Source organism: Triticum urartu, unplaced genomic scaffold, assembly GCF_003073215.2.
Source record: "Triticum urartu cultivar G1812 unplaced genomic scaffold, Tu2.1 TuUngrouped_contig_227, whole genome shotgun sequence".
Lineage (NCBI taxonomy): Eukaryota > Viridiplantae > Streptophyta > Magnoliopsida > Poales > Poaceae > Triticum > Triticum urartu.
The window spans coordinates 29310-98572 of record NW_024112742.1 but is presented as its reverse complement, the minus strand read 5'-3'; the positions used below and the strand labels follow the sequence as shown (position 1 = coordinate 98572).

Genomic DNA, 69263 nt, shown 5'->3' with positions numbered 1-69263 from the left:
AGGATCGATGTAACCATTTACGACAAGCTCTTTGTCACCTGATAAACGAGAAACATATCCTTAGTCCTTTTTGGGTATTTTAGGATGTTCTTGACCGTTGTCTAGTGATCCACACCCGGATTACTTTGGTACCTCCCTGATAAAGTTATAGCAAGGCACACATCAGGTCTGGTACACAACATTGCATACATGATAGAACCTATGGCCGAGGCATAGGGAATAACTTTCATTTTCTGTCTATCTTCTGCAGTGGTCGGGCATTGAGTCTGACTCAACTTCACACCTTGTAACACAGGCAAGAACCCTTTCTTTCACTGGTCCATTTTGAACTTCTTCAAAACTTTATCAAGGTATGTGCTTTGTGAAAGTCCAATTTAGCATCTTGATCTATCTCTATAGATCTTGATGCCCAATATATAAGCAGCTTCACCGAGGTCTTTCATTGAAAAATTCTTATTCAAGTATCCTTTTATGATATCCAGAAATTTTGTATTATTTCCAATCAACAATATGTCATCCACATATAATATTAGAAATGCTACAGAGCTCCCACTCACTTTCTTGTAAATACAAGCTTCTCCATAGGTCTGTATAAAACCATATGCTTTGATCACACTATCAAAACGTACATTCCAACTCCGAGAGGCTTGCACCAGTCCATAAATGGATCGCTAGAGCTTGCACACTTTGTTAGCACCTTTAGGATCGACAAAATATTCAGGTTGCATCATATACAACTCTTCTTTAGGAAATCCATTAAGGAATACAGTTTTGACATCCATTTGCCAAATTTCATAATCATAAAATGCGGCAATTGCTAACATGATTCAGACTGACTTAAGCATCGCTATGGGTGAGAAGGTCTCATCATAGTCAACTCCTTGAACTTGTCGGAAACCTTTTGCAACAAGTCGACTTTGTAGATAGTAACATTACCATCAGCGTCAGTCTTCTTCTTGAAAATCCATTTATTCTCTATGGCTTGCCGATCATCGGGCAAGTCAATCAAAGTCCATACTTTGTTCTCATACATGGATCCCATCTTAGATTTCATGGCCTCAAGCCATTTCGCGGAATCGGGGATCATCATCGCTTCCTCATAGTTCGTAGTTTGTCATGGTCTAGTAACATGACTTCTAGAACAGGATTACCGTACCACTCTGGTGTAGAATGTGCTCTGATTGACCTATGAGGTCCGGTAGTAACTTGATTTGATGTTTCATAATCATCATCATTAACTTCCTCACTAATTGATGCAGGCATCACTAGAACTGATTTCTGTGATGAACTACTTTCTAATTCAAGAGAAGGTACAACTACCTCATCAAGTTCTACTTTTCTCCCACTCACTTCTTTCGAGACAAACTCCTTCTCTAGAAAGGATCCATTCTTAGCAACAAATATCTTGCCTTCGGATCTGTGATAGAAGGTGTACCCAACAGTTTCTTTTGGGTATCGTATGAAGACAGATTTCTCCGATTTGGGTCCGATTATTCTCTGATTTAAATGAATAACCGTCTCACATTAAACAAGATCCAGATATAATGTTCATGCTCAAGGCTGGCACCAAATAACAATTATTCAGGTCTAAAACTAATCCTGAAGGTAAATGTAGAGGTAGCGTGCCGACGGCGATCACATCGACGTTGGAACCATTTCCGACGTGCATCGTCACCTCGTCCTTAGCCAATCTTCGTTTAATCCATAGCCCCTGTTTCAAGTTGCAAATATGAGCAACAGAACCAGTATCAAATACCCAGGCGCTACTACGAGCATTAGTAAGGTACACATAAATAACATGTATATCAAATATACCTTTCACTTTGCCATCCTTCTTATCCACCAAATACTTGGGGAAGTTCCGCTTTCCAGTGACCAGTCCCTTTGTAGTAGAAGCACTTAGTTTCAGGCTTAGGTCCAGACTTGGGCTTCTTCCCGGGAGCAGCAACTTGCTTGCTATTATTCTTGAAGTTCCCCTTCTTCCCTTTGCCCTTTTTCTTGAAACTAGTGGGCTTGGTAACCATCAACACTTGATGCTTCTTGATTTCTACCTCTGCATCTTTAAGTACTGCGAAGAGCTCGGGAATAGTCTTTTCCATCCCTTGCATTTTATAGTTCATCACGAAGCCTTTGTAGCTTGGTGGCAGTGATTGAAGAACTTTGTCAATAACACTATCATCTGGAAGATTAACTCCCAGCTGAGTCAAGTGATTATGATACCCAAAGATTTTGAGTATGTGTTCACTGACAGAACCGTTCTGCTCCATCTTGCAGCTATAGAACTTGTTGGAGACTTCATATCTCTCAACTCGGGCATTTGCTTGAAATATTAACTTAACCTCCTGGAACATCTCATATGGTCCATGATGTTCAAAACATCTTTGAAGTCCCAATTCTAAGCCGTAAAGCATGGCACACTGAACTATCGAGTAGTCATTAGATCAAGCTTGCCAGACGTTCATAACATCAGCATCTGCTCCTGCTGCAGGCCTTTCACCTAGCGATGCATCAAGGACATAATTCTTCTGTGCAGCAATGAGGATAATCCTCAAGTTACGGACCCAGTCTGTTTAGTTGCTACCATCATCTTTCAACTTAGCTTTCTCTAGGAACACATTAAAATTCAAGGTAATGGTAGCACGGGCCATTGATCTACAACATGGATATGCAGAAATTATCAGGACTAAGTTCATGATAAAATAAGTTCAATTAATCATATTACTTAAGAACTCCCACTTAGATAGACATCCCTCAAGTCATCTAAATGATACGTGATCCAAATCAACTAAACCATGTCCGATCATCACATGAGATGGAGTAGTCATCAATGGTGAACATCTCTATGTTGATCATATCTACTATATGATTCATGTTCGACCTTTCGGTCTCCAGTGTTCCGAGGCCATGTCTGTACATGCCAGGCTCGTCGAGTTTAACCTGAGTATTCCGCATGTGCAGAACTATCTTACACCCGTTGTATGCGAACATAGAGCCTATCACGCCTGATCATCACATGGTGTCTCAGCACGACGAATTGTCGCAACGGTGCATACTCAGGGAGAACACTTATACCTTGAAATTTTAGTTATGGGATCATCTTATAATGCTACCGCCGTACTAAGCAAAATAAGATGCATAAAAGATAAACATCACATGCAATCAAAATATGTGACATGATATGCCCATCATCATCTAGTGCTTTTGAACTCCATCTCCAAAGCATCGTCATGATCTCCATTGTTACTGGCTTGACACCTTGATCTCCATCGTAGTGTCGTGGTCGTCTCGCCAACTATTGCTTCTACAACTATCGCTAACGCATAGTGATAAAGCAATTACATGGCGTTTTCATTTCATACAATAAAGAGACAACCATAAGGCTCTGTCGGTTGCTAGTAACTTTTACAAAACATGATCATCTCATACTATAACATATATCACATCATTTCTTGACCATATCACATCATAACACGCCTTGCAAAAACAAGTTAGACGTCCTCTACTTTGTTGTTGCAAGTTTTACGTGGCTGCTACGGGCTTCTAGCAAGAACCATTCTTACCTACGCATCAAAAACACAATGATTTTTTGTCAAGTGTGTTGTTTTAACCTTCAACAAGGACCAGCCGTAGTCAAATTTGATTCAACTAAAGTTGGAGAAACAGACACCCGCCAACCACCTTTATGCAAAACTAGTTGCATGTCTGTCGGTGGAACAGGTCTCATGAACATGGTCATGTAAGGTTGGTCCAGGCCGCTTCATCCAACAATACCACCAAATCAAAATAAGAAATTGGTGGTAAGCAGTATGACGATCACTGCCCATAACTCTCTGTGTTCTACTCGTGCATATCATCTACGCATAGACCGGGCTCTGATGCCACTGTTGGGTAACGTAGCATGCAACTTCAAAAAAAAAATCCTACGCTCAAGCAAGATCTATCTAGGAGATGCATAGCAACGAGAGGGGGAGAGTGTCTCTACGTGCCCTCGCAGACCGAAAGCGGAAGCATTTGACAACGCGGTTGATGTCGTCGAACTTCTTCTCGTTCTGACCGATCAAGCACCGAACGTACGACACCTCCAAGTTCTGCACACATTCAGCTCGATGACATCCCTCGAACTCTTGATCCAGCAAAGTGTCGAGGAAGTAGATGAGTTCCGTCAGCACGACAGCGTGGTGACGGTGATGGTGAAGTGATCCCCGCAAGGCTTCGCCTAAGCACTACGAGAATATGACCGAGGGTGTAATCTGTGGAGGGAGGCACCGCACACGGCTAACAGATGTTGCTGTGTGTTCTAGGCGCCTCCCCTCTCATATATATAGGTGAGAGGGAGAGGGAGCAGGCAAAGGGGGCGCCCCTGGTCGGCCGAATCCTACTTGGGGTTCCTCCCCAATTCAGCCCCCCTTTCCTTTTTCATCGGAGGGGGAAGGGAAGAGGAGGGAGGAGGGAAGGAAAAGGGAGGCCGAATCCTTCCCCTTCCTTCTCTCTTCCCCTCTTTCGTTTCTCCTCTGGTGCGGCCCATATGGGGGGCGCAGCAGCCCCTACTGGCTGCTGTGTTCCCCTCTTGGCCCATTAGGCCCATATCTTAGCCGGGGGGTCCTGGAACCCCTTCCGGTGACCCGATATGTACCCGGCAACCCTCCGGAACGCTTCTGGTGTCCGAATACTATCGTCCTATATATCAATCTTTACATCTCGACCATTTCTAGACTTCTCGTCATGTCCGTGATCTCATCCAGGAATCCGAACAACATTCGGTAACCAAATCACATAACTCATATAATACAAAATCGTCATCGAACGTTAAGCGTGCGGACCCTACGGGTTCGAGAACTATGTAGACATGACTGAGACACCTCTTCGGTCAATAACCAATAGCGGAACATGGATGCTCATGTTGGCTCCTACATATTCTACGAAGATCTTTATCGGTCGGACCGTTATGACAACATACGTTATTCACTTTGTCGTCGGTATGTTACTTGCCCGAGATTCGATCGTCGGTATCTTTATACCTAGTTTAATCTCGTTACTGGCAAGTCTCTTTACTCGTTCCGTAATGCATCATCCCGCAAATAACTCATTAGTCACTATGCTTGCAAGGCCACTTATGATGTGTATTACCGGGAGGGCCCAGAGCTACCTCTCTGATACTCGGAGTGACAAATCCTAATCTCGATCTATGCCAACCTGACAAACACCTTCAGAGATACCTGTAGAGCATTTTTATAATCACCCAGTTAAGTTGTGACGTTTGATAGCACACAAGGCATTCCTCCGGTGTCCGGAAGTTGCATAATCTCATAGTCAAAGGAATATGTATATGACATGAAGAAAGCAATAGCAATAAAACTGAACGATCAATATGCTAAGTTAATGGACGCGTCTTGTTCACATCACTCTCCTAATGATGTGATCTCGTTCATCAAATGACAACACATTTCTATGGTTAGGAAACTTAACCATCTTTGATTAACGAGCTAGTCTTTTAGAGGCTTACTAGGGACACTATGTTTTGTCTATGTATCCACACATGTATCAAGTTTCCGGTTAATACAATTCTAGCATGAATAATAAACATTTATCATGAATAAGGAAATATAAAATAACAACTTTATTATTGCCTCTAGGGCATATTTCCTTCAGTAAACTCTATCTTTTTATCCTCGATGGCAACAATACAATACATGCCTTGCTGCCCCTATTGTGACTGGGAAAGGACACTTCAAGATTGGACCTAAAGCTAAGCACTTCTCCCATTGCAAGAAAAACCAATCTAGTTGGCCAAACCAAACCGATAGTTCGAAGAGAATTACAAAGATATCAAATCATGCATAAAAGAATTCAGAGAAGATTCAAATAATATTCATAGACAAATTGATCATTAATCCACAATTCATCGGATCTCGACAAACACACCGCAAAAGAAGATTACGTCGGATAGATCCTCAAGAACATCATGGAGAACATCGTATTGAGAATCAAAGAGAGAGAGAGAGAGAGAGAAGAAGCCATCTACCTACTAGCTATGGACCCGTAGGTCTGTGGTAAACTACTCATGTTTCATCGGAAGGGCAATAGAGTTGATGTAGATGCCCTCCGTGATCGAATCCCCCTCCGGCAGGATGCCGGAAAAGGCCCCAAGATGGGATCTCATGGGAACATAAGGTTGCGGCGGAGGAAACGTGTTTTCGCGGATACTTTTGGTGGTTTGGGAATATATGTGAATATATAGGATGAAGAATTAGGTCGGGAGGTGTTGGAGTAGGCCACAAGGCAGCCCCCCCTAGGGCGCGCCCTTGTGGCTTGTCATCTACTCCAATGTCTTCTGACTTGAAGTCCAAGTCCAACAGGTGTCTTCTGGTCCTAGAAAAATCATCGCGAAGGTTTGGACTCCGTTTGGGATTCCTTTTCTACGAAACTCAAAAACAAGGAAAAAAACATAAACTAGCACTAGGCTCTAGGTTAATAGGTTAGTCCCAAAAATAATATAAAATATCACATTAATGCATATAAAACATCCAAAACAGATAATATAATAGCATGGAACAATCAAAAAATTATAGATACGTTGGAGACGTATCAAGCATCCCCAAGCTTAATTCATGCTCGTCCTCGAGTAGGTAAATGATAAAAATAGAATTTTTGATGTGGAATGCTACCTAACATATTTATCCATGTAATTTTCTTTATTGTGGCATGAATGTTCAGATCCATAAGATTCAAAACAAAAGTTAAATATTGGCATAAAAAACAATAATACTTCAAGCATACTAACAAGGAAATTATGTCTTCTCAAAATAACATGGCCAAAGAAAGCTATCCCTACAAAAAAAATCATATAGTCTCGCTATGCTCCATCTTCATCACACAAAATATTCAAATCAAGCACAACCCCGATGACAAGCCAAGCAATTGTTTCATACTTTTGATGTTCTCAAACATTTTCAACTTTCACGCAATACATGAGCGTGAGCCATGGACATAGCACTATAGGTGGAATAGAATATGGTGGTTGTGGAGAAGGCAAAAAGAAGGACATAGACTCACATCAACTAGGCGTATCAATGGGCTATGGAGATTCCCATCAATAGATATCAATGTGAGTGAGTAGGGATTGCCATGCAACGGATGCACAGAGCTATAAGTTTATGAAAGCTCAGAAAGAAACTAATTGGGTGTGCATCCAACTCGCTTGCTCACGAAGACCTAGGCCAATTTGAGGAAGCCCATCCAAGTTCTATAATGACAAATTCCCACTAGTATATGAAAGTGACAACATAGGAGACTATCATGAAGATCATGGTGCTACTTTGAAGCACGAGTGTGGTAAAAGGATAGTAACATTCCCCCTTCTCTCTTTTGTCTCATTTTTTTATTTTGGGATCTTTGGCCTCTTTTTTTGTTCTCTCCTTTTTTTCCAATTCTCATCCCGACTTGTGGGGGAATTATAGTCTCCATCATCCTTTCCTCACATGGGATAATGCTGTAATAATGAAGATCATTGCACTTTTATTTACTTACAACTCAAGAATTACAACTTGATACTTAGAAGAAATTATGACTCTATATGAATGCCTCCGGCGTTGTACCGGGATGTGCAATGAATCAAGAGTGAGATGTATGAAGGAATTATGACAGGTGGCTTTGCCACAAATACGATGTCAACTACATGATCGTGCAAAGCAATATGACAATGATGAAGTGTGTTCTAATAAACGGAACGGTGGAAAGTTGCATGGCAATATATCTCGCAATGGCTATGGAAATGCCATAATAGGTAGGTATGGTGTCTGTTTTGAGGAAGGTATATGGTGGGTGTATGGTACTGGCGAAAGTTGCACGGTACTAGAGAGGCTAGCAATGGTGGAATGGTGAGAGTGTGTATAATCCATGGACTCAACATTAGTCATAAAGAACTCACATACTTATTGCAAAAATCTATTAGTTATCGAAACAAAGTACTAAGTGCATGCTCCTAGGGGGATAGATTGGTAGGAAAAGACCATTGCTCGTTCCCGACCGCCACTCATAAGGAAGACAATCAAAAAATACCTCATGCTCCAACTTCATTACATAACGGTTCACCATATGTGCATGCTACGGGAATCACAAACCTTAAAACAAGTATTTCTCCAATTCACAATTACTCACTAGTATGACTCTAATATCACCATCTTTATATCTCAAAACAATCATAAGGAATCAAACTTCTCATAGTATTCAATGCACTTTATATGAAAGTTTTTATTATATCCCTCTTGGATGCCTATCATATTAAGCATGAGAGTTCAATAATTTCTATAAAATAAAACCACCGCCGTGCTCTTAAAAGATATAAGTGAAGCACTAGAGCAAAATTGCCTAGCTCAGAAGATATAAGTGAAGCAAATAGAGTATTCTAATAAATCACTATTCATGCGTGTCCCTCTCAAAAGGTGTGAACATCAAGGATGATTGTGGCAACCTAAAACGGAAGACTCATATCATACTAGACGCTGCAAGCAAAACACATATCATGTGGTGAATAAAAATATAGCCTCAAGTGAAGTTACCGATAGAAGAAGACGAAAGAGGGGATGCCTTCCGGGGCATCCCCAAGCTTAGGCTCTTGGTTTTCCTTGAATATTACCTTGGGGTGCCTTGGGCAATCCCAAGCTTAGGCTCTTGCCACTCCTTATTCCATAGTCCATCAAATCCTTACCCAAAACTTGAAAACTTCACAACACAGAACTCAACAGAAAATCTCATAAGCTCCGTTAGTATAAGAAAATAAATCACCACTTTTGGTACTATTGTGAACTCATTCTTTATTTATATCGGTGTAATATCTACTGTATTCCAACTTTTCCATGGTTCATACCCCCCGATACTACCCATAGATTCATCAAAATAAGCAAACAACACATAGAAAACAGAATCTATCAAAAAACAGAACAGTCTATATTAATCTGGATAGTTTGAATACTTCTGTAACTCCAAAAATTCTGAAAACTTAGGAAAATAGAGGCAATTTGTATATAAATCTTTTGTAAAAAATACATAATTTTATTGCGCTTCTGTGATTTTTTAAAATTCTGAGACTGGGCGCAAAAGTTTCTGTTTTTCAGCAAGACCAAATCAACTATCACCGTAAGCCATCCCAAAGGTCTTACTTGGCAAAAACACTAACTAAAACATAAAAGCACATCTAACCAGAGGCTAGATGAATTATTTATTGAAAAACTTAACCAAAAAGCAAAGAAAAAAAATTTGGGTTGCCTCCCAATAAACACTATTTCTGTTAAGTAGCAATCCATATGTGAATTTAATTTTCTAGATCTAGGTATAAAAACACAAATAGATCTTGGTATTGTCATCTTTGGTATGCAATCCATAAGTAGCTCTCATAATAGATTCATATGTGAATTTAATTTTCTTTCTAGGAAAGTGTTCCATGGCCTTCCTTAAGGGAAATTGAAATCTAATGTTTTCTTCTTTCATATCAATAATTGCACCAATCATTCTAAGGAAAGGTCTACCAAGAATATAGGACAAGTAGGATTGCAATCTATATCAAGAACAATGAAATCTATGGGCACGTAATTCCTATTTGCAACAATAAGAACATCATTAATCCTTCCCATAGGTTTCTTAATAGTGGAATCCGCAAGATGCAAATTTAAAGAGCAATCATCAAATTCGCGGAAACCTAACACATCACATAATGTTTTTGGAATCGTGGAAATGCTAGCACCCAAATCACACAAAGCATGACACTCATAATCTTTAATCTTAATTTTAATAGTAGGTTCACACTCATCATAAAGTTTTGTAGGGATAGAAACTTACAATTCAATCTTTCTTCAAAAGATTACATCATAGCATCAACGATATGTTTAGTAAAAGCTTTGTTTTGATTATAAGCATGAGGAGAACTCAACATGGATTGCAACAAGGAAATACAATCAATTGAAGAACAATTATCATAATTAAATTCCTTGAAATCCAAAAGAGTGGGTTCATCGCTACTTCAAGTTTTGACCTCTCCAATCCCACTTTTATCGATTTTTGCATCAAGATCTAAAAACTCTGAATTATTGGGATGCCTTTTAACTAAATTTGACTCATCTCCAGTCCCATCTTTATCAAGATTTATATTTGAAAACAAAGATTCAATAGGAGTCACATCAATCACTTTAAGATCTTATTTACTATGGTAGCTTGTTTATCAGAAATTTGGCCTACTAAATTTTCAAGATGAGAAAACTGAGCTTTCAGACCATAGAATTCCTTAGACATATCATCGAGCTATTTATTCATGTACTCCACAAAACTTTTCTGCTCTTTAACCTCATTTCTAAAGAAACTATTATGCTCAAATTGTAAAGACATGAAGCTCCTAACATTATTTTCAATTTCTTCCAACCTCCTAAAGTGAGCATCAATGTTCTTTGGTTGAGCCATAAATACAGGCAAGGAGACCAACGTAGGGGCAAACAAAAAGCAAACGGAGAAGACGAACGGAAGAGGGGCGAAGAAAAAGGCAAATCTTTTCGAAAATCATTTTAGAAGCAGGGGAGAGGAAAACGAGAGTCAAATGGCGAATAATGTAATGCAAGAGATGAGAGTTTATGTTGGGTACTTGGTATGTCTTGACTTTCCATAGATCTCCCTAGCAACGCCGCTAGAAATTCTTCCTGCTACTTCTTGAGCTTGCGTTGGTTTTTCCCTTGAAGAGGAAAGGGTGATGTAGCAAAGTAGAGATAAGTATTTCCCTCAGTTAGAGAACCAAGGTATCAATCCAGTAGGAGACAATGCACAAATCACCAATACCTGCACAAACAATCAAACAACTTGCACCCAACGCGATAAAGGGGTTGCCAATCCCTTCACAGTTACTTGCAAAAGTGAGATCTGATAGAGATAGATGAAACTAAACAAAAATAAAGCAAATATTTTTGGTTTATAGATTGGAAAGTAAAAGATTGCAAAATAGTAGATCGAAAACTAATATGATGGAAAATAGACCCGGGGGCCATAGGTTTCACTAGAGGCTTCTCTCAAGATAGCAAATAATACGGCGGGTGAACAATTTACTGTCGAGCAATTGATAGAAAAATGCAAAGTTATGTCGATATCTAAGGCAATGATTATGAAATATAGGCATCATGTCCATGTCAAGTAGACCGAAATGATTCTGCATCTACTACTATTACTCCACACATCGACCGACTCGTGCCATGTAGAGTATTAAGTTCAGGAAGAACAGAGTAGCAAATTAAGTAAGATGACATGATGTAGAGGAATAAACTCAAGCAATATGATGTAAACCCCATCTTTTTATCCTCGATGGAAACAATACAATACATGCCTTGCTGCCCCGACTATCACTAGGAAAGGACACCGCAAGATTGAACCCAAAGCTAAGCACGTCTCCCATTGCAAGAAAAACCAATCTAGTCAGCCAAACCAAACCGATAGTTCGAAGAGAATCACAAAGATATCAAATCATGCATAAAAGAATTCAGAGAATATTCAAATAATATTCATAGATAAACTGATCATAAATCCACAATTGATCGGATCTCGACAAACACACCGCAAAAGAAGATTACATCCGATAGATCTCCAAGAACATCGAGGACAACATGGTATTGAGAATCAAAGAGAGAGAAGAAGCCAGCTAGCTACTAGCAATGGACCCGTAGGTCTGTGGTAAACTACTCACGCTACATCGGAAGGGAAATAAAGTTGATGTAGATTCCCTCCATGATCGAATCCCCCTCCGACAGGATGCCAGAAAAGGCCCCAAGATGGGATCTCATGGTAACAGAAGGTTGCGGCGGTGGAAAAGTGTTTTCGTGAATACTTCTGGTGGTTTGGGAATATATGTGAATATATAGGACGAAGAATTAGGTTAGGAGGTGTTGGAGTAGGCCACAAGGCAGGGGGCGCGCCCCTGTGGCTTGTCGTCTACTCCAAGGTCTTCTGACTTGGAGTCTGACGACCCACAAGTATAGGGGATCTATCATAGTCCTTTTGATAAGTAAGAGGGTCGAACCCAACGAGGAGCAGAAGGAAATGATAAGCAGTTTTCAGTAAGGTATTCTCTGTAAGCACTGAAATTATCGGTAATAGATAGTTTTGTGGTAAGGTAATTTGTAACGGGTAACAAGTAATAAAAGTAAATAAGGTGCAGCAAGATGGCCCAATCCTTTTTGTAGCAAAGGACAAGCCTGGACAAACTCTTATATAAAGGAAAGCGCTCCCGAGGACACATGGGAATTACCGTCAAGCTAGTTTTCATCACGCTCATATGATTCACGTTTGGTACTTTTATAATTTGATATGTGGGTGGACTGGTGCTTGGGTACTGCCCTTCCTTGGACAAGCATCCCACTTATGATTAACCCCTATTGCAAGCATCTGCAACTACCAAATAAGTATTAAGGTAAACCTAACCATAGCATGGAACATATGGATCCAAATCAGCCCCTTACGAAGCAACGCATAAACTAGGGTTTAAGCTTCTGCCACTCTAGCAACCCATCATCTACATATTACTTCCCAATGCCTTCCCCTAGGCCCAAACAATGGTGAAGTGTCATGTAGTCAACGTTCACATGACACCACTAGAGGAGAGACAACATACATCTCATCAAAATATCGAACGAATACCAAATTCACATGACTACTTATAGCAAGACTTATCCCATGTCCTCAGGAACAAACGTAACTACTCACAAATCATATTCATGTTCATAATCAGAGGGGTATTAATATGCATAAAGGATATGAACATATGATCTTCCACCAAGTAAACCAACTAGCATCAACTACAAGGAGTAATCAACACTACTAGCAACCCACATGTACCAATCTAAGGTTTTGAGACAAAGATTGGATACAAGAGATGAACTAGGGTTTGAGATGAGATGGTGCTGGTGAAGATGTTGATGGAGATTGACCCCCTACCGATGAGAGGATTGATGGTGGTGATTTTCCCCTCCCGGAGGGATGTTTCCCCGGTAGAACAGCTCCGCCGGAGCCGTAGATTGGCTCCGCCAAGGTTCCGCCTCATGGCGGCGGAGTTTCGTACCGAGAGCTTGCTTATGATTTTTTCCAGGGCAAAAGACTTCATATAGCCAAAGATGGGCACCGGAGGCCTGCCAGGGGGCCCACGAGACAGGGGGCGTGCTTAGGGGGTAGGCCGCGGCCCCCACCCTCATGGACGGTGGGTGACCCCCCTCCGGTGCTTTCTTCGCCCAATATTTTATATATTCTGAAACTGACTTCAATGGAGTTTCAGGATTTTTGGAGTTGTGCAGAATAGGTCTCTAATATTTGCTCCTTTTCCAGCCCAGAATTCCAGCTGCCGGCATTCTCCCTCTTCATGTAAACCTTGTAAAATAAGAGAGAATATGCATAAGTATTGTGACATAATGTGTAATAACATCCCATAATGCAATAAATATCGATATAAAAGCATGATGCAAAATGGAGGTATCAACTCCCCCAAGCTTAGACCTCGCTTGTCCTCAAGCGAAAGCCGATATCGAAAAATATCTCCACATGTTTAGAGATAGAGGTGTCGATAAAATAAAATACGGACATTGATACGTCTCCAACGTATCTATAATTTTTGATTGCTCCATGCTATATTATCTACTGTTTTGGACATTATTGGGCTTTATTATCTACTTTTATATTATTTTTGGGACTAACCTATTAACTGGAGGCCAAGCCCAGAATTGCTGTTTTTTGCCTGTTTTAGGGTTTCGAAGAGAAGGAATATCAAACGGAGCCAAAAACCTAATTCCACCGCCTTAACTTTCTGTATCCACGAGATCCCATCTTGGGGCCTGTTCCGGAGCTCCGCCGGAGGGGGCATCGATCACGGAGGGCTTCTACATTCAACACCATAGCCTCTCCGATGAAGTGTGAGTAGTTTACCTCAGACCTACGGGTCCATAGTTAGTAGCTAGATGGCTTCTTCTCTCTTTTTGGATCTCAATACAATGTTCCCCCCCTCTCTTGTGGAGAACTATTCGAGGTAATCTTCTTTTTGCGGTGTGTTTGTTGAGACCGATGAATTGTGGGTTTGTGATCAAGTCTATCTGTGAATAATATTTGAATCTTCTCTGAATTCTTTTATGTATGATTGGTTATCTTTGCAAGTCTCTTCGAATTATCAGTTTGGTTTGGCCTACTAGATTGATCTTTCTTACAATGGGAGAAGTGCTTAGCTTTGGGTTCAATCTTGCGGTGTCCTTTCCCAGTGACAGTAGGGGCAACAAGGCACGTATTGTATTGTTGCCATCGAGGATAACAAGATGGGGTATTCTTCATATTGCATGAGTCTATCCCTCTACATCATGTCATCTTGCTTAAGGCATTACTCTGTTTTTAACTTAATACTCTAGATCATGCTAGATAGCGGTCGATGAGTGGAGTAATAGTAGTAGATGCAGGCAGGAGTCGGTCTACTTGTCTCGGACGTGATGCCTATATACATGATCATACATAGATATTCTCATAACTATGCTCAGTTCGGTCAATTGCTCAACGGCAATTTGTTCACCCACCGTAGAATACTTATCCTCTCGAGAGAAGCCACTAGTGAAACCTATGGCCCCCGGGTCTATCTTTATCATATTAATCTCCTACTACTTAGTTATTTCCTTTGCTATTTACTTTGCCTTTATTTCACTTTGCATCTTTATCACAAAATACCAAAAATATTATCTTTATCATATCTATCAAATCTCACTCTCGTAAGTGGCCTTATAGGGATTGACAACCCCTATTTGCATCGGTTGCGAGGATTTATTTGTTTTGTGCAGGTACGAGGGACTCGCGCGTAGCCTCCTACTGGATTGATACCTTGGTTCTCAAAAACTGAGGGAAATACTTACGCTACTTTGCTGCATCATCCTTTCCTCTTTGGGGAAAACCAACGCAGTGCTCAAGAGGTAGCAAGAAGGATTTCTGACGCCGTTGCCGGGGAGGTCTTCACAAAAGTCAACATACCAAGTACCCATCACATACCCTTATCTCCCGCATTACATTATTTGCCATTTGCCTATCATTTTCCTCTCCCCCACTTCACCCTTGCGCCCTCTCTCTCTATCCTCCCTCTCTTTCTCTATTTGCCTCTTTTTGCCCGCTTGCTTTTTGTTTGCTTGTGTGTTAGTTTGCTTGCTTGCCTCTATGGCTCTACCTAAATTTGGTGATCTCCACCTTAAAAGGCTAGAGGAGATCGAAAATAATGTTAGGAGTTTTATGGTGTTGCAATTTGAACATAATAGTTTCTTCAGAAACGAGCTTAAAGAACATAAAATTTTTATGAGTTTTATGAATAAAGAGCTTGATGATATTTCTAAAGAATTCGATGGTTTGAGATCCCAAATTGCTCATCTTGAGAAATTAACTGCTGAAATTTCGGATAAGTAGGCTACCTTAGTTAATAAGATGGCCGCTAAACCGGATTGCTATGAAAATAATGATGAAGATCTAAAAGTTATTGATGTGTCCCCTATTAAATCTTTGTTTTGCAATATGAATCTTGATAATGATGGGACTGAATATGATCCACCTTTACCTAGAAGGCGTTCCAAGAATTCGGAATTTGTTGATCTTGATGCTAAATTTGATAAAAGTGGGATTGAAGAAATTAAAACCCTAGATGTTGCTAAACCCACTATTATGGATTTCAAGGAATTTAACTATGAAAATTGCTCTTTGATTGATTGTATTTCCTTGTTACAATCCGTGCTAAATTCTCCTCACGCTTATAGTCAAAATAAAGCGTTTACTAAACATATCGTTGATGCCTTGATGCAATCTTATGAAGAAAAACTTGAATTGGAAGTTTCTATCCCTGGAAAACTTTATGATGAGTGGGAACCAACTATTAAAATTAAAATTAAATATCATGAATTCCATGCTTTATGTGATTTGGGTGCTAGTGTTTCCACGATTCCAAAAACTTTGTGTGATTTGTTAGGTTTCCGTGATTTTGATGATTGCTCTCTAAACTTGCACTTGTGGATTCCACTATTAAGAAACCTATGGGAAGAATTAATGATGTTCTTATTGTTGCAAATAGGAATTATGTGCCCATAGATTTTATTGTTCTTGACATAGATTGCAATCCTTCATGTCCTATTATTCTCGGTAGACCTTTCCTTAGAACGATTGGTGCAATTGTTGATATGAAGGAAGGAAATATTAGATTCTAATTTCCATTAAGGAAAGGCATGGAACACTTTCCTAGAAAGAAAATTAAATTACCTTATGAATCTATTATGAGATCCACTTATGGATTTCCTACCAAAGATGGCAATACCTAGATTCTATTCTTGCTTGTTATGCCTAGCTAGGGGCGTTAAACGATAGCGCTTGTTGGGAGGCAACCCAATTTTATTTTTATTCCTTGCCTTTTGCTCCTGTTTAGTAATAAATAATTTATCTAGCATCTATTTTGGTTGTGTTTTTTGTGTTTAATTAGTGTTTGTGCCAAGTAGAACCATTGGGAAGACTTGGGGAAAGTCTTGTTGAACTTGCTGTAAAAAACAGAAACTTTAGCGCTCACGAGAACTGCTGCCATTTTTATTTCGAAAGTGATATTTAGTTAATTCTTTTTTCATATGATTAATAGATAAATTCCTCACGTCCAGAAATTTATTTTAGAATTTTTGGGGTTCCAAATCTTGCGCTAGCTACAGATTACTACAGACTGTTCTGTTTTTGACAGATTCTGTTTTTCGTGTGTTGTTTGCTTATTTTGATGAATCTATGGCTAGTAAAATAATTTATAAACCATAGAGAAGTTGGAATACAGTAGGTATAACACCAATATAAATAAATAATGAGTTCATTACAGTACCTTGAAGTGGTCTTTTGTTTTCTTTCGCTAACGGAGCTCACGAGATTTTCTACTTTAAGTTTTGTGTTGTGAAGTTTTCAAGTTTTGGATAAAGATTTGATGGATTATGGAACAAGGAGTGGCAAGAGCCTAAGCTTGGGGTTGCCCATGGCACCCCCAAGATAATCTAAGGACACCTAAAATCCAAAGCTTGGGGATGCCCCAGAAGGCATCCCCTCTTTCGTCTACTTCTATCGGTAACTTTACTTGGAGCTATATTTTTATTCGCCAGATGATATGTGTTTTGCTTGGAGCATCTTGTATGATTTGAGTCTTTGCTTGTTAGTTTACCACAATCATCCTTGCTGTACACACCTTTTGAGAGAGCCATACATGATTTGGAATTTGTTAGAATACTCTATGTGCTTCGCTTATATCTTTTGGGTTATATAATTTTGCTCTAGTACTTCACTTATATCTTTTAGAGCACGGTGGTGGATTTGTTTTATAGAAACTATTGAACTCTCATGCTTAACTTAGATTATTTTGAGAGTTTTAAATAGCATGGTAATTTTCTTAAAATCCTAATATGCTTGGTATACAAGATTAATAATAAAACTTTCTTATGAGTGTGTTGAATACTATGATAAGTTTGATGCTTGATAATTGTTTTGAGATATGAAGATGGTGATATTAAAGTTGTGCTAGTTGAGTAGTTGTGAATTTGAGAAATACCTGTGTTAAAGTTTGTGATTCCCGTAGCATGCACGTATGGTGAACCGTTATGTGATGAAGTCGGAGCATGATTTATTTGTTGATTGTCTTCCTTATGAGTGGCGGTCGGGGACGAGCGATGGTATTTTCCTACCAATCTATCCCCCTAGGAGCATGCGCGTAATACTTTGCTTTGATAACTTGTAGATTTTTGCAATAAGTATATGAGTTCTTTATGACTAATGTTGAGTCCATGGATTATACGCACTCTCACCCTTCCACCTTTGCTAGCCTCTCTAATACCGCGCACCTTTTCGCCGGTATCATACACCCACCATATACCTTCCTCAAAACAGCCACCATACCTACCTATTATGGCATTTCCATAGCCATTCCGAGATATATTGCCATGCAACTTTCCACCGTTCCGTTTATTATGACATACTCCATCATTGTCATATTGCTTAGCATGATCATGTAGTCGACATCGTATTTGTGGAAAAGCCACCGTTCATAATTCTTTCATACATGTCACTCATGAGTCATTGCATATCCCGGTACACCGCCGGAGGCATTCATATAGAGTCATACTTTGTTCTAAGTATCAAATTGTAATTGTTGAGTTGTAAGAAAAATATAAGTGTGATGATCATCATTATTAGAGCATTGTCCCAGTGAGGAAAGGATGATGGAGACTATGATTCCCCCACAAGTCGGGATGAGACTCCGGACGAAAAAAAGAGAGAGAAAAGAGGCCATAAAAAAAGAGAAAAGGACCAAAAAAATGAGAGAAAAAGAGAGAAGGGACAATGCTACTATCCTTTTACCACAGTTGTGCTTCAAAGTAGCACCATGATCTTCATAGTAGAGAGTCTCTCATGTTATCACTTTCATATACTAGTGGGAATTTTTCATTATAGAACTTGGCTTGTATATTCCAATGATGGGCCTCCTCAAATTGCCCTAGGTCTTCATGAGCAAGCAAGTTGGATGCACACCCACTTAGTTCCTTTTTGAGCTTTCATATACTTATAGCTCTAGTGCATCCGTTGCATGGCAATCCCTACACACTCACATTGATATCTATTGATGGGCATCTCCATAGCCCGTTGATACGCCTAGTTGATGTGAGACTATCTTCTCCCTTTTTGTCTTCTCCACAACCACCATTCTATTCCACCTATAGTGCTATATCCATGGCTCACGCTCATGTATTGCATGAAAATTGAAAAAGTTTTGAGAATGTCAAAAGTATGAAACAATTGCTTGGCTTGTCATCGGGGTTGTGCATGATTTAAATATTTTGTGTGGTGAAGATAGAGCATAGCCAGACTATATGATTTTGTAGGGATAACTTTCTTTAGCCATGTTATGTTGAGAAGACATAATTGCTTTGTTAGTATACTTGAAGTATTATTATTTTTATGTCAATATGAACTTTTGTCTTGAATCTTTCGGATCTGAATATTCACACCACAATTAAGAAGAATTGCATTAAAATTATGCGAAGTAGCACTCCGCATCAAAAATTCTGTTTTTATCATTTACCTACTCGAGGACGAGCAGGAATTAAGCTTGAGGATGCTTGATACGTCTCCAACGTATCTATAATTTTTGATTGCTCCATGCTATATTATCTACTGTTTTGGACATTATTGGGCTTTATTATCTACTTTTATATTATTTTTGGGACTAACCTATTAACCGGAGGCCCAATCCAGAATTGCTGTTTTTTGCCTGTTTTAGGGTTTCGAAGAGAAGGAATATCAAACGGAGCCAAAACCCTAATTCCACCGCCGTAACTTTCTGTATCCACAAGATCCCATCTTGGGGCCTGTTCCGGAGCTCCGCCGTAGGAGGCATCGATCACGGAGGGCTTCTACATCAACACCATAGCCTCTCCGATGAAGTGTGAGTAGTTTACCTCAGACCTATGGGTCCATAGTTAGTAGCTAGATGGCTTCTTCTCTCTTTTTGGATCTCAATACAATGTTCTCCTCCTCTCTTGTGGAGAACTATTCGATGTAATCTTCTTTTTGCGGTGTGTGTGTTGAGACTGATGAATTGTGGGTTTATGATCAAGTCTATATATGAATAATATTTGAATCTTCTCTGAATTCTTTTATGTATGATTGGTTATCTTTGCAAGTCTCTTCGAATTATCAGTTTGGTTTGGCCTACTAGATTGATCTTTCTTGCAATGGGAGAAGTGCTTAGCTTTGGGTTCAATCTTGTGGTGTCCTTTCCCAGTGACAGTAGGGGCAGCAAGGCACGTATTGTATTGTTTCCATCGAGGATAATAGGATGGGGTTTTCTTCATATTGCATGAGTCTATCCCTCTACATCATGTCATCTTGCTTAAGGCGTTACTCTGTTTTTAACTTAATACTCTAGATGCATGCTGGATAGCGGTCGATGAGTGGAGTAATAGTAGTAGATGCAGGCAGGAGTCGGTCTACTTGTCTCGGATGTGATGCCTATATACATGATCATACCTAGATATTCTCATAACTATGCTCAATTCTGTCAATTGCTCAACATTAATTTGTTCACTCACCGTAGAATACTTATGCTCTCGAGAGAAGCCACTAGTGAAACCTATGGCCCCCGGGTCTATCTTTATCATATTAATCTCCTACTACTTAGTTATTTCCTTTGCTATTTACTTTGCCTTTATTTCACTTTGCATCTTTATCACAAAAATACCAAAAATATTATCTTTATCATATCTATCAGATCTCATTCTCGTAAGTGGCCTTATAGGGATTGACAACCCCTATTTGCGTTGGTTGCGAGGATTTATTTGTTTTGTGCAGGTACGAGGGACTCACGCGTATCCTCCTACTGGATTGATACCATGGTTCTCAAAAACTGAGGGAAATACTTACGCTACTTTGCTGCATCATCCCTTCCTCTTCGGAAAAACCAACGCAGTGCTCAAGAGGTAGCATACATGAGGGCATCATGATCATTATTTGAACAGCAACGTATATATATATATATATATATTATCATATGAATTCTTATGCTAAAGTAACAATTCATTCACAATTCAAAGTATGAATTAGAAACTTCATTGAAAACTAACAAACTATAATCTCAGTCACTGAAGCAATTGCAATTTATCATAACATCAGAAAGACTCAATATAAGAGTTGTTCAGCAAGTCCACATACTCAACTATCATTTAGTCTTTCACAATTGCTAACACTCACGCAATATTTGTGGGTATGATCTTTTAATCGGACACAGAGAAAGATAGGGGCTTATAGTTTTGCCTCCCAACCTTTTACCTCAAGGGTAATGTCAACAATAATAGTTCATGAAAACTCACATTCAATTAGCTATATATATCAGGATCTTTCCAACACACAGTGCTTGCCAAAGGATAAAATGTAAAAATGAAAGGTGAAGATCACCATGACTCTTATATAAAGTATAAGACAAGAATAAAAGATAGGCCCTTCGTAGAGGGAAGCAGAGGTTGTCATGTGTTTTTATGGTTGGGTGCACGAAATCTTAATGCAAAAGAACGTCACTTTATATTGCCACTTGTGATATGGGCATTTATTATGTAGTCCATCACTTTTATTTCTTCCACATCACAAGATCGTATAAAGCTTATTTTCTCCACACTAATAAATCATGCATATTTAGAGAGCATTTTTATTGCTTGCAACAATAACAACTTACTTGAAGGATCTTACTCAATCCATAGGTAGATATGGTGGACTCTCATGGCAAAACTGGGTTTAAGGATATTTGGAAGCACAAGTAGTATCTCTACTTCATGCAAAGAATTTGTCTAGCATGAGGGGGAAAGTCAAGCTCAACATGTTGGATGATCCATGACAATATAATTTATTTCAGATGTAAGAAAACATAACCCATTACGTTGTCTTCCTTGTCCAACATCAACTTTTTAGCATGTCATATTTTAATGAGTGCTCACAATCATAAAATATGTCCAAGACAGTATATTTGTATGTGAAAACCTCTCTTTCTTTATTACTTCCTATTAATTGCAACGATGACCAAAACTATGTTTGTCAACTCTCAACAACTTTTATTCATCATACTCTTTATATGTGAAGTCATTACTCTCCATAAGATCCATATGATCTCTTTATTTCTTTTTATTCTTTCTCTTCTCTTTTATTTTTATTCCCTCGAGATCATAGCAAGATAACCAAGCCCTTGACTCAAAACTAATCTTTATTGTATATATAGCTCACGGACACGATTACATAGAAGGATCATAAAGCAAAACTCAAAACTAGATCATACTAAAACTTTATTCTACTAGATCAAGATATAACCAAAAGGATTGAACTAAGAAAAATGGTAAAGATAAAAGTGTGATGGTGATACGATACTGGGGCACTCCCCCAAGATTGGCAGTTGCCAAGGGGAGTGCCCATACCCAATACTCAATTCTCCTTTGGTGGTAGTGATGATGGAGTTGTTGACGATGTAGGCTTGTCGTCCAGCATCGAGCGCAGGAGATGCTCCAATTTATGAATAATGCCCTTAAGTGCGATGATATGCTCTTGCAACGGAATATTTTCACGAGTTAGATACTTGGTCTACACCCGAACTATTTCAATCATCTTGAAAGCTTCAATTTCAGTAGGGGTAAGAAGATTGTAATGAGGTTGAAGGATGTCTTCTTCTTCTGCTGTCGGAGCTTGATCCTCTGTGGCCTTCTTGATCCCATCATCCTTGTTGATTTCCCCGGGTTCTTCTCTCTTCAGCTCTATCTTCATTAGCCAAGTATCGTCGCCCTCATTGTTGGGGGAGGGGGACGACATGATGCCTGGCCTTGACAACTCTGGCAGAAAACAACTCGAAACAAAAACAGAGGATAATTGCATGGTACGGTGGTACAAACCTTCGGGAGATTATATAATGAATTTTTACCGACCAAAAGAAGTATTGTGCAAGAAAACGGAGTCCGGAGGGCACACGAGGTGCCCATAAGGCAGGGGGGCGCGCCCAGGGGGTAGGGCGCGCCCTCCACCCTCGTGGACGCCTCGTGTCCTTTCCGGACTACTTCTTATTTTCCTATTTTCTTAAATATTCCAAAATGGAGAAAATTTGCTATTAGAACCGTTTTGGAGTCGGTTTACTTACCGTACCACATACCTCTTCCTTTTTGGAGGCTGAAACGTTCTGGAAGGTGTCCCTTATATACTCCTCCGGGGTTACGGTTTCAATAACATTAGTTTAAACATTTATAGGGTTACCTGAGATATAATGTTTGATTCTTTGACCGTTCACCACCCTCGGATTTGTGCCTTCGAAGTTGTTGATTTTTATGGCACCGGAACGATAGACCTCCTCGATAACGTAAGGACCTTCCCATTTAGAGAGGAGCTTTCCTACAAAAAAATCTTAAACGAGAGTTGTATAACAATACATAATCACCTACATTAAACTCACGTTTTTGTACCCTTTTGTCATGCCATCTTTTAACTTTTTCTTTAAACAATTTGGCATTCTCATAGGCCCGGGTTCTCCATTCATCAAGTGAGCTAATGTCAAATAGTCTCTTCTCACCGGCAAGTTGGGAGTCATAATTGAGCTCTTTAATGGCCCAATATGCCTTATGTTCTAGTTCAAGAGGTAAGTGACATGCTTTTCCATAAACCATTTTATACGGAGACATATCCATAGGATTTTTATATACAGTTCTATAGGCCCATAATGCATCATCAAGTTTCTTGGACCAATTCTTTCTAGATCTAATAACAACCTTTTGCAAAATTAATTTAACCTCTCTATTACTCAGTTCTACTTGACCACTAGACTGTGGATGATATGGAGATGCAATTCTTTGATTAACATCATACTTAGCAAGCATTTTACGAAAAGCACCATGAATAAAATGTGAACCACCATCAGTCATTAAGTATCTAAGGACTCCAAACCTCGAAAAAATAACTTCTTTAAGCATCTTAATAGATGTGTTATGATCAGCACTACTAGTTGGAATAGCTTCTACCCACTTAGTAATGTAATCAACATCAAATAAAATATGTGATACCCATTAGAGGAAGGAAACAGTCCCATAATGTAGCGACCCGACCTCAGATGGTCAAGTCTCTATGCTTCAATGTCATCCCTGGATCGGTAATGCTGACACACACAATACTCGAATGGATTTATAACAGAGTAGAAATCACACACTTTTTACATCGAAGGTCTCAAGAGAGAACTTATTACAAATAAATATGGCTTAAGGCCATCTAAATAAGATAACAGCGGAAGGCTTGGAAGATAAAGAGTCCATCAACTCCAACGGCATAGCTATTCAATTTCAGTTTAGGGAGATGCTCATGATCTCGTACTTGAGGGGGAGCCCTACCATTGCCATTATTTGCATGTGGACGACTTGGTGGTTGTGGTGCTGGTGGTTGCACGTAGTTCTAATTTTGATCAACCTCATCCTCGTAATCTCCCGCATAATCATCCTCCTCTGCATTAGCAGCAGGAGCCACAAATGTATCAACAGCAGCACCAACAGTTTGGCCAGGCTCAAGAGGGACACAACTCGCTCGGCGGAGGGCTGTTTTGCGATGTGGAGGTAGTTGTCGTCGTCGTCGTCGTCGTCGTCGTCGTCGTTGTTGTTGTTGTTGTTGTTGTTGTTGTTGTTGTTGTTGTTGTTGTTGTTGCTATTGCTGCTGCTGTTGCTGTTGCTGTTGCTGCTGTTGTTGTTGTTGTTGTTGTTGTTGTTGTTGTTGTTGTTGTTGTTGTTGTTGTTGTTGTTGTTGTTGTTGTTGTTGTTGTTGTTGTTGTTGTTGTTGTTGCAGAGGTGCAGAAGGTGCAACCGGTGGTGGTTGTGGAAGACGCACAAGTAGTTCATTAAATTTGTTATCGAGCTTTGTTTCGAACGTCTTCTCAAAGCCAGTTATCTTATCCATGGCCTCTTCAAAATTGTTCAGCACATCTTGCACCTGTTCAGTCATCATTTGCTGAAATTTATCATGCAACTCCTTATTCGTCATGTTCTCCCAGTCAGTCTCATCGACTTGTGATCCTGCCATGGTTAGCAGCAATAGAAACACACAAGAATATGATCCTACAGACTACTAACAAGAGGTGGTGGTGGGTGTCACAAATCCGTCAAGCAAATCTCAAATCCTTACCAGTTCTTATCCAGCAGCAGGCGGTGATCGACAACCGTTGTAGTCAAAACTCTCAAAGCTTGGATAGAGCGATTACCAGGGAGAGTCAAATGCACGACGTAGATGTATGTGGAGCTAGGAAGGCTTATAATATGGTAGCAAAAAGGGTCAGCAATAATCAATTCAGAGATGCAAAGTTGAATAAACGCTCAACGACGGTACTGTGTTGGTCCTAGGCTAGACCATACTACAGACGCGAGCCTAGAACACGAACAAAATCACGGCGCAACACGTAAACAAGGGAAAAGCACACTCTGGAATTTTTTTCGCCCTATTTTTTTTGCGCTCCTCTTTTTTGCGAAAAAATCACTATAATAGCGAGTGTCGCAAAACTCTTCCTAGGTCAAACTGACAGGATGGGCACGGAATTTTTTTGACTATTTTTTTTCCGGAAATCAGGGCAGCGACGACGAAAAAGTGCGACAAAAAATCACTATGATGTCACGTGGCTCAAAAGACTCAGAATAGCCTAAAATAGGATAGGGAAAAAATATTTTCGGTCACCGAAATTTTGCCCTAAAAACTGCCCGGGGGTCTCCAGACTCTTTTTTTAAGCCTACTCAAGCAAGGAAACACGAATCGGAAATTAGATGAATCTCGAAAACAAACCTAATATGAAAGGAACTCGGATTGGTGGTGGATATATGGTGGTAGGATATGGCAGCGGTGTTTGTATATGGCAGCGATGGTGGTAGCGGTGGTGGTATATGGATACGGATCGGTGGTGGTATATGGATATGAATCGGTGGCGGATAAGCGGTGGTGGTAGATGGCAGTGGTGATGATGATGGTGCGGCGGCGTGACAACTTATGACCAGAACTCGAAACTCTAAAAGACTAGACGCTAAGACCAGCAACTAGACACAACGATGCAACCGCAAATTCAACAAAGCAAAAATCCTAAAAAGATTATGCAAAGGCTCAGATTGGTTTGGACATGATGAACTAACCCTAATTTTTTCGTGGTTTTTTGTGGACTGTAGGTATGAAGAACAGACTCGATCTAAACTACGAAAAACTGTTAAATCTCACCAAGCAACCTGAAAATCTGATACCACTTGATAGAGCCAAAGGTGTCCCGTCTTTCGATGAGATGGTGGCTATCGTTTTGGAGGAACTCTACTTTGACGATCCGACTACGAATGTGCGAGGACGTCACGCCTTAGCAATCGCTAAACCAACTCCGAGTGGTTATTGACCACGCCGGAGCACGATCAACCTCACCACGAAGGTCTGTTTCCTGCAGGCAAATGAAGAACAAGCAAGAAACTAAGATTGCAATCTGGATATTGCGAATATAAGAGGAAAGCTTATTGATCAAGGTGCGATTCTGTGACGCCTTTGTCTAGTCGTTGAACACAAACGAAGTACGTGAAGTTGCAGCTATGGTGAACTTTAATCTAAACAAAACCCAAAGTCTAAACGATGCCCTAAGGGCTGTATATATGGAGGAGAGAGGGGGAATTTCGTGGCCCTTGGAGGAGGGGTCCGAAACCATCCCTAACTCTTGTTTCCCCACACATACGGACTCTAAAAACAGCCTATAATCAAGTATTTCGAAATTACATGGGCCTGGCCCAAAAATAAGGTGATGTAGCACCTAGAATAGCCTTTGTACAAAATTTATGAAGTGGCATCTTGTATATTTCGTCCAAGGCTTCATGCACTCATTATGGTGGCTTCGAAGTCCTGGAATCATCACTTGTAACTCCGTTCTTGTTCCCCTTGCGCATGCCATCATCTCCATGCTTGAACTTGCCCCATGGTTCATCTTTCTTGTCCAAGCTAGGCCCTTCATTTGTAAGCAAAACAAATGTATCCAATTTAGGCAGCATCATATTCTCATGAACATTAGAATCGTTACCAAGAAACGAAAGTACCTAGTAATTTAATTGGCATGCGCGAGCTCTAGTAACTGGTACAATATGTATAGAAGCAGGGGCTGTGGGTGTAACAATGGTATTGATGTCCTCATCACTTCTGGTCCAAGAAAAATCATCGTGAAGGTTTCATTCGATTTGGACTCCGTTTGGTATTCCTTTTCTGTGAAACTCAAAAACAAGGAAAAAACAAAAACTGGCACTGGGCTCTAGGTTAATAGGTTAGTCCAAAAAATAATATGGAATAGCATATTAATGCTTATAAAACATCTAAAATAGATAATATAATAGCCTCGAACAATCGAAAATTATAGATACGTCAGAGACGTATCAGGGACTCTTCTGACTTCATCTCCATGTTCCGTGGGTGCCTTCTGGTCCAAGAAAAATCATCACGAAAGTTTTATTCCATTTGGACTCCATTTGATATTCCTTTTCTGTAAAACTCAAAAACAGGGAAAAATAGAAACTGGCACTGGTCTCTAGGTTAATAAGTTAGTCACAAAAATAATATAAAATAGGATCTGCCGGGAACAGAAGGTTACTGCAGTGGAAAAGTATTTTGGTGGACGTTTCTGTTGATATCGGAATATTTGAGGATTTCTAGAGCTGAGAGGGAGGTCGGTGGACTCCTGAGGGGCCCACAAGCCAGGGGGCGCGCCCTGAGGGCTTGTGGTGCCCTCAGGACTCTTCTAACTTGATCTCCAACTTCTGTGGGTGTTTTCTGGTCCAAGAAAATCATCGCGTAAGTTTTATTCAGTTTGGACTCCGTTTGATATTCCTTTTCTATAAAACTCAAAAACAAGGAAAAAAATAGAAACTGCCATTGGGCTCTAGGTTAATAAGTTAGTCCCCTCCAAAACAGATAATATAATAGCATGGAACAATAAAAAATTATAGATACGTTGGAGACGTATCATATTTCATCATAGTATTATGTGTGCCAGCATACTGATTCTGGGATGGCACAGAAAGCACAAAGACTTGATCGTATTTGGTTGGGTCACTACATTGACATTCTGGCATGGTACTTATATGACCTTCATATAAGTACCCGGCGGGCGTGGGAAAATTCCCCCAATCTCACCCCAACTCTGCTCAAACCCTAATCTCACCCCACCTGCCGCAGCAGATTCCCAATGGTCGCGCCTTCACCATAGGCGTCGCAGCATGCCGCCTTGCTGTAGGCACTGCCTCTTCGCGCCTTCGCCCCAGCCCTGCGTCGCGCCTTCACATGAGCCACCAAGTCACTCGAGCCCCGTACCTTGTCGTGTCGTCGCTCATCTTTGAGGTTAAAATTACTACCATATTTGTTTTCTTACTTAGATTTTCAATGTATATAAGACTATAAAATTAAAGCTAAAGTGTAATAAAACACAAGAACTTTTCATTGAGTGCAATGGATATTAAGACCGTGCAATTAAACTCAGAGTGTAATAAAAACTTAGCAGCTATTATATTAAGACGTTCAATATCAATATTTATTTTCACTAAGGATTGTTTAGGGTTCAGGGGACCATTGTTATTTAACTTGTGTGTTGACTTTTAGTCCAATGGGGCTCACCTTATGATAGTTTGATGTTCTTGGAGGAATGGTTCTAACGGTTGTCGTAGGGGGGCATTCTTTTCTTTTTCTTCCTATGCCGACCTTGGTAACAAGGAAGGAAAAGAAGGAACTGTTGGGGAACGCAGTATTTCAATTTTTTTGCATACGATCATGCAAGATCTATCTAGGAGATTCATAGCAACGAGACGGGGAGAGTGTGTCTACGTACCCTTGTAGACCGAAAGCGGAAGCGTTTAGTAACACGGTTGATGTAGTCGAACGTCTTTGCGATCCAACCGATCAAGTACCGAACGCACGGCACCTCCGCGATCTGCACACGTTCAGCTCGGTGACGTCCCTCGAAATCTTGATCCAGTTGAGGCCGAGGGAGAGTTCCGTCAGCTCGACGGCGTGGTGATGGTGATGATAAAGTTACAGGCGCAGGGCTTCGCCTAAGCACTACAACGATATGACCGAGGTGCGTAACTACGGAGTGGGGAACTGCACACGGCTAAAATATCAACTTGTGTGTCTATGGGGTCCCCCTCCCACGTATATAAAGGGGGGAGGAGGAGGCCGGGCAAGGGTGGCGCTCCCAAGGGGGGGAGTCCTACTCCAAGTAGGATTCGCTCCCCTTCCTACTTCCACAAGGAGAAGGGGGAAGGAGTAGGAGAAGAGAAGGAAAGGGGGCCCGACCCCCTAGCCCTAGTACAATTCGGTTTGGGCTAGGGGGTGCGCGCCACTACTTGTCCTGCCTCCTCTCTTCCACCATTAGGCCCATGAGGCCCAATAACTTCCCCGGGGGGGGGGGGTTCCGGTAACCCCCGGTACTCCGAAACTCATCCAAAACAACTCGAACCATTCCGGTGTCCGAATGTAACCTTCCAATATATGAATCTTTATGTCTCGACCATTTCGAGACTCCTCGTCACGTCCGTGATCTCATCCGGGACTCCAAACAACCTTCGGTCATCAAATCACATAAACTCATAATACAAATCGTCATCGAACGTTAAGCGTGCGGACCCTACGGGTTCGAGAACTATGTAGACATGACCGAGACACATGTCTGGTCAATAACCAATAGCGGAACCTGGATGCTCATATTGGTTCCTACATATTCTATGAAGATATTTATCGGTCAAACCGCATAACAACATACGTTGTTCCCTTTATCATCGGTATGTTACTTGCCCAAGATTCGATCGTCGGTATCATCATACCTAGTTCAATCTCGTCACTGGAAAGTCTCTTTACTCGTTCCATAATGCATCATCCCGTGACTAACTCATTAGTCACATTGCTTGCAAGGCTCATAGTGACGTGCATTACCGAGAGGGCCCAAAGATACCTCTCCGATACACGGAGTGACAAATCCTAATCTCGATCTATGCCAACTCATAAAACACCACCGGAGACACCTGTAGAGCATCTTTATAATCACCCAGTTACGTTGTGACGTTTGGTAGCACACAAGGTGTTACTCCGGTATTCAGGAGTTGCATAATCTCATAGGCACAAGAACATGTATAAGTCATGTAGAAAGCAATAGCAGAAAAAACTAAACGATAATTATGCTAAGCTAACGGATGGGTCTTGTCCATCACATCATTCTCTAATGATGTGATCCCGTTCAACAAATGACAACACATGTCTATGGCTAGGAAACTTAACCATCTTTGATTAATGAGCTAGTCAAGTAGAGGCATACTAGGGACACTATGTTTGTCTATGTATTCACACATGTACTAAGTTTCCGGTTAATACAATACTAGCATGAATAATAAACATTTATCATGATATAAGGAAATATAAATAACAACTTTATTATTGCCTCTAGGGCATATTTCCTTTAGGAACGACCATCACCGACTGTCAAAATACCTGTGAGGTCGATTGTTGAGAGCTGGTTGAAGTTTGCTGACTTCTTATCGTAGGGGGTCACTGTTTTACTTCTCCTCCTGTGAGACAATGGTAAAGCAGGAGGGGAAGTACAATAGTGACCATCACCGATAGTCAAAATACCCGTGAGGGAAAGCCACCATGTATATACACCACCACGTGAGAGATGAGAGTTGTTGAAGGGAGCCACGATGGACGAAAAGTTAACTCACATGCCTACTGATTTATTGATTAATGACTGACAATCCGATGGCAATTTTAGGTGTCCCCTATTCTATTATTTATTTTGTAAATGTTTGCATAATTTTTGGCTCCTGAGTCTCATTGGATGCTCCTTCTCGGTCTAATATTGTTCTACATTTGTTAAGAATCTAATTAATTTAATTGTTTCATGCTAGTACTACAATTACTGCCCTTTGCTGATTTTTCGGGACATCCACCATCCACTCCATGCCTCGTCGTCGCTGTCAGGCCTCTCGTACCGCACCATCATCCTCCAATCCTCCACGAGAGGAACCATGAGGGTCTCCACAATGGGTTATGGCGCAAGCAGTAAAGATTATGGACACGGTAGACAAATAGTGGGAGTGCTGGAAGGAGCTGAAGAAGATGGAGGCTCTCACACATGAGAGCACAGATATTGCAGACTTGCAAGTTTACAAAAATCACATGATTAGTGAATTGAGAAATGCAGCAGACGTTGTCAGATTGGAGGCCAACGACAAAGAGTGTGCATGTATGCCGGTTCAGAGTAGACCAAAGTTGGTCCTCAGATGGGCACAAAACGAGATGAAATCTCCAATTCGGGTTCAAAAAGACCGATTGGGACGTATGTTGGCATAATGCCACCAAGGTTGCCCCATCAACCACCATGGAGGATGGATAGAATGCCCCAACCACCATCGGTCATCCAACGAGTAGGTATTTCAAGAGTGCAGCTTTGGGAACATTACTATTTAGTATGTATTAAGTGTGGTGAACTTATCCTAGATAATGGTCCATTATATTTGCTGGCCCGAAAAGGTGTCATGGAAGCATAATTAACCTTTTAGATCATAAAATCTCCCATGACACCATGTTGGGATAGAAAAAGAGGTCTTTGTTGACTCATAGAGGATGCGATGGCAGAAAAATCCTCCTTTGGAATGACTACTATATGTGGTTGCTAATTAAATTTGTTGTACATTTGCACTATGTGGTAGAATTTGAATGAAGCCTACTAATTGCACCAACCGGGTCACATTATTTTATTTGGCAGCAAAATAGGATCAAAATGCTACCAAAAATAAATGATTTTATTTTTTATTTGGGAAATTTAAACTAATTCACGCCAGCCATGTATTATGGCGTCACCTTCATTCCATGAGTGATGCATCCACGATTTATTGCCTCTACAACATGAAAACTAAATAGAATGCACCTCAAATTTGCTACGCACTACAAGAAATATGTCAACTTGCGACCATCACTATTGGTCATTGAAAGGTCATTGTTTTTTATTTGTGACCTTTTTGTGACCAAAAACAGAAGGTCAAAAGCTGGCGGTCGTAAACTGAAATTAACGACCTTCTCTGTGATATGTAAAAGGTCGTTGGTTCCACGACCAAATTTTTGGTCACTAGTAGCCTCCCCAGGCCACGAAGGATCCTGCGTGGCAAGCTGACATGGATAAGGTTCAGCCCGGTCCAATTCGGTGTTTTACATGGGCCGAGCCACAATTCAGCCTATTTAATGTATTTTTTCCTGTGCTTTTATTAGCTACATGGGCCTGGCCCAACAATTTAGCCTTATTAATTTCTTTGTGTGGCCCTTTTAACAGCAGATTTTCTTTTGGATCATGTATTTTTCTGGGCCATTTCTTTGCTGGGACTCTCATGTTTTTCCATCAAAAATAATTGTACAATATAACTTGGGCCTAGCCCAGTTCCGAAAAAATTGATCCAATCCAAAAAAATATTATGCCATTGACATTACAACACATCACACCACAAGCTATCTTGGGCCTAGCCCAGTTCTGATACATTTTCAAAGCAACATGCAATGTTATAATATTACAACCATTCATTCCAGCAATGCATATCTTTACATCCCAAGAATAGTAAGTGCCAAACAAAACTATTCTATGACAAAGAAAATTAAAACATAAATTTAGATGATAAGAAATAACAGAAGTTCCTATTGTCCTCCTCCTTCAACATTTGAAAACCTCATTCGCCTGGCAGTAGATCAATCATGAGTGAGAAACTATATAACAGAAAAAATGTTCAAACGATGCAAAAATAACAATCATTACACATGGTATTCAGGTACATATTCATTAGTCATTCCACATGGTATGGCATGTATAGATTCATCAGCCATTAGAGTAGATAATAACATCACTGGCAACAATTAATGTGGTTTGGATCAAGTCTCAAGCATAATACAATACCAGTTTATACTCCTCTTTTAGAGGTACAGATTATAGCTAATGGGAGTTGATGTCCAGGAGTATTTGCAAATGGTACAACATCATGGAGTAGGATAACATGTTTAGCAGTACAGGTTATATAGTAAGCAAGCAAGCAATTTGGCAAGCTATGTTGCAAGATAATTGTTGTGTCGCTAACAATCACCATGTAAGAATTCTTTGTTGTACTAATACATGCACATCAAGTGAGAGTGGTGTTCTATTCTTACCACAACGGCACAAGTGAGACGATGCCTGATTCACCCTGCTTCTCCACAAGACTCGACCAGGAGCACGCATCCTCGAAGGAACCAACAACACTGCTTGCTCCTTTGGCTCAGCTCCTTGCTACAGAGGACGGCCGAGACTTGGATGCGGAGTCCCTGGGGGCTGGACGTCACCTACTCCCTCTTATTGTAAGTTGTAATCAGGCGTAGGCTCCCTGGGCGATTCATGAAAGGGAAGTTCTCAAACTTGACAATCTCGTTGTCCGACAAGTCAATCGTGTCAAACTGGTCCTGTTATCAAAAAAGGAACAAAGACAGTTATAAACACAACTAGAGAAGGACCTGGAGCAACTACAAAGAATTCAAAACGAGATTAAAAGAACCCTATGATTTCAATTTCAAATCAAGATAAATAGTTTAATATTAAGCCATCTGTAATACAAAAATTGCCAAGATGTGTGTCACTGATGGTAGAGCCAGTACAAGGAAGTAGTCTAGTAACACAATAACAAGCCAACATCAAACTGTTATGCCCTGGACAACTACATAGAAGAAAGCAAAAGTAACCAGAACAGTAGAGGTGTGGTGATCAAGTATATAAACACTCCTAGCAGCTAATTATATAAGGGCACTACTCATAATGAAGAGCAAAGTATTTTTATAGGGAGGAAAGGCTCCCAGCTTCACCACCCCACGATATGCATTCAAACAAGAATTTATTAGTGAAGAATAAAAAGAGAGGCTCCCCTGCTTTTTGCTGGAACTGCAGTAGCCTAGTAGTTTGAACTGTAGCTAGTGGTTGACAACTTTAGCAGAACAATTGAGAAATGACTCTTTAACACAATATCACAACTACTCCAAGGTGAGAACTATGAACATGCCATTTATCTTTCAAATGTCAAAGATCGTCACTGCAATCATCACATACACAATCAGGTACACAATATTGAGAGTGTTGTTTTTTAGACTGCACGGTTAACAACAACAATAATAACAACTGTACCGAATGTTTAGGTACACAAGCATGTATAGGAATCGAATCCAAGCGAGCGAATCTGCTTGGAAATATAGTTGTTCAGAATTCTAGTTTCAAGTCTGAAATAAAAATTCATGCTAGAAATAGCATCAAAGTGTATCAAATGAAAGGTGTTGTCCTGCCATACACATAACTGAAGCTTTCCCTAACCAAATATTTATTTTTAGCCATGAGAAAACATCTCAAGCATGCGAGTCAGCTACTTCTACATCGGACAGTATAAGCATCTCAAGCCTGCCATATGCGGGTACCACCAAACTACGTCTGAAGCTAATTAGCTAGCAAGTACAACTCCAAATAGTTTAGTCGATGGCCAGGATCTGCCATCCCGGCAAGCAACCGATGGCCAGGATCAAACATTAGAAATGAACCGATGCCTAGGGAGAAGACACGTGCCGCTTGCCACCACAGATCTCTCACAGGTCACTACGAAGCTGAAGTGGATCTTGGTTGTCGATTTTCGCACCAGAGAATTAGTTCAGACGCATATTTTACTCCTAGTTGCAGCCTATCCAGATCCCTTCTGTCAGCAAAAAATACACAGACAAGAGATTAGTAAGCTAAACTGAGAAAGATTAAACAAAGCAAATGATATTGGCATGCATGATTGATTAGTCTGGAAGTGTGTTCTCTGCATTTTCTTAGGGTGGCCATGTGATGGAGCATGCAGACAGCCACACTGGGCTACTGCATGTTGCATGTTGGGGTTATATACTGACATGACATACTGTAGTGTGGTGTCAGAGATTGACTGGGCTTTTTTATTGCTATGCTTCTGCACCTCTTGTCTCACTAATTAGATGATGTGAAGGACACATGGAATGGGATTACATTGCTAGATACCATGCACGATGTGCAGCTAGATAGAGGAAACGACGTGAAACAAAATGAACCTAATATTTGCATTATACCAAGTAGTCAGGCGTGTGGTGCATCTCTGCGTGACTGCGTCCGCTCATCGCGTCCTCCAACGAGCCGGTGCAGCTGGCGACGTCAGGGAGGGCTGCCACCACCGACGACCCCGAGGATCTGGATTAATCCAATGAAGAAGCAAAAAACAACCGGCGAGATATTAATCAATCCCCCGAAACACCGTCAACATTCAGCATGCAACACAAGTCAGTACATCAAAGAGCAACACGCCAGTTCGACCCAACAACTCACCAGATGCGTCGGCGGGGGTGAACTTGGTGTGGACGACGCCAACGTTTCCGTGAGGGTGGGAGACCTTGCCCCAGATGCAGTGGTAGTTGGTGTCATTGCTTGGACTTGGCCTTGTAGACGTAGGCCATCATCTTGCCACCGTACCAGGCCACGTCCTCCCCGGTGTTCATTTGGATCTGCTTGGATCTGCGTGCCCAACCAAGACCACGGATTCAGATACCCATGCGAGGGAGAAGGAGCAGAGCCACGCCGGCGGAGGTAGCTGCTCACCTCTTGTATCTGAGGATGGTGCCACAGACATAGAGCCTCACGCGCTGGCTGGTAGGTCCCTTCACCATCTTGCTGCTGCGGCGCCGCCGGGGAGGGGAGTTGAGGTTCACCGTCTTCCTGACAACTGCCGCCGCCTTCGTCCCCACCGACGAGGCGGACATGGCCTCGCCATCTTGGACGGCCTCGCTGCTCCCATCCTCCATCGATGGCGTTGGCGTAGGCGAGAGGGAGCGGGCGGCATGCTCGATTTGCTGTGGAGTAGGCGTCGGTAGAGAGAATGAGAGAGGATCAAGTGGGAGGAGGCTAGGGTTTCCGGAGGGGATCGAGAAAGAGAATGAGGGGATCGAGTGGGAGGAGGCTAGGGTTTCTGGAGGAAGTGTCTATTTTATTCCAGACACGCGCGCTCCCCACCATCATGTCGACATCTGACGGCAGGCTGTGCTCGAGCCGCTGTCCAACAGGCCTAAGGCCCAGGCAGGACTGGGTTGGACAATTTTCGGCCCAGTTGAGCAGAATAATTAGGACAGAGAAAAACATGAACTCCCTCTATTCATGTGGAGAATCTACCAAATATTAGTTGCAAAATTGGACTCCAAATTTTTTAAAATATGTGCAGAAGGGTGCATCTTAAAATAGCAAACAATGTTGCCTAAGGAAGTTTTCATTTTCTTTGGATAAAAATTTTCATTTTCCATTTTTCAAGTTCCCAAAATGAGTTTTTTTACTTGTTGCAAAATTGCACCACACCATTTTAGAAAATATTAGGCCATATTTAATGTACAATTGACCAAATGTTTGTGTGCTAAAAGTTTCGAGCCACCTCTCATGAAAAAGACAAATTTCCGTCGATTCAGCGGGAAGCAGGTCAAATTTAAACTGCAGCTGCCTCATTGTTTTCTCCTTATTTTTTCCAAAAACATTTCTAGGTACATTAGTATCTATTTAATAAGAGAAACACCAAAAGTTTTTCCAATATTCAACCAGTAATGAGCTATCATGTGTGAACATTCATGGATTTTCAAACCAAATGATCAATCTTATGGCCACATTCACGGCATAGTTTGTTCAACTGATCTCATATTGTGCACAAGGGTGCATCTTGGAATGGAAAATAATGTTGCCTAAGGAAGTTTTCATTTTCTTTGGACGAAAAATGAATTTTTCATTTTTCGAGTGCCCAAAATGAGTTTTTTTTGTGAAGGACCTACCATATATTTGTTGCAAAATTGGACAAAATCAATTTTCTCAAATACTAGGCCATGTTTAATGCACAATTGACCAAATGGTTGGGTGTTAAAAGCCTTGATCCAGCTCTGGTGAAAAAGACAAATTTCCGCCGATTTAGTAGGAAGCGGGTCAAATTTGAACTGTAGCTGCCTTGTAGTTTGCTCTTTATTTTTTACAAAAATCATTTCTAGGTACATAACTATCTATTTAATCAGAGAAACATCAAAAGGTTTCCAAGATTCAACAACTAGCTATGAACGGTCAAGCCCGCTGTTTCGACCGCATTTTGAAACGGGCATAAAAAAATCAAAAAAATCAAAAAATTGGAAAACCTTCACATTGTGTCATTATATGTGACCAAGTTACCAGAAAAAATAATAAACTTGTAATATGGTAATTCTTTTTAAAAAGTGTTCTCAGAAATGAGCTATCATGTGTGAAGATTCATGGCTTTCAAGTCAAATGATCAATCTTATGGCCACATTCATGGCATAGTTTGTTCAAATGATCTCATACTGTGCACAAGGGTGCATATTGGAATGGCGAACAATGTTGCCTAAGGGAGTTTTCATTTTCTTTGGACGAAAAATCATTTTTCCATTTTTCGAGTGCCCATAATGAGTTATTTTTGAAGGACCTACCATATATTTGTTGCAAATTTGGACCAAATCAATTTTATAAAATACTAGTGCATATTTAATGCACAATTGACAAAATGGTTGGGTTTCAAAAGTTTTGATCCACCTCTCGTGAAAAAGACAATTTTCCGCCGATTCAGTAGGAAGTGGGTCAAATTTGAACTACACCTGCCTTATAGTTTGCTATTTGTTTGTTCCAAAAATCATTTATAGTTACATAAGTATCAATTTAAGCAGAAATACATGGTTTGTGGCGATACATCGAGGTTTGGACGGTGGCCGAGGGCCCCAACTCCAGAGCGCGTAAACTCGCATGCCCGCCGCGTGGTCACCAGGTGACCGTGGCGTTGCCTTGCGTTCTGGGCGGCCTAGGTGAAGGAAATATGCCCTAGAGGCAATAATAAAGTTATTATTTATTTCCTTATATCATGATAAATGTTTATTATTCATGCTAGAATTGTATTAACCGGAAACATAATACATGTGTGAATACATAGACAAACAAAGTGTCACTAGTATGCCTCTACTTGACTAGCTCATTAATCAAAGATGGTTATGTTTCCTAACCATAAACAAGGAGTTGTTATTTGATTAATGGGATCACATCATTAGGAGAATGATGTGATTGACACGACCCATTCCATTAGCTTAGCACCCGATCGTTTAGTATGTTGCTATTGCTTTCTTCATGACTTATACATGTTCCTATGACTATGAGATTATGCAACTCCCGTTTACCGGAGGAACACTTTGTGTGCTACCAAACGTCACAACGTATCTGGGTGATTATAAAGGAGCTCTATAGGTGTCTCCAAAGGTGAATGTTGGGTTGGCGTATTTCGAGATTAGGATTTGTCACTCCGATTGTCGGAGAGGTATCTCTGGGCCCTCTCGGTAATGCACATCACATAAGCCTTGCAAGCATTACAACTAATGAGTTAGTTGCAAGATGATGTATTACGAAACGAGTAAAGAGACTTGCCAGTAACGACATTGAACTAGGTATTGAGATACCGACGATCGAATCTCGGGCAAGTAACATACCGATGACAAAGGGAACAACGTATGTTGTTATGCGGTCTGACCGATAAAGATCTTCGTAGAATATGTAGGAGCCAATATGAGCATCCAGGTCCCGCTATTGGTTATTGACCGGAGACGTGTCTCGGTCATGTCTACATTGTTCTCGAACCCGTAGGGTCCGCACGCTTAAGGTTTCGATGACAGTTATATTATGAGTTTATGAGTTTTGATGTACCGAAGTTAGTTCGGAGTCCCGGATGTGATCACGGACATGACGAGGAGTCTCGAAATGGTCGAGACATAAAGATTGATATATTGGACGACTATATTCGGACACCGGAAGGGTTCCGGGGAAGTTTCGGATAAAACCGGAGCACCGGGGGGTTACCGGAACCCCCCGGGGGGTTAATGGGCCTTATGGGCCTAATGTGGAGAAGAGGAAGGGGCTGCCAGGGCAGGCCGCGCGCCCCCTCTCCCCCTAGTCCGAATTGGACAAGGAGGGAGGGGCGGCGCCCCCCTTTCCTTCTCTCCCTCCACCTCTCCTAGTTGGACAAGGAACGGGAGGGGAGTCCTACTCCCGGTAGGAGTAGGACTCCTCCTGCGCGCCTCCTCTAGGCCGGCCACACCCCCCCTTGGATCCTTTATATACGGAAGCAGGGGGGCACCCTAGAACACACAAGTTGATCTTCGTGATCGTTCCTTAGCCGTGTGCGGTGCCCCCTTCCACCATATTCCACCTCGGTCATATCGTAGTAGTGCTTAGGCGAAGTCCTGCGACGGTAGTACATCAAGATCATCACCACGTCGTCGTGCTGACGGAACTCTTCCCCGACACTTTGCTGGATCGGAGTCCGGGGATCGTCATCGAGCTGAACGTGTGCTAGAACTCGGAGGTGTCGTAGTTTCGATGCTTGATCGGTCGGATCGGAAGGCGTACGACTACTTCCTCTACGTTGCGTCAACGCTTCCGTTGCGGTCTACAAGGGTACGTAGACAACACTCTTCCCTCTCGTTGCTATGCATCATCATGATCTTGCGTGTGCGTAGGAATTTTTTTGAAATTACTACGAAACCCAACAGTGGCATCCGAGCCTAGGTTTTATATGTTGATGTTATATGCACGAGTAGAACACAAGTGAGTTGTGGGCGATATAAGTCATACTGCTTACCAGCATGTCATACTTTGGTTCGGCGGTATTGTTGGATGAAGCGGCCCGGACCGACATTACGCGAGACCGGTTCTCCCGACGTGCTTTGCACAGAGGTGGCTTGTGGGTGATAGTTTCTCCAACTTTAGTTGAACTGAGTGTGGCTACGCCCGGTCCTTGCGAAGGTTAAAACAGCACCAACTTGACAAACTATCGTTGTGGTTTTGATGCGTAGGTAAGATTGGTTCTTGCTTAAGCCCGTAGCAGCCACGTAAAACTTGCAACAACAAAGTAGAGGACGTCTAACTTGTTTTTGCAGGGCATGTTGTGATGTGATATGGTCAAGACATGATGCTGATTTTTATTGTATGAGATGATCATGTTTTGTAACCAAGTTATCGGCAACTGGCAGGAGCCATATGGTTGTCGCTTTATTGTATGCAATGCAATCGTGCTGTAATGCTTTACTTTATCACTAAACAGTAGCGATAGTCATGGAAGCACAAGCTTGGCGAGACGACAACGACGCTACGATGGAGATCAAGGTGTCACGCCGGTGACGATGGTGATCACGACGGTGCTTCGGAGATGGAGATCACAAGCACAAGATGATGATGGCCATATCATATCACTTATATTGATTGCATGTGATGTTTATCTTTTATGCATCTTATCTTGCTTTGATTGACGGTAGCATTATAAGATGATCTCTCACTAAATTATCAAGTAGTGTTCTCCCTGAGTATGCACCGTTGCGAAAGTTCTTCGTGCTGAGACACCACGTGATGATCGGGTGTGATAGGCTCTACGTTCAAATACAACGGGTGCAAAACAGTTGCACACGCGGAATACTCAGGTTAAACTTGACGAGCCAAGCATATACAGATATGGCCTCGGAACACGGAGACCGAAAGGTCGAGCGTGAATCATATAGTAGATATGATCAACATAAAGATGTTCACCAATGAAACTGCTCCATCTCACGTGATGATCGGACATGGTTTAGTTGATTTGGATCACGTAATCACTTAGAGGATTAGAGGGATGTCTGTCTAAGTGGGAGTTCTTTAGTAATATGATTAATTGAACCTAAATTTATCATGAACTTAGTACCTGATAGTATCTTGCTTGTTTATGTTTGATTGTAGATAGATGGCCCGTGCTGTTGTTCCGTTGAATTTTAATGCGTTCCTTGAGAAAGCAAAGTTGAAAGATGATGGTAGCAATTACACGGACTGGGTCCGTAACTTGAGGATTATCCTCATTGCTGCACAGAAGAATTACGTCCTGGAAGCACCGCTGGGTGCCAGGCCTGCTGCTGGAGCAACACCAGATGTTATGAACGTATGGCAGAGCAAAGCTGATGACTACTTGATAGTTCAATGTGCCATGCTTTACGGCTTAGAATCGGGACTTCAACGACGTTTTGAACGTCATGGAGCATATGAGATGTTCCAGGAGTTGAAGTTAATATTTCAAGCAAATGCCCGGATTGAGAGATATGAAGTCTCGAGAGATATGAAGTCTCCAATAAGTTCTATAGCTGCAAGATGGAGGAGAACAGTTCTGTCAGTGAGCATATACTCAAAATGTCTGGGTATAATAATCACTTGATTCAATTGGGAGTTAATCTTCCAGATGATTGCGTCATTGATAGAATTCTCCAATCACTACCACCAAGCTACAAGAGCTTCGTGATGAACTATAATATGCAAGGGATGGAATAAGACTATTCCCGAGCTCTTCGCAATGCTGAAAGCTGCGGAGGTAGAAATCAAGAAGGAGCATCAAGTGTTGATGGTCAACAAGACCACTAGTTTCAAGAAAAAGGGCAAAGGGAAGAAGAAGGGGAACTTCAAAAAGAACAGCAAGCAAGTTGCACCTCAAGAGAAGAAACCCAAACTGGACCTAAGCCTGAAACAGAGTGCTTCTACTGCAAGCAGACTGGTCACTGGAAGCGAAACTGCCCCAAGTATTTGGCGGATAAGAAGGATGGCAAGGTGAACAAAGGTATATGTGATATACATGTTATTGATGTGTACCTTACTAATGCTCGCAGTAGCACCTGGGTATTTGATACTAGTTCTGTTGCTAATATTTGCAACTCGAAATAGGGACTACAGATTAAGAGAAGATTGGCTAAGGACGAGGTGACGATGCGCGTGGGAAATGGTTCCAAAGTCGATGTGATCACAGTCGGCACGCTACCTCTACATCTACCTTCGGGATTAGTATTAGACCTAAATAATTGTTATTTGGTGCCAGCGTTAAGCATGAACATTATATCTGGATCTTGTTTGATGTGAGACGGTTATTCATTTAAATCAGAGAATAATGGTTGTTCTATTTATATGAGTAATATCTTTTATGGTCATGCACCCTTAAAGAGTGGTCTATTCTTATTAAATCTCGATAGTAGTGACACACATATTCATAGTGTTGAAGCCAAAAGATGCAGAGTTGATAATGATAGTGCAACTTATTTGTGGCACTGCCGTTTGGGTCATATCGGTGTAAAGCGCATGAAGAAACTCCATACTGATGGGCTTTTGGAACCACTTGATTATGAATCACTTGGTACTTGCGAACCGTGCCTTATGGGTAAGATGACAAAAACACCGTTCTCCGGTACTATGGAAAGAGCAACAGATTTGTTGGAAATCATACATACAGATGTATGTGGTCCGATGAATGTTGAGGCTCGTGGCGGATATCGTTATTTTATCACCTTCACAGATGACTTAAGTAGATATGGGTATATCTACTTAATGAAACATAAGTTTGAAACGTTTGAAAAGTTCAAAGAATTTCAGAGTGAAGTTGAAAATCATCGTAACAAGAAAATAAAATTCCTACGATCTGATCGTGGAGGAGAATATTTGAGCTACGAGTTTGGTGTACATTTGAAACAATGTGGAATAGTTTCGCAACTCACGCCACCCGGAACACCACAGCGTAATGGTGTGTCCGAACGTCGTAATCGTACTTTACTAGATATGGTGCGATCTATGATGTCTCTTACTGATTTACCGCTATCGTTTTTGGGATATGCTCTAGAGACGGCCGCATTCACGTTAAATAGGGCACCATCAAAATCCGTTGAGACGACGCCTTATGAACTGTGGTTTGGCAAGAAACCAAAGTTGTTTGGGGCTGCGATGCTTATGTGAAAAAGCTTCAACCTGATAAGCTCGAACCTAAATCGGAGAAATGTGTCTTCATAGGATATCCAAAGGAAACTATTGGATACACCTTCTATCACAGATCCGAAGGCAAGACTTTTGTTGCTAAATTCGGAAACTTTCTGGAGAAGGAGTTTCTCTCGAAAGAAGTGAGTGGGAGGAAAGTAGAACTTGATGAGGTAACTGTACCTGCTCCCTTATTGGAAAGTAGTACATCACAGAAACCTGTTTCTATGACACCTACACCAATTAGTGAGGAAGCTAATGATAATGATCATGAAACTTCAGAACAAGATACTACTGAACCTCGTAGATCAACCAGAGTAAGATCCACGCCAGAGTGGTACGGTAATGCTGTTCTGGAAGTCATGCTACTAGATCATGATGAACCTACGAACTATGAAGAAGCGATGGTGAGCCCAGATTCCGCAAAATGGCTTGAAGCCATGAAATCTGAGATGGGATCCATGTATGAGAACAAAGTATGGACTTTGGTTGACTTGCCCAATGATTGGCAAGCAATTGAGAATAAATGGATCTTCAAGAAGAAGACTGACGCTGACAGTAATATTACTGTCTACAAAGCTCGACTTGTCGCAAAAGGTTTTCGGCAAGTTCAAGGGATTGACTACGATGAGACCTTCTCACCCGTAGTGATGCTTAAGTCTGTCCGAATCATGTTAGCAATTGCCGCATTTTATGATTATGAAATTTGGCAGATGGATGTCAAAACTGCATTCCTGAATGGATTTCTGCAAGAAGAGTTGTATATGATGCAGCCGGAAGGTTTTGTCGATCCAAAAGGAGCTAACAAAGTGTGCAAGCTCCAGCGATCCATTTATGGACTGGTGCAAGCCTCTCGGAGTTGGAATAAACGCTTTGATAGTGTGATCAAAGCATTTGGTTTTATACAGACTTTTGGAGAAGCTGTATTTACAAGGAAGTGAGTGGGAGCTCTGTAGCATTTCTGATATTATATGTAGATGACATATTACTAACGGAAATGATATAGAATTTCTGGATAGCATAAAAGATACTTGAATAAAGTTTTTCAATGAAAGACCTCGGTGAAGCTGCCTACATATTGGGCATCAAGATCTATAGAGACAGATCGAGACGCTTAATTGGACTTTAACAAAGCACATACCTTGACAAAGTTTTGAAAAAGTTCAAAATGGATCAAGCAAAGAAAGGATTCTTGCCTGTGTTACAAGGTGTGAAATTGAGTAAGACTCAAAGTCCGACCAATGCAAAAGATAGAGAGAAAATGAGAGATGTTCCCTATGCTTCAGCCATAGGCTCTATCATGTTAGGCTCTATCATGTATGCAATGCTGTGTACCAGACCTGATGTGTGTCTTGCTATAAGTCTAGCAGGGAGGTACCAAAGTAATTCAGGAGTGGATCACTGGACAGCGGTCAAGAACATCCTGAAATACCTGAAAAGGACTAAGGATATGTTTCTCATATATGGAGGTGACAAAGAGCTCATCGTAAATGGTTACATTGATGCAAGCTTTGACACAGATCCGGACGATTCTAAATCGCAAACCGGATACGTGTTTACATTAAACGGTGGAGCTGTTAGTTGGTGCAGTTCTAAACAAAGCGTTGTGGCGGGATCTACATGTGAAGCGGAGTACATAGCTGCTTCGGAAGCAGCAAACGAAGGAGTCTGGATGAAGGAGTTCATATCCGATCTAGGTGTCATACCTAGTGCATCGGGTCCAATGAAAATCTTTTGTGACAATACTGGTGCAATTGCCTTGGCAAAGGAATCCAGATTTCACAAGAGAACCAAGCACATCAAGAGACGCTTCAATTCCATCCGGGATCTAGTCCAGGTGGGAGACATAGAGATTTGCAAGATACATACGGATCTGAATGTAGCAGACCCGTTGACTAAGCCTCTTCCACGAGCAAAACATGATCAACACCAAAGCTCCATGGGTGTTAGAATCATTACTGTGTAATCTAGATTATTGACTCTAGTGCAAGTGGGAGACTGAAGGAAATATGCTCTAGAGGCAATAATAATGTTATTATTTTATTTCCTTATATCATGATAAATGTTTATTATTCATGCTAGAATTGTATTATCCGGAAACATAATACTTGTGTGAATACATAGACAAACCAAACGTCACTAGTATGCCTCTACTTGACTAGCTCGTTAATCGAAGATGGTTATGTTTCCTAACCATAGACATGTGTTGTCATTTGATTAATGGGATCACATCATTAGGAGAATGATGTGATTGACATGACCCATTCTATTAGCTTAGCACCCGATCGTTTAGTATGTTGCTATTGCTTTCTTCATGACTTATACATGTTCCTATGACTATGAGATTATGCAACTCCCGTTTACCGGAGGAACACTTTGTGTGCTACCAAACGTCATAACGTATCTGGGTGATTATAAAGGAGCTCTATAGGTGTCTCCAAAGGTGAATGTTGGGTTGGCGTATTTTGAGATTAGGATTTGTCACTCTGATTGTCGGAGAGGTATCTCTGGGCCCTCTCGGTAATGCACATCACATAAGCCTTGCAAGCATTACAACTAATGAGTTAGTTGCAAGATGATGTATTACGAAACGAGTAAAGAGACTTGCCGGTAACGAGATTGAACTAGGTATTGAGATACCGATAATCGAATCTCGGGCAAGTAACATACCGATGACAAAGGGAACAACGTATGTTGTTATGCGGTCTGACCGATAAAGATCTTCGTAGAATATGTAGGAGTCAATATGAGCATCCAGGTTCCGCTATTTGTTATTGACCGAAGACGTGTCTCGGTCATGTCTACATTGTTCTCGAACCCTTAGGGTCCGCACGCTTAAGGTTTCGATGACAGTTATATTATGAGTTTATGAGTTTTGATGTACCGAAGTTAGTTCGGAGTCCCGGATGTGATCACGGACATGACGAGGAGTCTCAAAATGGTCGAGACATAAAGATTGATATATTGGACGGCTATATTCGGACACCGAAAGGTGTTCCGGGTGATTTTGGAGAAAACCGAAGAGCCGGAGGGTTACCGAAACCCCCCCGGGAGAAGTAATTGGCCATATGTGCCTTAGTGGAGAGAGAGGGGCAGCCAAAGATGGGCCGCACACCTCCTCCCCCTGGTCCGAATTGGACTAGGAGAGGGGGGCGGCGCCCCCCTTTCCTTCTCCCTCCCACTTTTTTCCTACTCCTAGAACTCCTCCTTGGCGCGCCATAGGGGCCTACCGGCCTCCTCCCCTTGATCCTTTATATACGGGGGCAGGGGGCACCCCTTGACACACAAGTTGATCCACGTGATCATATTCGTAGCCGTGTGCGGTGCCCCCTTCCACCATAATCCTCGATAATATTGTAGCGGTGCTTAGACGAAGCCCTGCGACGGTAGTATATCAAGATCGTCACCACGCCGTCGTGCTGACAGAACTCTTCTCCGACACTTTGCTGGATCGGAGTCCGGGAATCGTCATCGAGCTGAATATGTGCTAGAACTCGGAGGTGCCGTAGTTTCAGTGCTTGATCGGTCGGGCCGTGAAGACGTACGACTACATCAACCGCGTTATATTAACGCTTCCGCTGTCGGTCTACAAGGGCATGTAGATCACACTCTTTCCTCGTTGCTATGCATCATCATGATCTTGCGTGTGCGTAGAAATTTTTTTGAAATTACTACGTTCCCCAACAAAATCGACATAGGATGTAGTTGAACATTTTGAGATGAAACTTGATGCGTCCAAAATCTGCGGGCGTCGATGTCCAACATGACAAATCGAACCGGCTACAACCGAAGGTAGCAGGGCTTGCAGTTGTTGTGCTCGCGGAAGAAGATGCCAGGGAAGTCAACGCGGGGTTGGGCATGGCCTGAAGCAGAAGAGGCCGCGACGTTCGATGACAAGTGCAGCGACGCGTAGATCCATGGGCGGCAGCACGGTAGAGGCGCACCAACAGAGGGACTCGGCGGGGTGACGCAAAGCAAGGACTCCGGTGAATGGAGCGGAGGCAGACGAACGCGGCGCAGCTCGACGGCGGCAAGGCGGCGCCGGACTTGGGCTCTGGTGGAGCACGGGAGGTGAGGAGGTTCGCCGGGCAGAGGCGGCTGGAGGTAGCAGGGCGGCAGGGGCGGCTGGAGGGTCGCCGTCGTCGGTGGTTGCCGGCTACTGCTGCTGCTCCGGCAAGGAGGTGGAGGCGGCTCGGAGCAGCGGCCTATAGGTGGTCGCCGGTGTAGGGTGCCATGGCCGGAGATCGAAGTCGAGGGCGGCGACAGAGGGTCCTCGCGGACCGAGGGAGGCACCAGGGAAGGGCTCGCTGGGTTCTGACTTGGAGACGACAACGACGAAGACGAAGCAGGAAGGAAGGAGAAGCACGCGGCGGAAGAAGAGCCTGGCGCGGTCGCGGTGTGGGGCTCGCGCGCAGAGCGGCGGTCTGTCTGGAGGCGGCGAGGGGATCGGGCGCAGGGAGCTCCTCTCCCTGGCTCGATGTGTGCGAGGCGGCGGTGAAGAGAGATGGGATCGAGAGGAGATGATGCTAGGGTTCGGGAGCCAGCTGGGCCTAGAGGGGCAAGGGACTGGGCCGGCCTGGAGGACTGCGGGGAGGTTGGGAGGCTCAGTGGCCCGATAGGCTGGTTGGGCTCCTCTCTCTTATTTTCTATAAACAGAAAATAACAAAGAAGAAAAGGAGAAGAAAGGAAGAGTTAGGGATAGAACTTGGACACGTGGACAATTTTCCTGGACTCACAAAAATACGAGGAATTTGACAAAAATGGCCTGACGATTTTTAGAGGAAGTAAAATCCACACGCGTTGGATTTAACTCGGCAAGTTCGAATTTCGAAACTCATTCAAATGAACTCCAAATGGGTTGAAATTATAGGAGGTGACCGTACACAATATATGTGATTTATGAGCAGATTTGGAAGATTTATGGGTAATGTAAAATTGCCACTCAATTTTACTAAAAGGCCCCAAAGGAAGAAGGGGAAGTTGAGAAGGATAAAAGGAAATTTGAAGAACGGTGCATATGTGTTTGTGGGTAATTCCAAGCCAATGAATGGTTTAATATAGCTCCCTAAATATTAGGAGGATATGTTATATAGAGAAATCACCATGCGAGTTCCCTCAATTTAAATAGATCAAAGATCTATGCATTTTATTTAGTTGGGTCTAAAAAATGAAATGGCATGATGGCATGATGACATGATGCAATGCACATGATGCAAAGCTGAATGCAACGGACAAAACAAATCACCCGATGAAACTCGAAAAACATGGAAGGCATCCGGAGTGCCGGTCTTGGGGTGTTACAACACTCCACCACTACAAGAGGATCTCGTCCCGAGATTTAGGATGGCACCGGAGAGAAACGGAAAAGGAAGAGAAGAGGTAGAACAAAGTTGCTTCTTCGACAAACGAGTGAAACCAAAGAACCTTGAAAGGTTAAGCAATTTCAAGGAAAGAGTACTCCGAAGATGAATGAAGTTGAAAACACTACGTTAGAAGAGAGGAACAAGGAACATTATGTGAACCTTGGAGGTTGCAAAGCTATGAATGAAGAGCTCCAGTGACAAGGAAGGACATGTAACCACTCTGGTTGAAACGGAATAAGCAAGGAATGAGAACAAAAGAATGCAGACAACACTTTGGTAGAAAAGAGAAGCAAAACTTGAAAAAATGGGAAGAACTTGAAAAGAGGACACGACACTCCGGTTAAATGGATAAGCATGAAAAGAACATGATCTTGACAAAACAAGATGATGAGTGAAAAGAGCAACATCACAAAGCCTCCGGAAGAAAGAATAGAAGATAGATCATTGGAATAAAAGAATTGAGAAGAAAAATGTCAACTTATGCCATAAATGATCTTGGAAAGCACCCTTCCAAGAAGGTTAAAACAGAGTTGTTGGGAAACCAACAACGACACGAATAAGCTTGTAGTGGGCTTATGGAAAACATCTCAAAACTATGAGGTGAAATTCTGCCACTACATAAATAAAAGATTGGATTGATATCAACAAGGAGACGAGAAACTTATTTCACCGGGAGGATGAATGAAGAACTTGGGTCATTTATGAGCACCATAAATAGCAAAATCCTTAGGGAAAGCTTTAGGTGAAATATAACCCAATATAACTCCAATGAAGAGAATGATGGATTGAGAAGAGCTCATGCCCGAAGAAATTGATGTGCTTAACTATCTCATTCTTGACAACTTTTGAATCATGAAACATGAAGGAAATTGTCAAAAATGACATAACACCATCTCAAAAGATAAGTAGAAGGAATTGCACTTTGGAATGCAAGAAGAAGAATACTTGAGCTCCTCCAAGGAAAATCTTGAAGAACACTTCGAGAATGAATTAAATCTTTGAAGAACCACCATGTTTAGCCTTCGTGAGAACACCGGTAACAAAAGAATGACCAAACAAAAGAAAAGAGAAGTTGAAAACACAAGGTGAAGCCTTGCAATGATTTATATGGAGCATCTTGAACCGAGAAAACTTGGCACTCCGGAAAGAAAAGATGAAGCACTTGAACCAATAATTTACTCATCGTGAACAAACTCTAGAAGAATGAATCCATCATTTGGATGAAGCAAGAATAAGAATTATGTTATGCGTATCCTTCACCAATTTAAATTGATGACAAGCAACGGATTTGGCATACTACTTATTCTGGTAGAAAGGATTAAGATAGATATGGTGCAAACTTGGGAAGGTCTTCAACAAATCACCGGTCGGGATTGGAAAGAACAAATGAATTGATATGAGAACATAGGAAGAGGGATCTTGAACAAACCACCGTAAGAATTGAAAATGAAAGTAGCAAAGGCACAATTCACCAGGAAGACTTGGAAAATGAATGAAGATACTTGAGGGGATTTGATACAAGAGAACGAAGAGATCACGAGCTGATTAGAGAATAATTGAATGAAGCACCGGTAAGATTTGGGGAACAATAGCTGAAAGCTGAGAATGAATAATTCTGAGATGATGGACTCGGATGATCAAACTTAAAAGACACCTGAATTGCTCTGGATGGGTGAAAAGAATTCTCACAATCTGAAACAATTATGAGAGGATGGAAACAAGATTGAACTTCGCATCTTTGGAAGAACGGATACGATTTGGAGGAAAAACTCCTCTTCGGTCTTCAGATGTTGAGAATAACGATGAGAAACACCACCATAAATTGTTGAGGTGCTCCGGGATGAAAATTAGAAAGGTTGAACCGACGATGAAAGAATTTGAAAGATCTTGGAGAAAGACATTTGACTAATGACAACTCATTCTTACGTCAAACTTTGAAATGAATTTGAGAATAACTCCGGGAAAAATAGAAGAGTCGGGTAAGATCCTGGGAAAGACCTGTGGGTTATGGCCCACTCAAGAGAAACACCGTTGGAATGATTTTGAAGAGAGATTGCACCGGTTGATTTAAATGGCTTGGTCTTCTCCCGAACCTTCGAGGGTCCCTTCTAGTCCAGAAAAAATTAATCCAAAGTTTTCTCGCCGTTTGGACTCTGTTTGATATTGATTTTCTAAAAAGCCAAAAACAAGCAAAAAAATAGCAACTCACACTAGGTTAGTCCCAAAAAATGATACATAATTGCATATAAAATATCCAAGATTGATAATATAATAGCATGGAGCAATCAAAAAATATAGATACGTTGGAGATGTATCAACCATCCCCAAGCTTAATTCCTGCTCGTCCTTGAGTAGGTAAATGATAAAAATATAATTTCTGATGTGGAATGTTGCCTAACATGTATATCATGCAATCTTTCTTTTATGGTATGAATATTTATATCCGAATGATTCAAAGCAATAGTTTATTATTTGACACAAAGACATTAATACTCAGTCATACCAACAAACAATCATGCCTTTCAAAATATAAATGCTAAAGAACGCTATCCCTACAAAATCATATAGCCTTGTCATGCTCCAGCTTCTTAACACAAAGTATACATCATGCACTACCCTGGTGTCAGCCAAGCAATTGGTTCATACTTTTTAACACGCTTCAGCTTTTTCAACCCCCACACAATACATGAGCGCAAGCCATGGATGTAGCACTATAGGTGGAATAAAATGTGGTGGTAGAGATTAATTTGGAGAAGAAAAAAAAGGATAAAGTCTCACATCGACGAGGCTAATCAATGAGCTATGGAGATGCCCATCAATTGATGTCAATGCAAGGAGTGGGGATTGCCATGCAACGAATGCACTAGGAGTTATAAGTGTATGAAAGCTCAAAATGAAAACTAAGTGGGTGTGCATCTAACTTGCTTGCTCTAGAAGACCTCAGCATTTGAGGAAGCCCATAATCAGAATATACAAGCCAAGTTCTATAATGAAAAATTCCCACTAGTATATGAAAGTGACTACATAAGAGACTCTCTATATCAAAAAATGGTGCTACTTTGAAGCACAAGTGTGGAGAAAGATAGTAACATTGCCCCTTCTCTCTTTTTCTCTCGTTATTTCTTTGGTGGGCTCTTTTTGGACTTTTTTTCTAGGCTCTTTTTGGCCTCTTTTTTTCCTCACTGGGACAATGCTCTAATAATGAATAATGATGATCATCACACTTCTATTTACTTATAACTCAAAATTACTACTCGATACTAGAACAAAATATGACTCTATATGAATGCCTCTGGCAGTGTACCAGGATGTGCAATGATCTAACATAACATGTATAAAAAATTGATGAATGATGGCTGAGCCACAAATACTATGTGAGCTATATGATGTGTTCCATAATAATGAAATGGTGGAAGTTGCATGGCAATATATCTTGAAATGGCTATGGAAATGCCATATAATAGGTAGGTATGGTGGCTGTTTTGAGGAAGATATAAGGAGGCTTATGTGTGATAGAGCGTATCGTATCACGGGGTATGGATGCACCAGTGAAGTTTGCATCACATCTCGAGGTGAGAAAGGGCAATGCACGGTATCGAAGAGGCTAGCAAATTGCAAAAAGGTGAGAGTGCGTATAATCCATGGACTCACATTAGTCATAAAGAACTTGCATACTTATTGCGAAAATCTATTAGCCCTCGAAGCAAAGTACTACAATGCATGCCCCTAGGGGGAGGTTGGCAGGAGTTAACCATCTCGCGCCCCCGACCTTCACGCAAAGGAAGACACTCAATAATAAATCGTGCTCCAACTTCTTAACATAACTAGAGACTATACGTGCATGCTTCGGGATCACAAACCTTACCACTAATATTCTTACTAAACCACAATTACTCACTATTACAACCCACATATCACCATCTCTATATCTCAAAACTATTGCGAGGAATCAAACTTATCATATACAGTGATCTACATGAAAGTTTTTATTATATCCCTATTGAATGCCTATCCTATTAGGACCAATTTCATAACTCATGCATATTGCCATTACTGTCTATTAAACTCTCAGAATGATATAAGTGAAGCATTAGAGTGCAACTATTTCTTTAAAATATAACCACCCCGTGCTCTAAAAGATATAAGTGAAGCACTAGAGCAACTGCCTAGCTCAAAAGATATAAGTGAAGCACATAGAGTACTCTAAAAATCATGAATAAATGTGTGTCCCTCTCAAAAGGTGTGTGCAGCAAAGATAATTGTGGCAAACTAAAAAGCAAACAAAGCAAGACTCATATAATACACGACGCTCCAAGCAAAACTCATATCATGTGATGAATAAAAATATAGCTCCAAGTAATATACTCATGGTTGGTAGAAGAAAGAGGGGATGCCTTCAGGGGCATCCCCAAGCTTAGATGCTTGGTTGTCCTTGAATATTAACTTGGGTTGCCTTGGGAATCCCCAAGCTTAGGGTCTTTCCTCTCATTATTCCTTCATCCATCGTGATCACACCCGAAAGTTGGAAACTTCAGCACACGAAACACAACAGAAACCTCATGAGATCCGTTAGTATAACAACCAAATCATAAACTTTAGGTACTGTTGTCAATCGATTCGTATTTTATTATTTCATAATACCTACAATATTCTAACTTCTCCATGACTTATACCCCCTGATACAATCCATAGATTCATTAAAACAAGCAAAATATGCACTGAAAATAGAATTTGATAAAAACAGAACAATCTGTAATGATCTAAACAATTATTATACTTTTGTAACTCCAAAAAATCTGAAAATTTAGGAAACCGTGTGCAATTTGTATATCAATCATGTGTAAAATCTTCAAAATTTTATCATGTTCCGGTGAATTTAAACAATTCTGCTACTACATGTAAAAGTTTCTGTTTTTTCACAAAATCAAGTCAACTATCAACCAAATCATCCCAAAAGCTTTACTTGGAACAAACACTAATTTAAACACAAAAACACAAGCATAATGGTAGCATAATTGTGTGCACACTCAAAAACAGAAAACAAAGAGGAAAAATAAAGATAACTATTGGGTTGCCTCCCAACAAGCGCTATTGTTTTATGCCCCAAGCTAGGCGTAAGGCATAGTTTCAAGTGTTTGTCATCCTTAATTTCCAACTCCTCAATTACACAACCACGCTTCCTAGGAAGCTTAGCATTAATATTTTTAAATAACACACTCCTAGGGACAAAGTTGAGGAATTTATTCTCATAGATGGGTTCCTTTATTAAATCAATGAAGTCGGGATGAACACTAATCATTTTAAGATCCTCACTCCCATTAATTAGTAGATGTGGTACCCTTGTTCTTAGGAACATACATAAACTTGCAATTCTTACTAGGAGGAGTCCTTTCAATGTTTTTAACGAAAGAAAAAGCGGAACCCAAATTATTAATAACTTCTTCCAACTTAACAGTCCTAGCGGGACTTTGCTCTATCCTCTCATTAATTATTGGTTTCTTCTCCTTTAGTACTTTCACAGTAGTTCCTAGCTTTGATCCAAATTGAGTAATATTATTATGAACCTTTTTATCTAAATTCTCAATATGTTCTATGGTAGGTATTTTATTTTCAATAGCTTCCAATCTTTGCATAACATGTTATAACGTCAATGTTGTTTCATTAATAGTAATAGGTGGTGATACTACTAAATTTCCCATGGCATTGAAAGCATGCATAGTGTGACTACCCAAGAAATTCCCTCCAGCAATAGTGTCAAGCACAAATCTATACCAAGTAGTAACACCCACATAGAAATTGCGAAGAAGAACGGTAGTGGATTTCTTACGAGTTGATCTATTTTGAGCATCGCAAATCCTATACCAAGCATCTTTTAAACTTTCTCATCCCCTTTGTTTAAAATTAAGCACTTAATTCTCGGGGGTACAAGCAACAAGTGAAGAACTAGCAATAACGATGGAGGAAGCAAACAAGAAAATAAAAATATTTTCGTGTTTTCATAAAAAAATAGAAAGTGGGGGAGATGAAAATGAGAGGCAAAGGCAAATAAAAATAAGAGCAACTAGATGATAGTTTATGCGAAGGTACTTGATAGGTTTTTGTGATGTCTCCCCGGCAACGGCACCAGAAATTCTTCCTGCTACTTGTGACCCGCGTTGGGATTTCCTCGAAGAGGAGAGGATGAAGCAGTACAGTAGAGATAAGTATTTCCCTCAGTTAAGAACCAAGGTTATCAATCCAGTAGGAGAACCACACAGAACCTCGTTAGCAACACATCCACACGCAAAAGCAAATACTTGCACCCAACACAAACAAGTGGGTGGTCAATCCCATCGGCAATTATTTGCAAGGACCAAATCTCATAATGGTAGGCAAAAAAAATTACAAAATAAATAGAATTAAATAAAAGTGCAGCAAGATATTTTTGGATTTTATATATGATAAAGTAGACCCGAGGGCCATAGTTTTCACTACACCACATGCTTCTCTCTTGAGCACATAAAGTACGGTGGGTGAACAAATTATTGTTGGGCAATTGATAGAAAAGCGCATAGTTATGCCGATATTTCAAGGCAATGACCATGTATATAGGCATCACGTCCAAGACAAGTAGACCGACTCCTGCCTGCATCTACTAATCTTACTCCACCCATCGACCGCTCTCCAGCATGCATCTAGGGTATTATGTTAATGAAAACAGAGTAACGCCTTAAGCAAGATGACATGATGTAGACAAAGTAAACCCAAGCAATATGAATAAACCCCATCTTTTTATCCTTAACAGAAACAATACAAATACGTGTCATGTCCCTTTTTGTCATTGGGATTGAGCACCAGAAGATTGAACCCATCACAAAGAACCTATCCCATTGCGAGAAAAATCAATCTAGTTGGCCAAACTAAACGGATAGATCGGAGATAAATAGAATGCTATAATAATCATGCATAAAAGAATTCAGAGAAGACTCAATTAATATTCATGAATAATCTGATCATAAACCCATAATTGATCGGATCCCAAACAAAACACACCACAAAAGAAGATTACATCCAATAGAACTCCAAGATCATCGAGGAGAACGTATTGAAGATCAAAGAGAGAGAAGAAGCCATCTAGCTACTAGCTATGGACCCATAGGTCTGTGGTAAACTACTCAGGCATCATCGAAAGGGTAGCAAGGATGTTGTAGAAGCCCTCCATGGTCGATTCCCCCTCTGGCAAGGTGCCGGAAAAGGCCTCCAGATGGGATCGCAGAAGAATAGAAACTTGAGGCAGCGGAAAAAGTATTTCGGGTGGCTCTATGATGTATTGGGAATATTTGGGAATTTATGGAGGTAGAATTAGGTCAAGACGTTCCACGAGGGGCCCACAAGCCTAGGGGCACCCCCCATAGGGCGCGCCTAGCGAGCTTTGTCGCTCCCTCGTGTCTCGTCTAGTCTTCTCTCGAACCTCCGAGAGTCCCTTATAGTCCAGGAAAAATAATCCAGAGTTTTTTCGCCAATTGGACTCTGTTTGATTTTGATTTTCTGAAAAGCGAAAAACAAACAAAAACAGCAACTGGCACTGGGCACTAGGTTAATATGTTAGTCCCAAAAAATGATATATATAATTGCATATAAAACATCCAAGATTGATTCTGTAATAGCATGGAACAATAAAAAATTACAGATACATTGGAGACGTATCAATGCTATATGGCAGCGACGATGAAGATGATGCGGTAGCGGCATGAAAACCCGTGACTATAACTCGGAACTCTAAGGGAACTAGACGCTAAGACCAGCAACTCGAGACGATGATGCAACTGCAAATTCAACAAAGCAAAACACCAGAAAGAAAATTGCAAAAGGCTTTGATTGGTTTGGATATGATGATCTAACCCTAATTTTTTGTGTCTTTTTCGTGGACTGTAGGTGTGAAGAACATATGCGATCTAAACTATGAAAAACTGGAAAATCTCACCGAGCAACCTGGAAATCTGATACACTTGATAGAGGCTAGGGTGTCCCAATGTTTCAACGAGAGGTTGGTATCGTTTTCGGTGGAAGTCAATTTTGACGATCCAACAACGAACGTGCCAAGACGTCGCGCCTTAGCAATCGCTAAACCAATTCCGAGAGGTAACTGAGCATGCCGGAGCACGATCAACCTGACCACGAGGGTCTGTTTCCTGCTAGAAAATGAAGAACAAGTAAGAAACTGAAATTGAAATATGGATATTGCGAATATAATATGAAAGCTTTATTAGTAAAGTGGGTTTCTATGACGTCTTGGCCTGGTCATTGAACACAAACGAAGGACGCGAGTTGCAGCTACGGCAGACTTTTAATCTAAACAAAACCCAAGTCTAAATGGTGCCTTAAGGGTTGTATTTATAAGGGAAAAGGAAAGGGGATTTCGTCCACCTTTGGCAAGGTGGGACTAAAAAATCTCCTGAGTCGTTTCCCCTACAATACGGACTCTAAAACTAGCCTATGAAGTAGTATTTCAAAATTACATGGGCCTGGCCCAAAACTAAGGTGGCGCATCACCTATAATAAGCTATGGATGAAATTTATGAAAGTGCATCTTGTATATTTTGTCCATGTCCTTCTATGTCATCATGGAGGCTTCAAAGTGCTGAAAACTCCATTAGAAACACCGTTCTGGTTCCTTTCGCGCGTGCCTTCATCTCAATGCTTGATCCTGCTCCAGTGTTCATCCCTCTTGTCCATGCTTAGCCCTTCATTAGTAACCAATACAAATGTATCTATTTTAGGCAACATCATATTCTCATGAACATTAGATTATTCCCAAGAAATGAAAGTGTCTGATAATTTAATTGGTGTGCCCGAGCTCTAGTAATTGGTCCAATATGTATAGTAGCAGGGGGGGTGGGTGTAACTATGGTATTGATGTCATCATCACAAACTGATAGAAAAGCGCATACTTATGACGTTATTCATGGCAATGATCATGTGTATAGGCATTACGTCTGTGACAAGTAGACCAAAACGATTCTGCATCTACTACTATTACTCCACTTCGTGAGCGCTTATATGCTTGCCTCTCTACATATTAATATCATAACAAATAGAGTAATGCATGAAGTATGATGGCATAATATAGACAGAATAAAAGCAAACAATATGATTAAACCCCGTTGTTTTACCCTTAGTAGCAACAATACAAATACGTACCTCGCTACCCCTTCTGTCATGAGGTGAGGACACCGGAAGATTGAACCCACTACAAAGCACCTCTCCAACTGAAGATAAATCAATCTAGTTGGCCAAACCAAATAGATAGATCAGAGAGAAATACAAAACTATAATAATCATGCCTAGTAAAGTTTAGTAAAGACTACATTACTTTCAATAAATAATTTGATCATAAACCCACACTTCATTAGATCCGAACAAACACACTGCAAAAGAATGTTATATCAAATAAATCTCCGAGGAGAACTTGTATTGAAAATCGGAGAGAGAGAGAGAGATGAGAAGCCATCTAGCTACTCACTATGGACCTGTAGGTCTTTGGCAACAAGGATGATGTAGAAGCCCTCTGTGATCGATTCCCCCTCCGCTGGAGTACCGGAAAAGGCCTCCAGATTGGATCATGGAAGAACAGAAGTTGCGGTGACGGAAAAATTGTTTCGGGTGGCTCTCTATTGGTTTGGAAATTTATAGAGTTGGAATTAGGTCAAACGGGGCTGCATGGGACCCACAAGCTAAGGTGGCGCGCCCCCCTCGGGGCGCGTCGTGTGAGCTTGTGGCTCTCTCGTAACTCTTCTGGCCTCCTCCTGAACCTTTTAGGGTCCCTTCTGGTCCTAAAAAAATCACCATAAAATTTCACCGTGTTTGGACTTCGTTTGATATTGATTTTCTATAAAACCAAAAACATGCAGAAAATAGCAATTGGCACTGGGCACTGGGTTAATAGGTTAGTCCCAAAAAATGGTATAAAATTGCATATAAAGTATCTAAAATTGATAATATAATAGCATAAAACAATCAAAAAAATTAAAGATACACTGAAGATGTATCAGAGGGGCGCCGAATAGGCCGGGCATTTGAGTCCGATTTCAGGCGCCTAGATGGGTTGGGTTTAATTACCGGTTAGTGATCGGCCCACCCGCCCGAACGTGTTTGCGGCCGGTTTGATGCGCCGGCTGCTGACGTGTTCTAATATGAGATCCCCACCGTCATCATCATTTATTGGTCTAGATCTCAGCCGAGGTAGGGGAGTCATTCATTTTCGAGCTTCCAAGTCCCAACCAAAGTAGCCAGAAATGGCCGAAAGTCGAACCGTGTAGGACACCTTTTCTCAGTGTGATAGCTATCTTTTGAATCGATAGTCACATGTTCGCCGGCTTGGCAAAATGGATAAAAATGACCTAGAGGCGAAAGAAATTCACAAAAGGAACTGTCAACTGTGGGCGAGACTATTTCACCCAGCTAACCCTTTCGGGTAGCGCCTGAAAGGTCGGCGCTACACTACACTGATTGGCGCCCATCCGACAGGCGCTACACGCCTCACCAGCATGGCACCCCGGGGCCAGACCGGGCCTCACCTCGGTTAAGTAGCGCCTAGCCCAAAGGCGCTACACGTTGACTTACTAACCGTCGTGGACCGGCCATCCCTAGCCCAGCCCCCACACACCCCAAGAGAATTCAAACAGAGAGGTGGTGGCCGCAGTTTCCTCTCTCTCTCCATCTCAAACCCCTTCCCAAATCGAGCAGATATGAAGGTTTTCTTCGTGGATTTTGACCCCAATCTCCCTCTCAAGGTAATCTCCTCTAATCCCCTCCTTTTCATTCTAAAAAATGCTCACATTTACTCAAGTCTAGCAAGTTTAGGCAAACCCTAGTTCTTCATGGATTTTGAAATGTGTATGGAAATATGAGATGATTGTTTAACATTTTGTTAGGGTTAGCCTTCTTAGTATGTTATGGTTAGGATTATGGTTTTTGTTATGTTGAGGTTAGGCTAAAAGCTTCTGCAAATATACAAGTGAGAGTACTACGACATATACATTTGAACTAAACACAGATTATGAAGTACCAACTAGTATGCTTATTACCATCTTCTTCTTCGTAATCAAGTAGGTCCGGTGTTCAGCATAATAGTAATCATCGAGAATTCACACCATCCTACATATTTCAAACAATAAGACATATATGAGCATTATTTCATACGTGAGCATCGTTTCGGTTTCTAACAAAATATGAGCAAACTACCATACTTCATATGCATTATTTTATATGCAAGCATTATTTCATATGTATTCATCTCAACAATCATACATAGATACTAAAAGGAATTTAAACAATCATCTAATATAATTTCATATGTGAGTATTTTTTTCATATGTACATACAAATTCCTACGGAATCATGATTTACAATACAAATCAACATCACACATGTTCCCCAACTATTACAAATCATCTACAAATCCTAAATCACACCACAGTATTTCAAATTTTTCATATAAATTTCGAATCCAAGCAAAACTAGGATTCCACCCGAACTTTTATAAATCTGAGAAAATGTGAAGAATTTTACGGATGAAAATAAGGGGATCAAAGGAGATTACCTTTTAGAAGGGATTGGGGCAAAAATCCATGAAGGTAATCTTCCGATCGAAAGGATTTATAGAGGAGACTGAGAGGAAAGGGAGAAAGCCGCGGCCGACCCTCTTTATTCCTGGGAGGAATGAGTGGAATGGGGGAGGGCCGGTTCACGACGGTCAGTAAGTGAAAGTATAGTGTCTTTGGGCCAAGCGCTACACTAGATAGTATAGCGCCTTTGATTTAGACACTATTTAATTTAGGTGGGGCCCGGCCTCGCCTCGGGGTTTCACGCTGGCGAATCGTGTAGCGCCTCTGAGGCAGGCACTAAGCAATGTAGTGTAGTGTCGATGTGTCGGGTGCTATCCGAAAGGCTTAATGACCACACTTTATTTTGTGAATTTCTTTCGCATCGACGTCATTTTTATCCAATTTGCCCGCCGGCTTCGTGGTCACTTCGCTTCCACTCCCACCCACCATCACGTCTTCCTTCTCCTTCTCTTCTTCCTCTCTTCCGTTCCGCGTAGACTGACCCAAGGAGCGGTCGGATGGGTAGATGGGAGGCGCTCGTCGCTATTGCGGTCGTGGCGGTATTTCTCGCGGCGTCGGCCGGGAAAGTGGACGCGGCTAAGGCGGCGGCCAAGGGGAAGTACCGAGCGCTGTTCAACTTCGGGGACTCACTGGCTGATGTTGGCAATCTTCTGATAGCAAACGGCGTCCCAGACAACCTCACCACCGCGAGGCTGCCTTACGGGCAGACCTACTTCGGCAAACCCACCGGCCGGTGCTCCGACGGCCGCCTAGTCATTGACCACCTGGGTGAGTGCCCGGTTTGATTTGGTTATTTCTTGCTTGCTTTTCTTGATTCCTCCGAGATTCGGTTCTGATGGGTTTCCTGTGCTTGGTCGGTTATTGCAGCGCAAGAATTCGGGCTGTCGCTGCTGCCGCCGTCCAAGGCCAATCACTCGGACTTCAAGCACGGGGCCAACTTCGCCATCACCGGCGCGACGGCGCTCGACACGCCCTACTTCGAAGCTAGGGGCCTCGGTGCGGTCGTCTGGAACTCCGGTGCCCTCATGACCCAAATCCAGTGGTTCCGTGATCTCAAGCCTTCCTTCTGCAACTCCACCAAGGGTAAATTTCTAAATCCCACCTTTGCAGCTATGTAGGTGGTTGATTGTGAAATAATTGGGAATTTGCTTGTGAACCTTTCGTTCTCGTGATGTTTTTGCAGAAGAATGCAAGGAATTCTATGCCAACTCGCTGTTCGTTGTTGGCGAGTTTGGTGGCAACGACTACAATGCACCCCTATTTGCAGGCAAGGGCCTTACAGAGGCCTACAAGTTCATGCCGGATGTCATCCAGGGCATCTCCGACGGTGTCGAGGTAGTGGTTGCTTCTTTGAGTTATTTGTTCGCTGTCACATCGAATGTACTTTCAACTTTAATTGTTCATGTATGGTGCAGGAATTGATCGCTGAGGGGGCAGCAGATCTTATTGTGCCAGGGGTGATGCCCACTGGGTGCTTTCCTGTGTACTTGAACATGCTCGATATGCCAGCCCACGAGTATGGCTCCCGGAGCGGGTGCATCCGTCAGTACAACACGTTCTCATGGGTGCACAATGCACATCTCAAGAGAGCACTAGAGAAGCTCCGGCTCAAGTACCCCAATGTGCGGATCATATATGGCGACTACTACACACCAGTTGTCCAGTTCATTCTTCAACCTGAGAAGTTTGGTTAGTTCTCAAACACTGAACTGTTAACTTTTGCCATAGCTAACTCCGGAAGCATTGGAATTCAGTGATTTGCAAATTGGTTGTATGCATATATTCATATCCTTGCTTAACAGATACAACACTACTGAAATTGGCTTTCCTTAGCTAAGAGTTCTGTTGTTTGTTCTTAGTGATGTAATTACCGCAGATGGATCTTAGTGTGCATGTGCTTTTCTCTTTATGGTGTAAAGTCAACTGTTACCCAGTCAGCGATTTCCCTCCATTCGCCTTGAAAGGCACACAATATATAAAATTAGATAGTTCAGATCCGGGCAGAGAGCAAGAAGTTCTTTAGCCTTCTATAGTAGATTGGAGCACATAGCATAAGACAAAAATGGTGAACACAACTTGCAGCCACAAAGCACCTTACTCATGTTTAGAGTATATTAGAAGCAAGGTTACTAATCCCATGCTCTAGGATCATTTATCTAGTCTGTAAAAGGGTACTAGCTATCACTTCGGTTAGTACTACTACAGAGCTTACCCAATTGCTAGTTTTCTGGTTTAGGTGGTCATGTCGGGCTAATAGTTAGGACGGTTCCATTATGTACTCCAATCAGAACTTATACTACCTGCCATACTGTCACCTAGATTAAGGGAGTCATTTTTACATCTAGTCTTTTACAATGTTGTTTATGGGTTGTACAAGCCACTGTAATATCCTTGCAACTTTAACTCAAAACACATATGTACTCCATGAACTGCAAACACATGTTTTCTATTATTACAACGTCACTTTTTTAACTGTGTATAGTTTCCCCCAATGTTGTTACGATAGGTACTCCCTCCGTCCCATAATATAAGAGTGTTTTTTACACTAGTGTAGTGTAAAAAACGCTCTTATATTATGGGAGTATTTCACAATGGAAAAGGTGTGTACCAAGTACAGTTTGTCACATACTAGTCCTTATCTCTGGCCGCATAAGCGCACATGCATCCACATGCTGCAGTGATGACCACATACGGATTGAAGCCGTAGCCCTGTAGATAATGTGCAAGAAATTAGGAGTAGACGATCTGTTAAAACACACACACACAATCACTCTGGCAATTCCATATTGCCTTGAGAATGACACAAACTCCCACACGAATTTTGGCCCTTCAGCTTATGGTGAAAACTACCCAACCAGTTTCCAAACAAATTTGGAATACTAGTTGGTGCACCAGATAACGTTAGTAAACATCCATGACAAAAATAAATGATGAATTGTCTCCTGATCACAAAAACAAGATTTTCTTTTCTACCATGCCAGTTATGCTTAGCAAGGTTATCTTTGGTAAGAACTACCGTCCTGTGCAAAAACGACATTGCAACTTTGATCTTGGAACGTTTTCCAAATATATTTTCTGCAAAAAATAGGTCCAGAATTCCCCAAGAATAGAAGCCGCCGAATCTTCTTTTCTGAACACAATACTATACAGGGTCGATTATTGTAGAGCTAATGGAGTGTCATCCAACCATCCGTCTTCCCCAAAACTCGTCAATTGGCCGTCACCAACCTTAAAGGAACCTCTCTTGAAAGAGGATGACTTGACCTTCATCAACCCCCTCCAAAACGGTGAATTAGTAGGCTTAGCATCTTCTTGGGGTGATGTTTTGGAATTCAGGTATTTGTTATGCAACTACTCTTGCCAAACACCTTCCTCTTAACTAGCTTATACAACCATTTGCTGAGTAAGCAATTGGTTTTGAGTTAGTGGGTTTCAATGCCCAATCAACCTTGATCCTTAGGCCTACACAGAATGTACCATTTAGCAAGTTTGTACTTCCGTTTCTGCTCCTTGCATTGTGAGAAGAACCTAGATCGATAAAAGTCTAGCCTTTTCAACACCCCTTTGGGTATTTCAAAAACCATAGCACGAACATCGGTAGACTAGAAAGGGCAGTGTTATTGAGGGTAAGTCTCCCTCCATATCACAAAAGCTTACTCTTCAGCCTGCCGAGCATCTTTTCAAAGCGGTCTTCACTAATTTTCCATTCCTTGTTGGTGAGCTTACGGTAATGAACAAGAATCCTGAGGTACATACTCACAGCCAAACAGTTGCATGTACTAACTCTCCTCTTGGCCTTACCAAAATAGAAGAGCTCTCTTTTGTGGAAATTGATTTTGAGACCCGAAAGTTATTTGAAAACACACTAGATCAACTTCATATTAATCACCTTTTGAAGGTTATGTTCCATAAAAATGACCGTGTCATCCGCATTCTGGAGGATATACACACATCCATCAACCAGATGCGGAATAAGGCCCCCACCCAAGCTGATCATACTCTTCAGCCCTTGCTATGAGAATAGCCAACATGTCCACCACAATATTAAATAAAATTGGAGACATGGGGTTACCTTGCCTCAATCCCTTTTGGGTCTGGAAATAATGATCAATGTCATCATTCACCTTGACCGCAACACTCCCGCCATGAACGTAAGAAGCCACTTGTTGCCTCCATTGAGACGTAAAACCTTTAATGCGAAGGGCTTGTTGAAGAATATACCACTTTGTCGTAGGCCTTTCCAAAGTCCACCTTAAAGATAACTCCATCGAGTTTCTTAGTGCAGAGCTCATGGATTGTCTGATGAAGGACAACTACTCCCTCAAGAATATCACTTTACTTTGTCATAGGCCTTATCAGAGTCCATCTTAAAGATAACTCCATCGAGTTTCTTAGTGTGGAGCTCATGGATCGTCTCATGAAGGACAACCACTCCCTCAAGAATATTGGGACCAGTCATAAAGGCAATCTGCGTTGGTTGCACGACCGTATGAGCAATAGTAGAAAATCTATTAGTGCCCACCTTTGTGAAGATTTTAAAACTAACGTTCTGCAAGCATATGGTCTAAATTGCTCAATCCGAACAACATCCACTTTCTTGGGTAAAGGCGTGATAATTCCAAAGTTGAGACGAAATAATGAAAGATCATCATTGTGTAAGTCCTCAAACATTGGAAGAAGATCACCCTTAATGATCCCCAAACATCTCTAATAGAACTCGGCGGGGAACCCCAATGCTTTATTACGCTCAATATGAGACATGACCTCAAAAACTTCCTTTTGCGGAAAGGTGTTGCCCCATAAACAGCCACAAGAGCCCATGAGAAGCCATTACTTCTTGAGTGAACATGAAACTTGACCACAAAGTCACCAACCTCCATATTCAGAACCTCAAGTTAGTATTATTCGCACCTAACAAAATGCCCCTAGACCTTCCCCTCGGAGGTAATAAAACCACGAAAAATCAACACCACCACATATCAAGTCCAAAAAAGGCGTGGCAAAATTCGAACGACCAATCACCAGAGTGGTGAAGTCCAAAGTCTATTCTCTAGAAGTATCCGAAAAACCGTCTTTTAGCCAAGTCCTGAAGACCTCTGCTATTCCAAAAGATACCTCTCATTCGTCATGAATATCTTTTTTCTTTTGACCTTTTAACGGCTACTGCGACACACCGCAGAACGATCACATTGCTTCTTAGTGCGGGTGCGACGGACCTTCTGAGTTACATGACTCTCCGGTACCTTATCCTCAGGATTGTGGTCCTCACACAAATCTTAGATCACCGGAATAAACACGGTAGAAACATCTATGAATTGCATAGCTGATCCATCTTTTTTGGTGGTCCATCGTCGCTTCCATCTGTTGCTTGCTCAACTTGTTGGCAGTTAACTTTGTTATGCTTTATGCTTGTATTTTTTTCCTGAAAAGATGCTTGTATCTTTATTAGTTTAGAGGATTGGTTGGTGGTGCAGTTTCTTGATACATGTCCCTGTGATAACTAGATAACTTGTACTCATCCTCTAGAATTTCCATTTCAGTGTCTTGGGGTTTCTGTCTCAACTACTAGAAAGTATGCAGACGCTCAGTTGTTGATGATAATGGCACAATGCAGGGCCTAACCATTTCCACTTTGCAATTCAGGATTTTACAAGCAGTTACCTAGGGCATGTTGTGGGTCTCCTGGGTCTGTTGCCAAAGCCGTTTACAACTTCAATGTCACAGCCAAATGTGGGGAGCCTGGTGCCACTGCTTGCGCTGATCCATCGACCCATTGGAGCTGGGACGGTATTCACTTGACGGAGGCTGCTTATGGTCATATCGCCAGGGGTTGGTTATATGGCCCTTTTGCGGACCAACCGATTGTTCAGTCCCTGTAGTCCACCTCTACTGTTGCACTTGTAGAGCGTCTGAAAATGGTGCACTAAACTGGAGCAGGAAAAGTAGTTCTTCCATAAAGTTCCAATGTTCAATACGTGTATATTTTTATTTGATTGAATTCATTGCAAGTGGGGTACAAAGGTAAAATAGGGGATGCCAGAAGAATGACTTTCTCAAAAAAAATTGTGAGGTGGTATAAATGTAAAATTTAGTGAACTCCTCGATTACGAATATTGCATCTGGGAAGTATGACAGTGATAGTATTTTTGAGTGGCTTCTGATCCCCACGTGTGGCATATGTTGTGCTTTGCTGTGACGAGATGCTTTCTCTGATGTTAATTTTGACTGAATGATTTAAGGAAGATTATTGACTAAAGATTACTGTTAGTTACATATGGTATTGAAGAATACGAAAGATTTTACTGTCGTGGCGACGTTTTTATGTTCGTTTTGGTATCATGCCGTTGGATACTGTGTAGGGGTAGCTATTAGATTATATTTTTCTTTTGGTATCATGCCGTTGGATACTGTGTAGGGGTAGCTATTAGATTATATTTTTACCGAGATGATAAGGGCATCTCCAATGATTGTAAGATAGTTGTTGGTAGATTTTGTCACATAGGATTTTTGATGATGTGTCATATAATAAATGAGGGAAGAGAGAAAGGTTGTATGTACATGAACCAACACTCTTTGCACAAGCTCCAATGTAGAATGAGAGAGCACCTTATTTATTATTTCACATCCTATTGGGCAAATTACTTACAACCCATTAAAGTTGTTGTATGTTAAGGTGTTGGTTGATGACATGGCATATTTTACCAACAAGTTAACATACAAACTGTTGGAGATGCCCTAAGTGCCACACGTATGGCACGAAGTAACATGGTTCAAACACCTTCATTATTTTGATTATTTTTAATAATATTTTTTTATTAATTTTCATAAATATTATGCCAATATATTAACTTCAAAAATAATACACAATTGGCCCGCTGCGGGCCGATTTGGGCCTAGTCACCCCAGCAGGTTGACTGGGCCTAGACAACCACCAGTCGACCAGGCTGCCGTCGGCCACGTGCAGGCCGACCATTGGCTGGCTCACGGGGCGCCCCTGTCAGCCTGCTGTCGACCGATAGGCCAGCTACTGCCCGACATGGTGTGGACCCTACACCGGCTGGCTTCTTCCTCCTTTCTCCTCCTTCTCCCACACGCACAACAACTCTCTGTTCTTTCTTTCTCCTCTTACACGAAGGGCGTGTTCGGAGGCTCTCCAGCTCCAAGCTTCACAAATTTCTGGAGTGGAGCTGAGCCGAACGAGTTTGGGCCAAGAAGCTAGAAGCGAGAAGCCCGGCCAATCGCTAGTGTAAAAACGTGAAGCACCAAAAGTCCAGCTCCACGGATTAAGGAGAAGTTCGCTCAAATTACGTACAACTGCCACCGCCAATTGATGGCACATCGAACCGGTACGCTCGTGGAACATATCGCTGGATCGAATCGATACTTTGTGCTCCTTCTTTCGCTGGAAAGCCAAGCTGGGCTGCCTCCAACCGGCCCATTAGGGTGCTAAGGCGGGCCACCCATGCTGCCAGCCCATAGTAGCGATGGGAGAAGCTAGCGATCGGAGCCGAACGGAGTTCTCTCGCTGCGTGGAGTGAGAAGCTGAGATGGGAAGCTAGAATCGTGGAGTTCGTGGAGTTGGGAGGAGATCAGAACAGGCCCGAAATGCCTCCAATATCTACACCAAAATAAGCCGGTTTTTTTTGCGGATTTAGCATCGTGAATGGGTTCTACATAGTTAGGGGAGCCAAGGAAGACCTCGATCTGTTGATGGGGTAGCTTGTGGTGGTTGTTGATAGAGGCTAAGGTGTCCCGATGTTTCGATGAGATGGTGGCTATCGTTTTCTCTGGGAGTCGACCTTGACGATCCGACTACGAACGTGCGAGACGTCGCGCCTTAGCAATCGCTAAACCAACTTCCGAGGGTTAGTGACCACGCCGGAGCACGATCAACCTGACCACGAGGGTCTGTTTCCTGCGAGCAAACGAAGAACAAGCAAGAAACTGAGATTGCAATCGGGATATTGCGAATATAAGATGAAGGCTTTATTGATCAAGGTGGGGTTCTGTGACGTCTTGGTCTGGTCGTTGGACACAAACGAAGTACGCGAAGTTGCAGCTATGGCGAACTTTTAATCTAAACAAAACCCAAAGTCTAAACGACGCCCTAAGGGCTGTATATATGGAGGAAGAGGGGGGAATTTCGTGGCCCTTGAGGGTGGGGTCCGAAACCAACCCTAACTCTTGTTTCCCCACACATACGGACTCTAAAAATAGCCTATACTTAAGTATTTCGAAATTACATGGGGCCCATTAATAAGGTGACGCAGCACCTAGAATAGCCTATGGACGAATATTATGAAGTGGCATCTTGTATATTTCGTCCAAGGCTTCATGCACTCCTTATGGCGGCTTCAAAGTCCTGAAATCATCACTTGTAACTCCGTTCTTGATCCTTGCGCATGCCTACAACTCTCGTCTTTGTATGCCCAATGTTCATCCTTCTGATTTTGCTCAGCTTGTGTAACCTGCACACTCAAAACACGTTGAGCAACTAAACATTCATACCTGCCAGCATCTTCAAGAGCCATGTATTGCGTCTCATGATCAGAATCGTCTCCACCGTGTTCGTCACGTGTAATAAGAGCCAAAGTCTCCTCATCATAGTCACTAGCGGACTCATACCCACCATCCTCAGTAACAATCATCACACGCTTAGATGGGCATTCTCTCGCATAATGACCTCCACCCTTGCAACGTCGACAAATAATATCATGTGTTTGCCCTGTTGATGCCATGGATGAAGAAGAGCTCTTTGCAGGCCCAGAAGGTGTGCTCTTGGCAGATAGTGGTGATTGTGCCTGCTTTATTGTATCACGGTTGGAGGTGGTAGCCGATGGAGGCGCCGGTGTAGCAGAACGTGTGGAAGTAGATGATACACGTGGTGTCCATGATGAAGGTCGACCTGCAGAAAAGTTAGTCCGCGCCAATGCCTGTCGATCCTGCACTTCACGTTCAGCTTTACAAGCAAGATGGAATAAACGAGTGATATTAGTATACTCCTTATACTCTAGAATCGTCTGAATCTCTCTATTTAATCCACCCATAAAACGTGCAAGCATAGCTTCATTCTCCTCAACAATACCACATCTAATCATGCCAGTTTGTAATTCCTGATAATATTCTTCTACAGAATTTTTTCCCTGTCTTAAGCGCTGCAATTTTTGAAGTAATTCACGTTGATAATATGGTGGAACCCAACGAGTACGCATAATAGTTTTCAAAGCAGCCCAAGTAGCCGGAATAGGATATAATCTACAATGCTCAGACCACCAAACACATGCAAAACTAGTGAAAGCACAAACAGCAGCAGGAACACGTCTCTCCTCGGGATATTGTAAACATGTAAATCGTTGTTCAGTTTCTAACTCCCAAGTAAGATATATATCAGGAACATATCTACCCTCAAATGGTGGAATATTCAATTTTAGTTTAGGGAGATGGTCATGATCTCGTACCTGAGGGTGAGCCCTACCATTGCCATTATTTGCATGTGGACGACCTGGTGGTTGCTGTGCTGTTGGTGGCACGTAGTTCTGATTTTGATCAACCTCATCCTCATAATCTCCCACATAAGCATCCTCCTCCACATCAGCAGTAGGAGCCACAGAAGTATCAACAGCAGCACCAGCAGTTTGGCTCGACTGAAGAGGGACACGGCTCGCTCGGCGGAGGGCTGTTTCCCGACGTGGAGGTAGTCGGTGTTGTTGCTGTTGTTGCAGAGGTGCGGCAGGAGCAGCCGGTGGTGGTGGTGGAAAACGCGAAAGCAATTCAGCAAACTTGTTATCGAGCTTTGTTTCAAACGTCTTCTCCATGCCATCTATCTTCTCCATGGCCTCTTCA

General features: G+C 41.7%; 1 protein-coding gene and 1 pseudogene across 1 annotated transcript; one reads left to right on the top strand and one right to left on the bottom strand.

The window, feature by feature from the left end:
• Positions 1-32931: 32931 nt before the first annotated feature.
• Positions 32932-35295, bottom strand: LOC125526905 (annotated as a pseudogene).
• A 24513-nt stretch (positions 35296-59808) lies between these two features.
• On the top strand, positions 59809-65596 carry LOC125526904 (GDSL esterase/lipase At5g45910-like). The gene is made up of 5 exons (XM_048691508.1): positions 59809-60188; positions 60288-60503; positions 60604-60755; positions 60836-61109; positions 65064-65596. Exons 1-5 carry the CDS (start codon positions 59918-59920, stop codon positions 65297-65299), a joined length of 1149 nt encoding a protein of 382 aa, XP_048547465.1. The 5' UTR covers positions 59809-59917; the 3' UTR covers positions 65300-65596.
• The last annotated feature ends 3667 nt before the right edge of the window (positions 65597-69263 follow it).

What these genes read in the sequence shown, in the direction of transcription:
- LOC125526904 (XM_048691508.1), top strand. Translation starts at nt 59,918, where the DNA reads ATGGGTAGATGGGAGGCGCTCGTCGCTATTGCGGTCGTGGCGGTATTT. An exon ending in GCATCTCCGACGGTGTCGAG is followed by an intron (nt 60,756 to 60,835) that starts GTAGTGGTTGCT and finishes TGTATGGTGCAG; the next exon opens with GAATTGATCGCTGAGGGGGC. An exon ending in TCTTCAACCTGAGAAGTTTG is followed by an intron (nt 61,110 to 65,063) that starts GTTAGTTCTCAA and finishes TTTGCAATTCAG; the next exon opens with GATTTTACAAGCAGTTACCT.